General features: G+C 57.6%; 5 protein-coding genes across 9 annotated transcripts in view; 3 read left to right on the top strand and 2 right to left on the bottom strand.

Annotated features, from left to right (window-relative positions):
• Positions 1–11,892: 11,892 nt before the first annotated feature.
• Positions 11,893–17,883, bottom strand: Fbxo2 (F-box protein 2). Its single transcript, XM_042695704.1, has 6 exons — positions 17,764–17,883; positions 14,277–14,654; positions 13,998–14,127; positions 13,823–13,918; positions 12,507–12,645; positions 11,893–12,256 (listed from the first exon to the last, which is right to left on the bottom strand). The coding sequence occupies exons 1-6, from the start codon at positions 17,783–17,785 to the stop codon at positions 12,122–12,124; spliced, it is 900 nt and encodes a 299-aa protein (XP_042551638.1). The 5' UTR covers positions 17,786–17,883; the 3' UTR covers positions 11,893–12,121.
• An 844-nt stretch (positions 17,884–18,727) lies between these two features.
• Positions 18,728–24,248, top strand: Fbxo44 (F-box protein 44). Of its 4 annotated transcripts, XM_042695634.1 has the most exons (7): positions 18,728–18,791; positions 19,438–19,723; positions 21,880–22,009; positions 22,143–22,238; positions 22,331–22,466; positions 23,262–23,440; positions 23,542–24,248. In XM_042695634.1, exons 2-6 carry the CDS (start codon positions 19,459–19,461, stop codon positions 23,403–23,405), a joined length of 771 nt encoding a protein of 256 aa, XP_042551568.1. In that variant the 5' UTR covers positions 18,728–18,791; positions 19,438–19,458; the 3' UTR covers positions 23,406–23,440; positions 23,542–24,248. The 4 variants fall into 4 exon arrangements, with proteins under 4 accessions (XP_042551568.1, XP_042551569.1, XP_042551567.1 ...); XM_042695635.1 differs by having other exon boundaries at positions 21,883–22,009; positions 23,262–24,248; XM_042695633.1 differs by lacking the exon at positions 23,542–24,248 and having other exon boundaries at positions 21,883–21,980; positions 23,262–23,523.
• On the top strand, positions 19,438–33,176 carry LOC122121410 (F-box only protein 6-like). 2 transcript variants are annotated; one of them, XM_042695630.1, is made up of 6 exons: positions 19,438–19,473; positions 28,597–28,846; positions 30,959–31,085; positions 31,807–31,902; positions 32,530–32,665; positions 32,750–33,176. In XM_042695630.1, exons 1-6 carry the CDS (start codon positions 19,459–19,461, stop codon positions 32,984–32,986), a joined length of 861 nt encoding a protein of 286 aa, XP_042551564.1. In that variant the 5' UTR covers positions 19,438–19,458; the 3' UTR covers positions 32,987–33,176. The 2 variants fall into 2 exon arrangements, with proteins under 2 accessions (XP_042551564.1, XP_042551563.1); XM_042695629.1 differs by lacking the exon at positions 19,438–19,473 and adding an exon at positions 25,693–25,823 and having other exon boundaries at positions 28,552–28,846.
• Positions 33,177–33,280: 104 nt separating this feature from the next.
• Mad2l2 (mitotic arrest deficient 2 like 2) lies at positions 33,281–38,438 on the bottom strand. The gene is made up of 8 exons (XM_042695636.1): positions 37,964–38,438; positions 37,745–37,863; positions 35,558–35,629; positions 35,016–35,116; positions 34,630–34,724; positions 34,365–34,438; positions 33,863–33,955; positions 33,281–33,691 (listed from the first exon to the last, which is right to left on the bottom strand). Exons 1-8 carry the CDS (start codon positions 38,001–38,003, stop codon positions 33,650–33,652), a joined length of 636 nt encoding a protein of 211 aa, XP_042551570.1. The 5' UTR covers positions 38,004–38,438; the 3' UTR covers positions 33,281–33,649.
• Positions 38,439–58,008: 19,570 nt separating this feature from the next.
• Positions 58,009–66,753, top strand: part of Draxin (dorsal inhibitory axon guidance protein) — a 9,077-nt gene continuing 332 nt past the window's right edge. The window contains exons 1-5 of the mRNA XM_042695772.1: positions 58,009–58,417; positions 60,070–60,260; positions 62,361–62,472; positions 63,027–63,116; positions 65,207–65,296. Coding sequence (XP_042551706.1) covers positions 58,009–58,417; positions 60,070–60,260; positions 62,361–62,472; positions 63,027–63,116; positions 65,207–65,296 — 892 coding nt within the window. The remainder of the gene's footprint in view (positions 58,418–60,069; positions 60,261–62,360; positions 62,473–63,026; positions 63,117–65,206; positions 65,297–66,753) is intronic.

Genomic DNA, 66,753 nt, shown 5'->3' on the forward strand with positions numbered 1-66,753 from the left:
GGTCCATTCCAGAACCATGTCTGCCCCCACCCCAAGATCCCAGGCCTAAGCCCACCCTCCCAGGCTGGGTAGGCAGGAGCCTTTTCTCCACTAATTACAATAACAGATCACCGCTGTCTCCCAACCTAAACGAAATTCTTTTCCTATTTGCCTGGCACCTAATAGTCTCTCAATAAATACTTGTGAATGAACACAGGCCTGAGAAATAGCGGTGGTGCGGCCGCGCCCCTCCCATCCCTCTCTGCCTTGTTATAGCCCTAATCTTCCCACACTGCACCGCCATTTCTCAGCCCGCCGCACTGTAACTCACCGGCTCCCAGTGCAGCCTAGTCTTTTCCTTCTTTCTTCCTGCAGTCCCCCAGATGTCCCTAGCCCATCCCTTGAGGTGGGGATTGCCAGCCCCTGACCCCACGGGACATCACATCTCTCTGTATCTCTGAAGGGAAGTAGGAAACTCAGGGTCAAGATTCCAGAGATGAGTCAGGGGGCGGTGCCTCCTATCTGTAATCCCAGCTACTCAAGAGGCTGAGATCTGGGGCTGGGAAGGTGGCTCAGTGGTAGAGCGCTTGCCTTGCATGCCTGAGGCCCTGGGTTCGATTCCTCGGCACCACATAAGCAAAAAGAAAAAAGCCAGAAGTGGCACTGTGGCTCAAGTGATAGAGCGCTAGCCTTGAGCTGAAGAGCTGAGGGACAGCGCCCAGGCCCAGAGTTCAGGCCCCACTACTGGACCCCCCCCAAAAAAAAGAGAGGCTGAGATATGAGGATAGCAGTTCGAAGCCAGCCCAGGCAGGAAAATCCCTGTGATTACCTCTAATTAACCACCAGAAAACCAAAAGTGGCGCTGTGGCTCAACTGCTAGAGCACTAGCCTTGAGCACAAAGGGGTTCAGGGACAGCTCCTAGGCCCTGAGTTCAAGCCCCACAACCAAAGAAAAATAAATTTAAAAAAAATTCCAGATGCAAGCCAGGTACTGGTGGCTCACACCTGAAATCCCAGCTACTCAGGAGGCTGAGATCTGAGATCGCGGTTCAAAGCCCAGGCAGACAAATCCATGAGACTTTTTTCTCCAATTAACCACCAAAAAGCTGAAAGTGGAGCTGTGTCTCAAGTGGTAGAACATCAGCCTAGAACAGAGAAAGCTCAGGGCAGTAAGTACCCAGGTCCTGAGTTCAAGCCTGAATACTGGTGCGCTCATGCATGCACACACACACACACACTCACACACACATCAAGTCCTGGGAAGGCCAATGTCTATAGGCTTTGCAGACAATATGAGTCCTGAGCCTGGGGGAACTTGAAGGCCCCGTTCCCAACTCCCCCAGGATCAGCGGGAGATGGCAGAGATGGCCCACTCCAGCAAAACTTCTACTTATATCTGAATTATGCAAATCAATACCAATGTCAATACACGATTTCCTCTAACAAGTGGAGAATGTGTAGGAAGAGGAGACCTGGAGAGAGAGGACGCCCCATTACAAGCTCGTTGTTCTGCTTTTCTCTTGGCCCAAGGGACGCATGGCTGCCAGATGAAGAGAAGGTTTGACGGGCAGGGCGGGGCAGGAAGAGGGCAGAACATGAGATCGAGGGGTCCCTGGACCCTCACTCACAGGATAAAGCTGTGAGCTTGGAGACATTCTTTCCTACTCTGTGGTTTTAAGTGTCCCCCAAGGTGGAATTCCCCCTCCCCCCAGAATACATAGAGGTTAAGAAGATAGCAGTGAGGGAGGATGGGAAGGTGGTTTAGTGGTAGAGGGCTTGCCTAGCGTGCATGAAGCCCTGGGTTCGATTACCTCAGTATCACATAAACAGACAAACCCAGATGTGGTGCTGTGGCTCAAGTGGTAGAGACAAAAGCAGCTCAGGGACAGTGCCCAGGCCTGGGCTGGAGTTCCTCACCGCCACCCCCCTATCAGTGCTCTACCCCTTGAGCCACAGCACCACTTCCGGTTTTCTGGTGGTTTATTAGAGATCAGAGTCTCATGGACTGTCCTGCCCAGGCTGGCTTTGAACCATGATCCTCCAATCTCAGCCTCCTGATTAGCTAGGATTACCGGCCACTGGTGCTTGGCTCCATCTCACATTTTTGCCCTGGCCAGCCTCCTCTGGGACTCTCCATTTACACTTTTTTTTTTTTTTTTGGTCGGTCGTGGGGCTTGAACTCTGGGTCTGGGCGCTGTCCCTCAGCTCTTCAGCTCAAGGCGAGCGCTCTACCACTTGAGCTACAGCGCCACTTCCAGCTTTCTGGTGGTTTACTGGAGATAGGAGTCTCACAGTCTCTCCTGCCCAGGCTGGCTTTGAACCTCGATCCTCAGAGCTCAGCCTCCTGAGTAGCTAGGATTACAGGCATGAGCCACCAGCGCCCGGCTCCATTTACACTTCCTGTATGGCTGGGATGACAGGCGTGGGCCACTTGGCCCAGCTTTGCTGTTGTTGTTGTTGACATGGGATCTCGCTAACTTTTTTGCCTTTGCTTTTTTTGACCAGGCTGGCCTTGAACTTCCATTCTCCCGATATCTGCCTCTCAAGCATCTAGAAAGGACAGGTGTGAGCCACTGAACCCAGTGAACGCAGGGCTTCTTGCTCTCATTTCGTTGGAGTTGCTTTTGTTTTTGTTGCTCTACCACAGCTCTACTTTTGGGTTTTGTTTTGTTTTGTTTTTGGTAGTTAATTGGAGATAAGAATCTGATGGACTTTCTTTCCCAGGCTGACTTCGAACCAAGATCCCCAGATCTCACCCTCCTGAGTAGCTAGGATTACAGGTGTGTGCCACAAGCACCTGGATCACTTAGCTTTTTTACTCAAAAACTTGAGCACCCTTCCACTTCTGGCTTTTTTTTTTTTTTTTGTCAGTGTGGGGCTTGAACTCAGGGCCTGGGCACTGTCCCTGAGCTTCTTTTGCTCAAGGCTAGCATTCTACCACTTAAGCCATAGTGCCACATCTGGCTTTTTCTGTGTATGTGGTACTGAGGAATCGAACCCAGGGCTTCACACGTGCCAGGCAAGCACTCTACCACTAAGCCACATTCCCAGCCCTTTCTGGCTTTTTTTCATGGTGAACAGGAGGTGAGAGTCTCATGGACTGGTCTTGATCTTCGAGCCTCAACTCTCAGCCTCCTCAGTAGGTAGGATTACAGGTGTGAGCCACCAGATGCTGGTCCCCTGGTCCCCAGGCAAGAGACCAGGACACAACCCAAGAGCCCTTTGTTCAGCAAATGAACAGTCACCAGGCTCCACAATGTGGTGGCTCTGACCCTGGTCTCCAGAGGCCGATGTCGCCACCGAGTTCCAGCTCTAGTCCTGAAGGCCAAGTTACCCTCCATGCCTCCATCCACCCATCTCTAAAGGAGACCAGAGCCGGGTGCCAGTGACTCACGCCTGTCATCCTAGCTACTCAGGAGGCTGAGATCTGAGGGTCGCAGGTCAAAGCCAGCCCAGGCAGAAAAGTCTGTCAGACTCTGATCTCCAATTAACCACCAGAAAACCTGAAGTGGCGCTGTGGCTCAAGTGGTAGAGCACTAGCCTTGAGCTGAAGAGCTCAGGAACAGCACCCAGGCCCAGAGTTCAAGCCCCACAACCGACCAAAAATAAATAAATAAATAAAGGAGACCAGTGTCCAGATCTGATCCACAGCAACTACTCAGCCCTGCTGGCTCCCAGCTCTTCAGACAAGGAGAAGGGAAATAGATCATACCGGTACATCAGCTGTGGTGAGCCAGAGGCCGTGGATGATTGGGGGGTGAGGGGGTGAAGCCCTCAACCTGGTTCATTAGTGCTCTGGGGAGGCCACGGGGCACTCTGGGAAGGCTTCCTGGAGGTGGTGACACTGAGGCCAGTCATATGTGGTAAACCAGAAAAGTAATGGCTTCTTGGGAAAGGGCTCGGCTGGAGGCAGCCGGGGTATGTGCAGCCAGCAGCCACAGCAGGAAGAAGTAAAAAATGGATAGAAAAGCACTGTCCAGTGCCTGGTGAAGCCCTCCAAGAGAGCCAGAGAGGCCCTGGACAGGGACAAAGTGAGCTTTGCTCCTGGGCAAGGCTGTCCTGCAGGTGTGGAAGGGGCAGGTGCAGAGGTGTGGAGGGGTGAGGCTAGGGACTTAGGCGAGCCCAGACACACACCCCCCACACACCGCTGGGCTTGCACCTCCCAGCACCAGTCCCACCCCCGGGGCTGTGGCAGCCAGGGCTTGGATGTGAGAAGTTATTCATGGCTCCTCCACACGGCAGGCCATGGCGCATTTGCTGCTTTTGCTGCTTTGCCCGGTCTGTTTTGAAACTGGGAAAAGGAGCCCCGGACTTCCAGGCAGCCCTCAGAACCCGCCCCGTTCTGACATTTAAATTACAGATGGCGTTTTCCATTAAACAGGCGCTGGCGGCCGGTTGAATGTAGCTATCAGTTCGGGTTTGTTCTGGAAGAGATGAAAGGGGAGAGGCCGGCAGTGGGGAGGTGGTACTTCCAGGAGGGACTGAGGCACTAGGGCCATCTCCTGGCTGCCCAAGAGCCCTGGCCACCGCCCGCTCCCCGTCCTCCTTGGCACCCCCACTTATACAGGGGATGGGGGGCGGGGTCTGGCTGCCAGGGGGTGCAGAGAGCAGCCTGGGATGAAAGATGCCAGGGACCCAACAAACTCTGCAGGAGGACGATGTGACACTAACTAGCGGCACGGCTTGAGCTTGCCAGGCTGGACGTAAGGTGGGCCCAGGGGGGGGAGGGCTGATGTCCTGGGACAGCCTCACCTGTCCCCTGAGGGACAGTCCGGCCTGTCCAAGCCTCTGCCCGCCCGCGGGCTTGCTCTCCTATCTGAGGCTGCCGCTCTCCAAGCTGTTGGGCGGGCGCTGTCCAAGGTGCTGAAATCCGCCATCCCTGCCTGACCCTGCCAGGCAGCTTGCTATGAAGATCTCCATCCTTCTAGAAGCTCAGTCTCCCCTCCCTCCAAGGTGACTAGCTCCCACATGGAAAATCACAACGAGAACCCCAGCACCCCAACTTGGTGAGGCCACAGCACAACTGGAGGCTCTTCCGGGACTTTCCTGGGGTCCAGGCCGTGCCCCTTCTCCCCCCATCCCCAGTTTCCTTCTAGACCCTGGGCTGAGGGGCCCAGTCCTGAAGGGCCAGCTTTGAAGGAGCCTTGTGTGCATATGCGCGCGTGCGCAGCAGATGCCTGGGCAGGTGCAGGCCTGGTGCATCCCCCTGTCCCCGCCCCCGCCCGCGCCCCCGGTCAGCTAGTGGATGTAGAGCCGAGGGGAAGAGAGGCTGGGTCGTCACCCCCACACGGCAGCCCAGGGCCCAGACCACCCCCACCCACCCCAGAAAAACATACAGAAAGCCCTTCCAGCAGGCCTGGAGCAGCTCACCCCAGGATCAAGTCGAGCCCAGGAGAGAACGAACAAACACTCAAAAGACTGCATGCTCATCGTGTAAAGTAGAATTTATTGAGACAAACTCCAGGAAATGGAAACGAGAGGGTTTTCTTTTTCTTTGTTGCTGTGTTTGTTTTCTTCTCTTGCTGTCTTGTTTGAGAGGGGGAGGGGGAGGCCCAGAAACGGAGGGATAAAAGGTGAACAAATGCAACAATGATACTCCCTAGACTATGGCAAAAACTGTACAGCTTGTGGGGGGGATGGGGGGGACTGGGATGGGGGGGGGGAGACATTGTCCAAAAAGAAATGTACTTTTGCCAGGTGCTGGTGGCTCATGCCTGTCATCCTAGCTACTCAGGAGGCTGAGATCTGAGGATCATGGTTCAAAGCCAGGGTAGGAAAGCCCGTGAGACTCTTATCTCCAATGAACCATCAGAAAAAAACTGGAAGTGGCGCTGTGGCTCAAGAGGCAGAGTGCTCGCCTGGAGCTGAAGAGCTGAGGGACAGCGCCCAGGCCCAGAGTTCAACCCCCACGAGGAACAAGCAACCAAATAAATATACTGCCGGAACAAGCAACCAAATAAATATGCTGCCAGGTGTTGGTGGCTGGCACCCTGCCACCTCCTGCCAGGCCCCAGGCCAGCACCCTGTGCACCCAGCTGGCAATGTGTCTCTGAGACGAAATCCAATCTGCGAGGCTCGGCTGGCTCTGCAGCACGGAAGGCATCAGACCACGAGCCTGCTTTTCGGGGAATCATTCATTGTTCCGGTATTGGAGAGGAGAGTAATTGATCTGAGGGGAGGGGTGGGGGCTGAGGCTTCCTCCCCCGACCCACGGCCTGATTTCAAATGCAGCCGGGAGCCTGTCAGGTCAGAGTCACGGCAATAAAGAGAGGCGCCTGCCTCCGCAGATTGGATTATTCCCCTCGCTGGAGACGAAAAACAGATTTAATTCCCCCAGAAACGCCAGCCGAGAAAAATCAGTTTCCCTGCCTGCTTTCCTTTTGCTTTTTCTCTTTGCCAGACATCTTTGTCTTGGCGCAGCCCGGGAGCGCCTGTAATCCCGGCCCCCTCCCCGGCCCCCTCCCCGGCTCTGCCCCCCCCAACCCTGCAGTCTGGGAGAGCCTCCAGAGCCACGGTCTCCCCCTCCCCCCCCCCCCCCCCCCCCCGCCATCACCATCGCCCTGGCAGAGAGCCTGCCCACCTCTGGTGCAGCCAACCTGTGCCGGAGGACAGAGGGCCCACACAGGAAGCCTGGGGCTCCCAGGGCAGCCCTGCAGCCCACTGCGCCGCCGCCTCCAGGAAGCTCGCCCGGCTTTAGGAGACAGAGCTCCAACACCCAGACTCCCCTCCTGCCCTCTTACTATTCCACCCGTTACCAGACTTGTCTGCTTCCTTCATTTCTTTAGTTTCTTTCTCTCTTTCTATTGGCAGCATTGTGACTGGGACTCGAGACCTCAACTTTACAACTTGCCACACACACACACACACACACACACACACACACAGCCCTTTGTGCTTTATCAAGTGAGATCATTTTGCCCCAGTGGACCTACACTACCCTCCTGCCACCTCTGGCTCCCGTTGAGCTGAGACTACAGATGCTCCCTACCCTACCTAGCTTGTTAGTTGAGATGGGGGCCTCCATAGCTGAGCTCATCTCCCACCGAGAGCCCTCTGCTCCCCGCCTCCCCATCCCTGGAATTACAGTCATGAGCTACCAGGCCCAGCCTCAGTTTCTTTCACGAATTTGCCCACAACTCCCCTTATAAGCAGCCTCCCATGCGAGGGCTGGGTGAACAGGACTGCGTTTGCTCTTCTGCTTATGTGGTGCTGAGGAATCGAACCCAGGGCCTCAGGCATGCAAGGCAAGCGCTCTACCACTGAGCCACCTTCCCAGCCCCATGACTGTGTTTGCTCTTTACCACAGTGTCCCACTGGAATGAAGAAACTGAGGCAGCCTGGCTGAGGTTTGCAGCGAGGAAGCCAGCGCTGGAAACCCCGCCCTCCCTGTGAGCATCCTGGGGGACAGGGACCTCAGCGGTGTGCTCCGGAGGATCGCAGTCTGGCATACAAGTGGTGCTCAATACACGCTCGCCTGCTGAAGGCATCACACAGGAGCTGCAGGTCTGGCACGGGCCCCGCTCCCCTCCCTGTGTCAGTACCCCCTCCGCCCCCAATTCTAGGGTGAAGGCCTCGGCAGACCCCCAGATTTGCAGAGGAGCTTGCTGTGTGGCCCGTGTGTGGTCTCTGAGTCGCTCCTGGGACGCGCAGCCCAGTGGAGCTCAGCGCTGGACAATCGACCGCAGCGCTTTCCACGCGCCGGGCTCCGAACTGGAGCCTGGGGACCCTGGGGCACAGCCCTTGGGCATCTGAGAAAATGAAGGCAGCTCTGGGTAGGCGGGGTCCCTCCAAAGCCAGTCTCCCCCCAATCACAAGCCCCGCCTCCTTCTGGGAGTTACCAAGAGTCACAAACTGAGATTTGGTGGCCAGGACTCAGTGCAGCCCACAGCCAGGTGGGCTGCAAACTGGAGATGGAGGCCTCACCCCACTTGGTCTGCAGGCCGCAGAGGGGGACCCCACGTCTCAGCCCCGGTTTGCTCCTACTCACACTGGGTAACCAGCGGAGAGCCCAGGGAGGATGGCAGGAGGGAGAGGAGGCTGGAGACCCCTGCACTCAGCTCACTGACCAAAGTTCACCCCAGAAAAGCAAGACACGACCCAGTCACCCGCGTTCTCAGGTTGCAAGTGTTATGAGTAGGTGCAGGGCCCCCAGGAGCTTCCATAGAACCTTCTAGCATAATGTGCATGCTGGTTCCACACTCCCCATTCCCTTCCTGGGCTCCAGGCCTTTTCCTCATCCAGGAAGTCCCTCCTCACATCTACCTGCAGTCTTTCCTGCTGCCTAGACACAGACTTCCAGCTGAAGCCTCAGAGACAGCCCCGCCCCCTTCCAGCCGGCCCTCCCCCCCTCCCCCCCTCCCCCCCCTACACAGCTGATAGTAGTTGGCTCAGGGCCATAATCTTGCTAAGGATTAATTGGCTTTTGTTGGGGAATGAATGCCATCTCATCTTAATCTTCTGCATTATTCTCCTTGTTCTGCAGAGTCAACACAAGATTAGGTTTAATTTACAGGGCGAGAAAAAAATAGAGAAGTCATTACTCACTGGGCGCGCAGGGTCGGATCGGCCTGGGTGTGCAGTGCTCACGGCTGGGGGGCGGGGGGGAGGAGGCTGGGGGGGGGCTGGGGGGCGGGGAAGGCCTGGGCTCCGCAGAGGCACAGACCCCAGACCCCTGGGTGCCACCAGCCTGTCTCTGTCCCGCAGGAGACCCAGCTCCAGAGATGAACCTCAGGACCCCTGGGGCGAAGAGCAGCTCCAGAGCCCAGGCCCTGAGGACAGACAGCCACTCAGCCCAGAGCAGAGGGGAGAGAGATCTGGGTTTGGATTCGAATCCCACCTCTGACAGTGGACATGAGCTGTGGCTGGGGCGCCTTGACAATACTGACACCTTGTGGTCAGCAATGGAACTGCTCCTTCCAGCTCCACAAATCCATGACTGTGAATGCTTCACGTTACAAAACTCCGGACTGGAAGGGGGAAAGGCTCACGCCTGTAATCCCAGCCACCCAGGAGGCTGAGATCTGAGGACAGTGGTTCAAAGCCAGCCGGGGCAGGCAAGTTCGTGAGCCTCCTCTCTCTCCGATTAACCACCAAAAGGCTAGAAATGGAGGTGTGGCTCCAATGGTAGAGCAGCGACCCGCCTCCTTTGAGCAGAAAGGCCAAGCGAATAAAGCTGAGTGAGAACCCAAGGCCCTGAGTTCTAGCCCTGGTACTGGCACCAAATATACAGAGGCAGATTTGCAGGGAAAGCAAATCAATCCAAGAGGCACAGAGGAACTTTTTCCCTACAAAATTGCAAAACAATTGCTAAACAAAATTGCAAAACAGAGGCATCCCCCACCAAGAAAAAATCTGAATACTTGCCTTTACCTCCCAGCCCCCTAACCAAAATGTCCTGGAAGCCCCTAGCACCTCCTCCTGCTGGGGCCCTAGGATCCGTATCGCCTTCATCTGTCGCTCTCCGTCCATCTGCTCTTTGTCACCTTGGAGCTCCTCCTCTTCCCCTCAGTCGGCACAGGTGCCATCTTTGTTCCTGATTCTCACTTGAGCTGCCCCTTTACGAGCCACCGCACAGGTGACCTAATTGTAAGCCCCAAAACCTCCACAGCCATCTCTGCCCCCTGGGAGGGGGACCACTGAGCAGATGGACTCAGCCCAAGCACTTAGCACCAGACCCTCCTGCCAGCCCTTGGCACCTACAAAGATCTGTCCCTCCAGGAAACTGATACCTGTCTGCTTTCTACAACGCTGACACCCCAGAGGGCAGAGCACACAGTGAGTCCGCCAGAAACTCTTTCTGGGTTGCCAGCTTCCATCTCCAAGTTCATTGCTCCAGCCATTCAGGCTGCCTTTCTGATCTGTAAATAAGTCATTCATTCCTAGCCCCAGGGCCTTTGCACATGCTGCTCCTGAAGAACTCCCCCAGAAACCTGCTCATCTGATTCCTCTTCAGCATCCCACTCAAGTGTCTTCAGAGGTCTTTCCTGATCACCTTGATCAGGAAATATTTCTCCCACTCATGTCTCCTACTTTATTTTTCTCTACTATAGAGGTTCCTGAGTGAGTAGAATCTTACTTTTTTTTTTGTACCAGCCATAGGACTTGAACTCAGGGCCTGGGCACTGTCCCTGAGATTTTTGTGCACAGCTGGCTCTCTACCACTTTGAGCCACAGCTCTACTTCTGACTTTTTGGTGGTTAATTGGAGAAAAGGGTCTCATAGACTTCCCTGGCTTTGAACCACAATTCTCACATCTCAGCCTCCTGAGGATTAGGATTGCAGACATGAGCCACAAACACCTGGTTTAGAATCTTACTTATATGAATGATTACCTAGCTTTGTGGCCTGAGGCAAGTTACTCTCTGTGCTTTTGTTTTTTCATCTGTAAAAACTGGGAAACATAACGGTGTCCATTTCATAAGGTTATTGTGATGTATGTGTGCATACATACCTATAATATTAATTTATAATCATAGAGCCGTGCTGGTTTGTACACTGAGAGCTATATCGTGTTGGTAATTATCTTGGTTTTCTTTATGTTTGATTGATTACATTTACCTTTCTCCTTCTAGACTGTAAATTCTGCAGTGTGCGCTCCATAACCATTGATGAACTAGGAGGCAGCCCAGGGGACACACAGCCCCATCGGCCATTGGCTGACCCCGTCGGATAGAGCTCCGGCTGCCCCCTGCTGGACAGCTGGGGCCTTGCCTTGAAGGACACGGCTCTCTGCCTTCTGGTAGAGCCGTGGGTGGAGGGAACTGCACAGCCAGGGGTTCGGGCACAGTGGAGCTGATGCCCCTGGGTTGGGGCTCTGCGTGTCCCTGGCCCCGAGTGTCTCCCGTCCGTGTGTGCCCCGTGTATGCCCCGCAGCGGGGGTGGTGGTGAGCCTTCCCGGGGGGACGTGCCTCACACCCGAGACCCCGGCCTCAGGGCCAGCACCTGGACAGCTCCATGTCCACTGTCCCTCCAGTGAAAGGTGCTCGGGGCAGCAGCCCGAGGGCCACCCCCAGATCTCCTCGGTGGGGTCCCTGCCCCCCCAGAGGCCACAGCAGCCTCGAGGCACAACCCCCAGCCTGGGGTGTCTGGTCGGGGTCAGCCTCTCCGCTCCCCCCTGCCTGTCCCTCCCCCGTCCCCACCCCTCCCCTCCCGCTGCCAATCTCCAGCTGGAGCCCTGGCAGCTCCCCTCCCCACCCCCCAGGGGATCCCCCCATTCAGAGAGCCCTCCCTCTCCCAGCACCCCCTGACCTGGGACGGGCCTGGGACGGGCTCGCTCCCAGTTCCCCACTGCCCTGGCCAGCCTCCTCCGCGGGCGCGGCGGTCCTCGCCACACCGGGGAAGGACCGCCATGCCCACCCCTGCGCCCCATTAGCCCAGGGCCCCCAGACGCCTCCCAGGGGTGGCACTCCCCTGGGACAGCTGCCTTCGGCTCCAGGGCCCCACACGGGGGAGGGAGGGGGTTCGAATCCCGGGAGGGAAGGAACGCATGGGGGAAGGACCCCCCCCCCCTGCGCCGCGGCTCAGTCGAGTCCCCGGGAGGTCTGAGCGCAGGACCCAGGCCGCCCAGGCCGCCCAGGCCGGAGGCCTCCGGCTGGATCCGGTGGTTACCCAGCCCTGGGGCAGCGGAGGGGGCCCCGGGGCGCAGCCTCCCCCCCAGCCCCCCCCAGCCCGGGTCCGGGCAGCTCGGTGCCCGGCAGGCGCCAGGCCCCCCCCCCTTAGCCGCACAATCCCAGCCTTTGTCCGCGGCTGCCCAGGCCCCGGCGCCCCTGGAAACGGGATCCGCTGGAACCCCATCAAGTACTTTTCCATCCGGCCAGGGGCCCTCAGGAGACGGGGTGCAAAGGAGAGGCGTCCGCTCAGCGCTTCTCCGTCCGTCCGTCCGCTCGCTCCTTGGACAAATAGCCTTTATTGAGCGCCGCCCGCAGGCAGGCGCGGGCTAGAGCGCGGGGTCAGCAGCAGGCCCACGGCCCCGGGTCGCACGCGCGGGGGGCTCGGTCTCCCCCCAACCAACCCCTCTCCCCCCGCGGGGGCCGGCGGGGCGCAAGGGCGGGGCCGGCGAGGATGCACTACCCACTAAGTTAAGGCCTAGCTCCCGGCCTCGGCCCTCGGGGCGGCCGGGGGACGGGGGGGGGGGGGGGGTCGCTCAGGGCTCCACCCACACGCTGCTGTTGGTCACCCGGGCCCCGAACCAGCCCTTCCAGTACACGGAGTCCTGCCCGGCGTGCTCGAAGCGGACGAAGCGGACGCCTGGCCCGTAGTCGGTGAAGGTGTGCGAGATCTGGGAGGACGAAGAGAGTGAGTCAACGCCCCCGGTCCCGAGGCCACGCCCTCCCAGCGCCAGACCACGCCCCCACCACGGCCCCGCCCTCACCGCACTGGCTCGACTCTTATAAGACCACGCCTCCGGTGAGGTCACGCTCTCACCTTAAGACCACGCCCTTTACGCCACAGGCCCCGCCCCGTGCAAGCCCCCCGGAGGAGAGCTTCTTTGTGGGCGTGGCCCTCCGGCCCCGCCCCCACGGCCTCACCTCCATCCAGCCGCCGTCCTCGCTGTCCTGGGGCACTGCCACCTGCCCGCTGTTGAACTCGGCCAGCACGTCCTCGTGCTCCGACAGCAGCCTCACCGTGAGCTCGTACAGGCAGCCGGCGTCGTTGCGGCCCGAGTACCTGGGAGAGGGGAGGGCAGGGCAGGGACAGCACCTGCTGAGCACCTCTGGGACCTGCCCTCCATCCAAGTTCCTGTCAGCTCAGCATCCCTGCCCGGCCAACGTTCAACCAGTGACCCCCGCTTCCCAGATAAAGAAATCAGAAAAGGAAGGGACTGGGCCCGAGATCCAAACCCCAGGTGACACAGATTAGTCAAGGCACGGAACCACGTTTTGTTGGGAAGGTGGACTGATCACACACACACACACACACACACACACTTATGTGCTAACAATCAAAACGCAGGAGAAGCAGGGCGCTACTGGCTCATGTCTGTAATCCTAACTACTCAAGAGGCTGAGATCTGAGGATTGAGATTCCAAGCCAGCCCAGGCAGGAAAATTCCATGAGAGTCTTATCTCCAATTAACCACCAAAAATCCAGAAACGGAACTGTGGTCCAAGTGAGAGAGCTCCAGGCTTGAGCGGAAAAGCTAAGAGACAGTGTCCAAGCCCTGAGTTCAAGTCCCAGCACTGGCACACAAATAACTAAGAAAATAAATAAACAAATAAATATCAGGAGAGAAGATGAAGGTCCACTTTTTCCTAAAGATTGTGGAGCTGATAGACGGGATGAGGTTGAATACAGTGCATGCACTCATGAGTACAACTAATGTTCAGTAATTTAAAAAAAATAGGTAGTGCTGGGAAGGTGGCTCAGTGGTAGAGCGCTTGCCTCGCATGCATGAGGCCTGGGTTCGATTCCTCAGCACCACATACACAGAAAAAACGGAAGTGGCGCTGTGGCTCAAGTGGTGGAGCACTAGCCTTGAGCTGAAGAGCTGAGGGACAGCGCCCAGGCCCAGAGTTCCGGCCCTGGGACTGCCTTCCCCCCACCCCCAAAAAAAAGAAAAATTAAGTGACCACAAATCTGGCCTCCCGCCCCCAGCGCCCCGGCCCCGCCCCCAGCGCCCCGCCCCCGGCCCCGCCCCCAGCGCCCCGGCCCCGCCCCTAGCGCTCCGGCCCCGCCCCCTGCGCCCCGGCCCCGCCCCCAGCGCCCCGGCCCCCTGGCCCCGCCCCCAGCGCCCCGGCCCCGCCCCCAGCGCCCCGGCCCCGCCCCCAGCGCCCCGGCCCCTGGCCCCGGCCCCAGTGCCCCGGCCCCGCCCCCAGCGCCCCGGCCCCGCCCCCAGCGATCTCACCAGTCCTTCACCACGATGGCCGGCTGGGTGGTGTCCAGCAGCTCCTCCCAGTAGCCCTCAGCCTGCAGGTCAATGACCTGCGCTTTGCGACACCACCTGCGGGAACCGGGGTCAGGGTGGGGGTCGCGCCCCCCTCCCCCTGCCCCGCGCCCCTTCCTTCTCCCTTCCCCCTTACTCGAAGGAGGAGGCGAAGTACTTCTTCACGCTGTCGTCGTGGATGAAGTCCACGCCGCCGTCCCCGGGCATCTCCTCCACCCTCCAGCCGTCCCCGCCGTGCTCCACGTCGCTCCAGCCTTCCAAGTCCTCTGCGAGACGGGAGAGACCGCGGCCGGGTCAGCGGCCCCGCGGGGGTCCTGGCCATGAATGGGGTGCGCATGCGCGACCCCTGGATGATGGGGGGGGGGGGGACGCTGCAGCCTCCCGCCCCCAGGCGCGGCCCCGCCCGCGGCCTCACCTTCCCCGCAGGGGTTGCGCAGCAGGTTGCGGCGCCGCTTGCTCAGGAAGTAGAAGTGCTGCCAGTGTTCGCGCGCGTCGTCGGCGTCGCCCGCGGCCACCAGCCCCTCCTGCTGGCACTTGAGCAGCCACAGCGGGGCGCCGTCCACCAGCTCCTTCCAGCGCAGGCACACCAGGCGGCAGGCCTGCACCAGCTGCGCCGCGGGCAGCTCGGCCAGCACGCGCAGCAGCAGCGGCTCGGGCAGCTCGGCCAGGTACGCGGCCGCCGCCGCCGCCGCCTCCTCCCCGGGCTGCTCCTCCTCCGCGCTCCCCTCGGCGCTCGCCGCCGCCTCCTCGGGCTGCTCCTCCGGGCTCGCCTCCTCCGGCTGGCCCACGCTCTCTGCGGGCGGGGGTCGTGGGGGAAGGCTCTCACTCCCCTAGCCTGACCCCACGGCAAACCCTAGATCCGTCCTCACCCACAACTGACCAGAGATTCTGCGATTGGGGGGGGCCTGGGCCCAGGGAGGAGACCCAAGAGGCAGACCCCCAGATGGGCTCCCCTCATACTGAAGAGATGACTCAACAGCCTTCCCCCCCTCCCCCCTCCCCCCAGACCCCGGCAGAGGAAACTGAGGCCCGGTGGCTTTTCTCAGGTCACACCACAGAAGGGATCCTGACATCACTGATGGCAGATGACTCTAGCATGTTACTGTTTTTTTTCGGAGGTGAGGAGGCGGAGAGGCACTCCTGGGCTTGAACTGTGCTGCCCCTGAGCTTTTGTGCTCAAAGCTAGCCCTCTACAGCTTGAGCCACAGCTCCACTTCCAGCTTCTTTTGGTGACTAATTGGAGATAGGAGTCTCACCGCAGCCAGGCACTAAGTGGCTCACACCTGTAATCCTAGTTCCTCAAGAGGCTGAGATCTGAAGATCATGGTTCAAAGCCAGCTCAAGCAGGAAAGGCTGAAAGTGGAGATGTGAGTCAAGTGGTAGAGCACTAGGACCTAGGACTAGTACTACCACTACCACCCCCAAAAAAATCTCACAGACTTTCCTGCCCAGGCTGGCTTTGAACTGTGATCCTCAGATCTCAGCCTCCTGAAGAGCTAAGATTACAGATGTGAGCCACTCGTGCCGGCTCTAGCATTGTTCTAATACTTCAATCCACCAAGGCCCTTGCTCCCCTCCCCTCCTCCAGATGCCTTTCCAGTCCCCTGCCCCCTCTTAAGTCCAGGTTCAAAGGCAGTTGAATGGCTTCCTATCTTTGTCCTTGGGTGCAATCCTCTCATAAATGCCTTGGTCTTCAAGGGGTGGCCTGATCTGGAGAAGATCAGAACTGCCTCCTCCCCAGGATGCTTACTGGGATCTTAGCAAACATGAGGCACCGTTCTAAGCATTTCAATTGCTCCTAACATCCTCATACCTCACCACCTTCCAGGGTGCCCCTGTGTTCACCAATGAGGAATCAGGCACAGGTCAAAGGACTGTGGGGAGGGACAGGGGGAGGGTGGTCACAAAACTCTAGCTGAAGTCTACATTGGCACCCAGAGACTTTGGCTCCAAGGCCAACTTTGTCACAGTGCCAACAAAAGAATTCATTGAGGCTGGGCACAGGTGGCTCATGCCTGCAATCCTTGCTACTTCAGGAGGCTGAAAGAGAGAAGATCACAGTTTGAGGCCATCCTGGGCCAAAAAAATCCACTGGACTCCATTTCCAAAATAATCAGCAAAAAGCAAGGCTGGAGGTGTGGCTCGGCCCGTAGAGTCACAGCAGAGTAAGCAAACTGAGCAAGTGGAAGGTCCCAAGTGCAAACCCGGAGAAAAATCATTGAATGAATAGGTATGGTTATGATTTTGATTTTGTGGGTGAAATGGGAAGTGATTTGTGGAAGGTTTGACCTGCCAGGATTAGGGAAGGAGACAAGAGGACCCAAGAACTGGGGAGAAATGAGGACAAGACCGGGAGCCCCAACTCTCCCCAGCTGGCCACTCTGTATGGCTCAGGAGCCAAGGAGCGGTCATCGATCAAACAGAGAGATGTACAGGTGTTTGGGAAAGGAATATGTCACCCCTCCTTCTCCCATACCTGACCCCCAGTTTCTTCACCTATGAAAGGGGGGGGGGTGACCAATGTGCCAGGGCGGAAAAGGCAAGGCTATTCTCATCTCAAGGCCTGGGCAGATGTCTGGGCCCATGGGACCTGCTCTTGGATTCCAGCCCACCTCATCTGGGCCACCTAAGACTTGAGTAAACAGATACCAAGTTACCAGTATCTCAGGAGGGAGAACCTGAGGGGAGGATTCACAGAACCACTCTGAATGGGTTGGAGGCTACCCCTCGCTCCCAGACCCAGGGAGGAGGAATTCCAGAGGACCCTGGACAGCCAAGGGAGTGGCTGTTAGGGAGTGGGCAGGGGGCAGACCCTGGGTTGCGGAGGGAAAATGCTGTTCACAGCTCTCTGGGGACGGAGGTCCAGTGTCTTCTCTTTCCAACACCACTCCTGCCCTGCCCTGGCCCCATTGGACACCTGATGCTCCCTGAAAGGTGCACCTCCCTCGGTCCCCTCTCTGGCCCGGCGCTGAGGCCCCAGATCCGATTACGGGCCCCAGCCCCCACTCTCACCCACACAAGTCCCCACATTGTTGCTGTTGGAAAGTTATCTGGCTCTGAAAGCGGCCTCTGGGCTGATTCACTTACCTGGGTTGGAGCGGACCAGGGAGTCCAGGGAATAGCTAGGCCTTGGGAAAAATCACAAGCCCTTTCTGGTGCCCCAGTTGCATGGGGGCCAGACTGAGGGGAGGGGGGAGCTGGGGTTTCAGGACTGGAGAAAGGGTTGGCTGTCTAAGTATGCACTTCGGGGTGTGGGTGATGGGTAGGCCGGTTTGTCCTCACCCTGACTCAGCAGGCCCAGCGGGCCACTGGAGACATGGAGGGGGTCTTTGGTGCCAGAAAAGATGACTGGGCAGTCCCGGAGAGCCCGGGGCACTGGCCAAGACCAGCCCCAGACTCTTCTTCACCCCGAGCATGGTCCTCACTGCGCATGCCCGCCCCCCAGCCTAAGGGCAGCCCCTCCAGAGGGAAGCCCAGGAGAGGGAGGCTGGGATGGGTGGATTCCAGGCCAGGAGTAAATCCAAAAGCCTACAGGAATCCAAGCCGCTCGAGGCTGGAGCTGGCATATGGAAGAAGTTGCTGGAAGAAAAACCTCGCAGGCACCTCCATCCCAGACGCCTGGGGCAGGGCGGGGGGGGGGGGGGGAGGCCCCGCACCCTCTGGAAGCCGGGAGGCCTCCGAGGCCATTTCTGGGCCCCAGGAGTCCTCACTCCCGCCGGTCGCCTCTCCAAGCCCCCCGCCTGGCCGCGACACCGCACGGAAGCCTGCGCTCCGGGGCTGCGTCCCGGGCTTTACGCGCGAGGAAGTTTGCGCGCCGGATCTCGGGGACCCTCTTTAGGGCGCTCGCCCGCCTGCCCCGTCTCCCCTCCGCTCTGGGGCGACTGGATCCAGGCGGAAGCTACCTGGGTCCCCGTCTCCGTCCATCGCTGCGGAGCGCGGTCGCTAGAGGAGGAGGAGGAGAAGGAGGAGCCGAGCGCTGCGGGCCGCGAGTCCCGGCCGGCGACGAGTCCCAGGCGCTGCCCGCGTCTGGCCGGGTCCCGGCGGCCGCGCCTCTTAAAGGCCCCGCGCCCGCCTCGCCCCGCCCCGCCCCTGGCCCCGCGCCCCGCCAACCCCGCACCCGCGAACACCCGAGGCTGCCGGCTCCCGGGAAGAACCAGGAGGTCAGGAAAGGTCAGGAGTCGGTTTTTAAACTGGGCCCCGAGGGTGCCTGCAGGGCGGAGGGTCAGGGCGAGCTCGGGGCCCGCGGAGGATGCGGGGCGCCGGCCTAGGCGGAGTTGGGGGGGGGGGGGATAAAGCGGCTCCCTCCGCCCCGCCCCCGACCCGGGTAATTTTCCTTGGACTCGATTGGGATGGGGGGTGGGAAACGCACCTCGCGGGGCGGGGCCCGGCTGCGCGAGGGGCGGGGCTGGAGGCGGGGCCCGGCGGTGGGTTGCGGGGCAGGGTTGGAGGCGGGGCCCGGGTGTGCGCGGGGCGGGGCTGGGGGCGGGGCCCGGCTGCGCGAGGGGCGGGGTTGGAGGCGGGGCCCGGATGGAGGCGGGGCCCGGGCTGCGCGGGGCGGGGCTGGAGGCGGAGCCCTGAGGTATGCGGGGCGGGGTTGGAGGCGGGGCCAGGCTGCGCGAGGGGCGGGGTTGGAGGAGGGGCCCGGCTGGAGGCGGGGCGGGGCTGGAGGCGGGGCCCGGCGGTGTGTGGGGCGAGGTTGGAGGCGGGGTCCGGCTTGCGTGGGGCGGGGCTGGAGGCGGGCCCAACAGTGTGCGGGGCGGGGTTCGGCGGTGTGAGGGGCGTGGCCCAGAGGTGTGGAGGGCGGGGCTGAAGGCAGGGGCCGGCGGGGCGGGGCTGGAGGCGGGGCCCAGTCGCATCCTCGGTCACCCAAGGCCTTGACAGCTGCAGCCCCGCGGGCCCCGCGGGATCACGAAGCGGAGGCTGAGCGTAGGTAACGCTCGAGTGGGCCGTGGGGAGCGCGGGGCAGGGGGCGTCCGCCGCAGGCTGGGGTCCTGCGGGGCGGGCTCCGCGGTCCCCGCCGCAGTGCGAGACTCCCGGGGAGGCCCGGCACCAACCAGGCCCAAGCCGCCGGGCTCGGGGCTGCACTGCCCCGCGCGGCCGGGTACGCGGGCTGGGGGTGGCCATCGGTGTGCGGGGCGGGGGGTAGGGAGGCCGGAGGGGGCGCCCTTCCCCATCGCCCACCCTCGGTCCAGTCCCAGGTGGGCGGATCGCTTTCTCTCGGACCGTGCGGGGTCGGGGTTTGGCCCGCGCCCGCCCATCTCCCAGCTCGCGTTCGGGGTGGGCGGGGGGCTGGGCCCCGCTGCGTTCGGCTCAACGACGCGGATCCGGTCGGTGAAGGGCTGCCGCCTCGGGACGGGCTCCTCCCTCCGCCGGGCTGCGTGACCTTGGGCCGCTCCTCCGGGGCTGTGCTGCGGGGCGCCAGCGGGAGGTGGAGGTCGGAGCTCACCTTTCCCGGCTCTCCTGCCCCGCGCGCCGCCCCGGCCCGGCCCCGGGGCCGCGGGGAGCCGCCACCGCGGGGGGCGCCCGGGGAGAGGACGTCTGGGCACGGGCGTCAGCCGGGCCTTCCGCTCCCGCAGGAGCGGCGTCCCGGCCGGGCCATGGCGGTGGGGAACATCAACGAGCTCCCCGAGAACATCCTGCTGGAGCTCTTCACGCACGTGCCCGCCCGCCAGCTGCTGCTGCGCTGCCGCCCGGTCTGCAGCCTCTGGCGGGACCTCATCGACCTGGTGACGCTCTGGAAGCGCAAGTGCTTGCGCGACGGCTTCATCACCCGGGACTGGGACCAGCCTGTGGCCGACTGGAAGATCTTCTACTTCCTGCGCAGCCTGCAAAGGAATCTCCTGCACAACCCCTGTGCTGAAGGTGGGGTGCAGAGGGCCTGGCGGCGCGCACGCGCGTACACACACACAGACACACACACACACACACACACACACACACACACACACACACACACACACCATGAGGGCAGCTAATGTTTGTTGAACTGCCAAGGTGAGCCAGGTCCTTTGGCTGGCTAAACACTTCTCACGATAACTTAGAGGTCATTCATTAGTGCATCCATTTTTTCAGATGGGTAAACTGAGGCCAACTAATCCACTTCTGGATTCGTTCTCCCAGCCAGGTACCACCCTGGCTGCTCATGGTGCACTGGGAGTTGAAGGATTGAGGTTTGAAGCCAGCCCCGGCAGAATAGTCTGCCAGACTCCAGACTCTATCCCCATAACAGCCAGGAAAAAAAAAAAAGAAAAGCCAGGCTGGAGACATGGCTCAAGTTGATAAAGCACCAGCCAAACAAGCTCAAGGATCTGAGTTCTGAGTTCATACCCTGGTACCAGCCCCCCCACCCCTACAAAAAAAAGACTAGATCTTCCAGGTCCTTCCTAGAATAGGGAATGCCCAAGACACAAATCAGAGCCATGGGAGAGGGGGATTGTTTTTGGTTTTGTGCCAGTCCTAGGGCTTAAACTCAAGGCCTGAGTACTGTCCTTGAGGGTTTTTTTTTTTTTTTTTTCTTGAGGCTAGAGTTCTACCACTTCCAGCCTTTTCTGGTTAATTGGCAATAAAGAGTCTCAGACTTTCCTGCCTGGAGGCTTTGAACTGTGATCCTCAGCTCTCAGCCTCCTGAGTAACTGGGGTGACAGAAGTAAGCCACCAGTGCCAACGCAAGCCATGCTTTGTTGGTCTCATTCACTGATTTCAGGGTTAGGTCTACTGAGGCTGTCCCAGATGGCAGTCTTGCTTCTGGGAAACCCAAGACTTCTTTCTAGCGTGAAGAGTGAGAAAATAATTTTGAAAAGAGCTCCAAGTCAGGTGGCGGTGGCCCACACCTGCAATCCTAGCTACTCAGGAGGCTGAGATCTAAGGATCATGGTTCAAAGCCAGCTCAGGCAGGAAAATCTGTGAGACTCTTATCTCCAAATAACCACCAGAAAACTGCAAGTGGCACTGTGGCTTAAAGTGGTGGAGTGCTTGTCTTGAGCTGAAGAGCTCAAGGACAGCGCCTCGGCCCAGAATTCAAGCCCCATGACCACCACCCCCCCCAAAAAAATGGCTCCAGAGTTTTAGGGATCTGTCTGCCAGGACTCACCAGCACCCGAGCTCTTCACCAACATTTTGCAAATTATGTCCACCAGCCAAATCTAGCGTAGGGACTAACAATAGTTTTATGTTTCTAAAGGGTTGTGAAACACAAAACAAGGCCAGCTGTAATGTCTCACTTCTGTAATCCCAGCTACTTGGGAAGCAGAGGTCCATAGACCAGCCTAGAGAAAAAAGTTACTGAGAACCTACCTCAGGCCAGTGAAAAGCGGGGAGGAGTAGTTTATGGCTATCATCCCACCAACTCAGGAGGAAGCTAAAGATAGGATCAGGGTCTCAAGCCAGTGCAGGCTAAAACTGAAGACCTTTTCTGAAAAAGAACCTAAAGTAAAAAGGGACTGGTAGCATGACTCAAGTAGAAAAGCACCTGTCTGGAAAGTCAGTGCATTCAAGCCCCAGTACCAGTGAGAAAGAGAGAGAAAGAGAGAGAGAGAGAGAGAGAGAGAGAGAGAGAGAGAGAGAGAGAGAGAGAGAGAGAGAGAGAGAGAGAAAGGGGGAGAAGAAGAAGAAAAAGAAAAAAAGAAGTGGAGAATTGTGGTCCACAAAAGCTAAAATCCTGTGGCACTTTGTATCAAGTTTTCTAGATTTTGTTCTGTTTAATGAAAAGACCAAGCTCAGAGGGGAAAAGCAGTTTATGTAGGGACACACAGCCCAGTACTGTTGGATTCTGTGAGACACTGGAGTCTGTCCGGCCCACGGCTGTGCCCTCCATGCAGAAGGAGCCTGGTATTTATTCTCAGTGCCCCGACACAAGAAACACCTGATGCTGGGGTGGGGCCTGTCCATTCGGTGGCCCACAGGGCAAGAGGGCAGCTTGTCGGGGCTTCTGGAGCGGAGCGGAGAGGGAGGAAGGAAGGGGTGTGTGGAAGGAAGGGGGTGAAAGGGGACATCCTGCATGGGGAACTCTGCCTTCCCAGCAGAAGGCTTTGAGTTCTGGAGCCTGGATGTGAACGGAGGGGACGAGTGGAAGGTGGAAGACCTCTCTAAAGACCAGAGGAAGGAGTTCCCCAATGACCAGGTCAAGAAATACTTCGTGACATCTTATTAGTAAGATCTGGGGGTCTTGGGGAGTGGGGGAAATGCCTAGGACACCCTGAGGGCTTCTGGCCTGGGGGGAGGGGCAGCCTAGCTCCCAGTTCCTGCTGCTGAGCCCCAGCCCCATGCCCCTCCACCTCCCCAGCACCTGCCTCAAGTCCCAGGTAGTGGACCTCAAGGCCGAAGGGTACTGGGAGGAGCTGATGGACAACACCCGGCCGGACATCGAGGTCAAGGACTGGTGAGTGCCTGGGCAAGGGGAGGGGGGAAGGGGGCCTGCTGCTCAGGCGCCCCACCCCCACCCTGCCCCCCATCCCCTCCCTCTGTCTGCAGGTTTGCAGCCAGGCCAGACTGCGGGTCCAAGTACCAGCTGTGCGTTCAGCTCCTGTCGTCCGCTCACGCACCACTGGGGACCTTCCAGCCCGACCCTGCGATGATCCAGCAGAAGAGCGATGCCAAGTGGAGGGAGGTGAGTTAAGGCAGGTGGAGGGGCTGGGCAGGCCCTGGGGGGGGACGTGGGGGGGTGTACCCTGAGTGGGTGTGACCGGGGAGGGGGGGCAAAGAGGCAGGACAGGTTCCTAAGAGAGACTGCTGAGTCAGTGCAAGGGTCAAATCTAAGCTCTGCCTTTTTGCATCTGGGTTTTGGAACTCCGGGGCCTGGCTCACTTCATCTGTGAACTAGTAATAAGAAGCCTTCCTGGGGGGAAGAGGGAGGGGGAGGGGAGCTGGGAAGATGGCTTAGTGGTAGAGTGCTTGCCTAGCATGCATGAACTGAGTTCCATTCCTCAGTACCATATGAACAGAATAAAAACAGAAGTGGTGCTGTGGCTCAAGTGGTAGAGTGCTAGCCTTGAGCAAAAGAAGCTCAGGGACAGTGACTAGGCCCTGAGTTCAAACCCCAGAACTGGCAAAAAAAAAAAAACAGAAGCGGAAATGTGGCTCAAGTGGTAAAATGCTAGTTCAGAGATAGCAACCTGGCCTTGAGTTCAAGTCCTAGGACCACATTTGCAGCCCCAATAATAGACTTTTAAAAAATACCTAATTTTAGTTCAATAAACCCATACGCACACTTGGTATTGGCTCCATTTTACAGATGAGAAAACAGGTATAGAGAGCTAAAATGACCTGCCCACAACCACAGAGCTAGGCCCCAAACTGCACCTGCTGACCCAGGTCCAGCCTTGAGGACAGAGCCTTTTTCTTGCTCCCTTGGCCATTTGGGGCCAGCTCACCTGACCCTCTCCCTCCTTCTTCCTGCCCCCAGGTCTCCCACACATTCTCCAACTACCCACCCGGCGTCCGCTACATCTGGTTTCAGCACGGCGGCGTGGACACTCACTACTGGGCCGGCTGGTATGGGCCCAGGGTCACCAACAGCAGCATCACCATCGGGCCCCCACTTCCCTGACACCCCCTGAATCCCCATCCACCGAGCCCTGAATGGTGAGCAGCTGTCAGAGAAGAGCCTGCCTTAAGAAGGAGGAGGGCTGGAAGCTAGCTATCCCCAGACCTCCCGTTTGACCTCCTGCCCCCCCCCACCCCAGCTGCCTCTTTGTGGAGCCTGTCATTCTGGTCAGCCTTCAGATGCCGGAGGCCCCCACTCTCCACCAAGGTCCTGATCTGATGCCGGCCCCCTTAAGAGATGAAACGGGAGGCAGGTGAACGTGCCCCCCAGGCTGCTGTGAGAGAGCTCTCCAAGCCTGGAGTCAGCCCACATCCCTGTGTGTGCCTTCTGCCCCCTCCCCTCAGGGATCTGTCCCCTGTGACCTGTCCCCTGTGCCCTTTGGGGCCCCTGAAGCAGGAGCCAGCAGGACATGGGGCAAACCTGTGGCGATGCTGGCTGGTGACGCCATGCCTCAGGCGGATCTGGGGGTGGCAGGAGCACAGTTCCGCTGACCCCTCTGTCCTCTGTCCCCCTGAGCTCCCTCCTGGTGCTCAGACCTGCTCCCGAGTTGCACAGGACAGGCCTGGGATAGCCAGTGGGGTCCTGCTTAGGACTTTCCAGGGGGAGCCAGACTAGTACTTCCAAAACGCAGGGCAGGGCTTCCCTAGGAATCACGCATTGGGCCGCAGTATAGGTGTGGGCGCACAGGAAGTGGCAGCCACAGAAAGGGAAAAGGGGTTCCCTGCAAACGAGGGCCAGGAGTCCCAAGTCCCCCGAGAGGCTGCCATTTCTCCCTGCCTACCCAGCCAGGCCCGCCATGCCAGCCCCTCCCTACTGCATGTGGCCAAATAAAAGGTGTTCTCAGTGGGCTTGTGTCTGCACGGGCTGTGGGGGGCTTCACACAGGCAGGGGGTGACAGGTCACCGGAACTACAGGCAGCTGGTCCTTGTCCTCTTTCTCTTTTTGGCCAAGACCGGGACTCTCATTCGGTACCTGATGCTTTCTCGCATTGGCAGGCGCTCTACCCCCTGGACCACGTCTCCAACCCCATTCCCGGCCGGGCGGGCATCCCACACACGCCCGAGCTCTGGCTGTGAGCGGCCGGCGGCGCGTGGGTTTCTCTGGGCAGCCCTGGCACCAGTTCCTACTGGCCACGCTTTCCCCAGAGCCCGAGTGACCGCGGGGGAGGCCACTTCCGGTCTTCCGGTGGTTCATCGGACTTTCCTGCCCGGGCTGGCTTCGAACCGCGATCCTCAGATCGCAGCCTCCGGAGCAGCTTAGGATGACAGGCGTGAGCCGCCGGTGCCCGGCTGTGCCCGAGTCCCACGGTCAGCGTGCGGACCGGGCCCGGGGTGCGCAGGGCCCGCGCCCGGAGGTCCGAGCGGGACCCCGGCGCCTGGGGCGGCGCGCGGCGCGGTGCTCGGCCGGGGCAGCCCCGGGGTGGCGGCCGGAAGGGACGACCGGAACCTCGCACGCGGGAGGGTTTCACCTCCGAGTCCCCGCGGCCCGGGCAGGGCGCGGCCGCGGCGGAGGCAGCGCCGGGTGAGCCCGGGGTCAGGGCGGCCTCTGGGCCTCGCACGCCGCCGCAGGAAGCGGAGCGGAGCGGAAGTCGGAGCCGCAGCGGCGAGCCCGCGGCTCGGGGGAAGGCCCGGGCGCGAGGCTGGGGGGAGGCGCGGGCGCGAGGCTCGGGGGAGGCCCGGGCTCGGGGGGAGGCCCGGGCGCGGGTGTCGCGAGGCCCCGGGCGCCAGGCTCGGGGGGAGGCCCGGGCGCGAGGCTCGGGGGAGGCCCGGGCTCGGGTGTCGCGAGGCCCCGGGCGCGAGGCTCGGGGGAGGCGCGGGCGCGAGGCTGGGGGAAGGCCTGGGCGCGAGGCTGGGGGGAGGCCCGGGCTCGGGTGGCGCGAGGCTCGGGGGAGGCGCGGGCGCGAGGCTGGGGGGAGGCCCGGGCGCGGGTGTCGCGAGGCCCCGGGCGCGAGGCTCGGGGGAGGCGCGGGCGCGAGGCTGGGGGGAGGCCCGGCCTCGGGGGGAGGCCCGGGCTCGGGGGGAGGCCCGGGCTCGGGGGGAGGCCCGGGCTCGGGGGGAGGCCCGGGCGCGGGTGTCGCGAGGCCCCGGGCGGGGGCGGGGGCGGGGCGCGTGACGCCGGGCGGGGCGCGTGACGCGGAGGCCGGGGCGGGGCGACTGCGGACCGCACCGCCGAGGCCCAGGCCGACCCGAGCGGCGGTGTCTCCCGGGCTCTCGGCACCCGCCCAGGTCGCAGGTCGGCGGGGACGGCGGGGGTCGACGCTCGGGGCAGGGCCGAGGCCGGGCGGGGCGCCGACTGCGCCCTGCCCGCCGCCCTCTGCGGGCCTGGCCCTGGGCGGAGGGCGGTAACGGGACCACCGGCCTCCGCGCGCCGGGGGATCGCGGATCGCGGACGGCGGCGGCGAGCGCCCGCAGCCTGGGCCCCGTAAGGCCGGGGGGAGGGAGGGGAGGGACGGGAGGGAGGGGGGAGCGGGCCCGTGCGCGCGTGACCCCGCTGGCCACCCGGAACCGCCCGAGACGTCGGCCGCTGACCCGTCCGGCGCACCGAGGCCTGGCCAGGCCGGGCCCGGGACCTGGTGGGACGTCTGCTTCCTAGGTGGGGACGGGATGGGGGGGAGGACCCGGGCGGCCGGCCTGGCCCCCCGGGGTGCCCCGGGACCTAGTTCCACAGGTGTGTGTGTGCCGATCCTAGGGCTGGAACTCGGGACTTGGGCGCTGTCCCTGAGCTTTTTCACTCAGGGCTGGTTGGGGCTCTACCACTTGAGCCACAGCTCCACTTCTGGCTTGCTTTGGGTGGTTAATTGAGGATGAGAGCCTCTGCTTCTTCCCTGTGCATTGTCAACACTTTAAAGTGGTCTGATCTCACTTGTTACGAAGCTATTTCCTGTCCCTCCCTAGCATAGCCACAGGGACCAAAGATCCTTTTTCTGGCCCTGAGGATTGACAAGACAGAGCCCCCTCTGGGCCCTGTCTGCACCCTCAGAAGAGCCTGGGAAAAGCTTGCCCCACAGAGGTGGACCACATTCTCCATACCAGCCAGATGCAGGTAAAACCCTCCCTGTCTCATCCCAAACCTCACCCAAGGCGGAACTTTAGTCCTGGAGCTCGTACAGCCACATTCCTGGCCTTCCCAGGCCTGGCTGGAGGAATGTGTGATTGAGCTCCACTAGGTGAGCAGTGGATAATTGTATTTTGTATTTTCATTTTTTACCAGTCCTGGGGCTTGAACTCAGGGCCTGGGCCCTGTTCCTGAGCTTCTTTTGCTCACAGCTAGCACTCTACCACAAGAGCTTTTTCTTTCTGTGGCACAGAGGAATGGAACCCAGGTCTTCATGCATGCTAGGTAAGCACTTTACCTAAGCCACACTCCCAGCCCTGGTATTCTGACAGTGAAAATCTCCATCGCCAAGCCCTCAAGGAATTTGCACCCCACTGTGTCACCTCTGGGAAATCTTACCGGGCATCCAACTAGCTTCAAAAGGCTCTTTTAACATTTTATTTATTTTGTGCTGGTCCTGGGGCTAGAAGTCCGAGCTTGGGCACTGTCCCTGAGCATTTTTGCTCAAGGCTAGCTAGCATGCCACCACTTGAGCAACAGACTCACCGCTGGCTTTTTTGGTAGTTACTTGGAGATAAGGAAGGGTCTTATAGACTTTCTAGCCCTGGCTGGCTTCCAACTGTGATCCTCAGATCTCAGCCTGGCTTTGAACTCTTTTTTTTTTTTTTGCCGGTCATGGGCCTGAACCCTGGGCCTGAGCACTGTCCCTCAGCTCTTCAGCTCAAGGTTAGTGCTCTACCACTTGAGCCACAGCACCACTTCTGGCTTTTTCTGTTTATGTGGTGCTGAGGAATTGAACCCAGGGCTTCATGCATGCAAAGCAAGAACTCTACCACTGAGCTACCTTCCTAGCCCTGAATTCTTTTTTTTGGTCAGTCATGGGGCTTGAACTCTGGGCTTGGGCACTGTCCTTGGCGCTCTTCAGCTCAAAGCAAGCGCTCTACCACTTGAGCCACAGCGCCACTTCCAGTTTTCTAGTGCTTTATTGGAGATTAGAGTCTCACGGGCTTCCCTGCCCGGGCTGGCTTTGAACCGTGATGCTCAGATCTCAGCCTCCGGAGTAGCTAGGAATACAGGCGTGAGCCACCGGCGCCCGGCAGCTTTGAACTCTTGATTGTTCTGCCTCCACCTCCCAACGGTTGGTCATTACTGGCTTATGCCTGGTTAGGATAGTGGAAGAGCTTTAAGACTTTTTTCCCTTTGGTCAGTTGTGGGGCTTAAATTCATGGCCTGGGCGCTGTCCCTGAGCCTCTTTGTGCTCCAGGCTAGCACTCTACCAATTAAGTCACAACTCTACTTCATTTTTGAGTGGTTATTTGGAGATGAGTCTCATGGCCACTTTTCTGCCTGGGTTGGCTTTGAACTGATCCTCAGATCTCAGCCTCCTGAGTAGCTAGGATTATAGTGTTGTAAGGTGAATTATCCCAGTAGCCACATTTTTGGAATATGAAATATTGGAGTCTTTATTACACAGTTAACAGGCTGCAGGCAGCCAGTTGTTACAAAGGCCTGCAGTCTCCAAATACACGTAACACAGCTAGGAAACAGGCTAAAGAGGAAAGAACAAAACAGTACCAACAATCCAAGTTAGCTCCAATGGAAAGCTGAATTGGGACACCATGATGGCTGGAGATGAGCCAGGAGATAGAGCAGAGACAGGACACAGGAGATAATCATGGAGACACGTGGCATCGCGTAATGGCCTCTAGGCTTATCCGGGCCTAAGTAGGTCGGTAGGGGGTTGGGGGGGGGGAGGGAGAAACACAGATCCACAGGAAATTCCCAGTCCCAGGCACTGGACTGACAAGTTTAGTAACCTATCAGCCAACTGCCCATTCCTGCCTCCAGGGATCTGGGCACGCCCATCACCTGGGAGGCAGGTGATAGGAAGTTTTCTTCCCCTAGCATAAAGACTGGATCTCAGACCCTACAATCCACCATGTGGCCAATATGGCGCTGGCCAGACCTGACCTCCTTACTTCAATAGGCATGAGCCACCAGAGCCCAGCTTTAAGACTTGTATCTCTAGGATTGGGTGCACATGCACACCCTAGTACTGCTCCCTGCTCTGGGCTCACTGCTGCTGTCCCCACAGGCCTGAGAGCAACCCCCAGCCACCGCCACCATGACCAAGATCAACATCAACGAGCTCCCCGAGAACATCCTGCTGGAGCTCTTCACGCACGTGCCCGCCCGCCAGCTGCTGCTGCGCTGCCGCCCGGTCTGCAGCCTCTGGCGGGACCTCATCGACCTGGTGACGCTCTGGAAGCGCAAGTGCTTGCGCGACGGCTTCATCACCCGGGACTGGGACCAGCCTGTGGCTGACTGGAAGATCTTCTACTTCCTGCGCAGCCTGCAAAGGAATCTCCTGCGCAACCCCTGTGCTGAAGGTGGGCTACACTGCCACAGCATGGGTCCTTTCTCCTTCCTGAACCTCGGGGCCTTTGCACCTGCTGGGATGGTCTCATGCCCCTCACTCCTACCAAGCTCCCTTGGTTCTCCTTAATTCTTCAGGTCAGTTAAGAGATCTTAACCTGACCACTCATCCAGAAACAGTGCCCCTGCCTGTTACTGTCCTCATGGCACTTTCTATAACGTAGTTATTTATGAGTTATATAACTTTGTATGAGAAGTGCCACCAGGACAGTGACAGGCACCTACCCTTTCCCTCTGCTACAGACCTCACGTTCTCTGGGCACAGTGGATCTTGTCACCCCATGGAGTGACAAGGACGCTTTTTCAGGGCACCTCACAGATCCACCTGTCCCTGGGTTCCTTCTGCTCAAGGCTAGCGCTTCACCACTTGAACCACAGTGCCACTTCAGGCTTTTCCTGTGGTTAATTGGAGATGAGTCTCATAAACTTTCCTGCCCCAGCTGGCTTTGAACCGTGATCCTCAGATCTCGGCTTCCTGAGTAGATTATAGGCGTGAGGCGCTGGCACTGGGCCTGCCCGGGGTTTATCCTGGGCTTCTGTGCCAGGTTCTCGGCTGAGGCTTCATAGTCATTGTCTCCCCACCTCTGGTGTTGCAGTAGGTGAAGGGAGGCGTGACAAGTGAGTGCAGTTGCAGTGTGACACCCCCCCACACACCTAGAATGGTCTGCCCTTCCTGCCTTCCTCCATTCAGCACCTACTACATCCAGTGCAGTAGAGAGTACAAGGCCTAGTCTGTTCAAGACCCTTTTGATCAATTTCCCTTTTTCTCCCTGGGCCCCTGGGAGTTGGTGGCAGTTGACAGTGAGCTCCACCAGCTACAAAGCATGCTCCAACCCTGCAAATGACTTCCTGGAGAGCCGCACTGCGGAGCACAGAGCTCTGGTCCTGGCTGATTGGGATCAGTCCCCTCCTGCCTGACTCCACAGAGCAGCTGCCTGGTTCCATCACCTGAGAGCCAGGCTGCAGGGGCCTTGCACTGGGCCCCACATGCAGCCAGTCAGCCCTTCCCTAGCCTAAACGCAGACCAGCCCAGCTTCTGGAAATTCTACTGGAAAACTCCCAGAGCACAAGGAAATAGGTGTGGAGATGGGTGGAGAGGGTTTGGAAATGCACCAGGTAATGGTGTGCTTGGTCTAGAGCATATTGGTGGAAGGGCGGGCCTTGAACAGGACACCCCTGAGCCTCCTGCCAGGTCCTCTATGAGCACTAGCCCAGGGGATTCCAGTAACGCCACCTGGCACCCGCCCAGGAAGAGGGGGTCTGTCAATGGGGAGCCAAATCAGTCCTCAGCCCAGAAGCCTCCTAGGTCTCCTTCTCGACACTGGGGGGTGCCGGAGAGCAGGTGGTCTGTGTGTGGGAAAACTCCCGTGAGCCCCTTCAGCTCCATCTCAGACTCTTGGTAGTTCTGTACCAAGGCAACACGGAAGGAAGTTGGATGGAGGGTTTCTGTAGGTTTCTGTCGGTGTCTGCAGCTACACAGCTGGAGCAGTGGCTCAAGTTGAGAACCTGCCTAGCAAAGCCCTGAATTTAAATCCAGTATTGCCAAACAGTGACGATGAAAGTGATATTAACTGTACCTTAGGAATTGGGACCATTTGGGGCAGAGCAGGAGAGGTAGAGAGTCATAGTCTGTTGGAAGGAGCAAGCAGACTAACCCCTAGGGGACCACAACCCCAGAAATCTGACCACAGTGAGCCTTGCTCACTTTGCCATGCTTTCTCCCAGGCGAGCTGGGATTGGCGCTCCATGATAGACCACCTGCTGAGCATGTGCAAGACCCGGGGTTCTACCCCCGGAACTACAAAACAATGAAAATGATACTAAGCATTATGGGCCAGGTGCTGGTGGCTCACACTTGTAATCCTAGCTCGTCAGGAAGCTGAGATCTGAGGATTATGGTTCAAAGCCAGCCTGGGCAAGAAAATCTGAGACTCATCTCCATTTAACCACCAAAAAGCTGGAAATAGAGTTGTGGCTTAAGTGAACACAAAGGCAGTGCCCAGGCCCTGAGTTCAAGCCCCAGGACCAGCACAAATAATAATAAAAGAAACCTTTGTCTTTCCTAGAGGACATGGCGTCCTGGCGAATTGACTCCAATGGGGGGCACCACTGGAAGGTAGAGAGCCTCCCAGGAGACCATGGCGCTGACTTCCCCGACCCCAAAGTCAAGAAATACTTCGTCACATCCTTTGAGTAAGACCAAGAAATTGGAGCTGGGCGCTGGTGGCTCACACATGTAATCCCAGCTACTCAGGAGGCTGAGACCTGAGGATTGTGGCTTGAAGCCAGCCTGGGCAGAAAAGTCCCCCTGAGACTCTTATCTCCAATAAACTACTCAGAAAAGGCTGGAAGTGGAGCTGTGGCCCAAAATGGCAGAAAAAGAACTCAGGGATAGTGCCCGGGCCCTAAATTCAAGCCCCATGACAAAATACAAGTTGAAATGAGGGCAGAGTGCCAGGATACCTACCTTTGTCCTAGGCAAATCAAGGCCTGATGCTCAGGAAGGTGGCTCCCAAACACACCAGTGCCCACGGCTAACTGGAGCCACTAAACCTGGTCCCCTGTCCTAGGCAGCAGGAGAGCACTGGGCAGTTACAGCAGGGCAGGGTGTCCACAGCTGTCTTTGATGAGGCTGAATCACAGAAGGGACTGACTGTATGTGGCCCTGGAAACTGAGGCTTTGGCCTGGATCAAATGCTGTCCAGACCCAGCTGGGCCGGACTTGCTGCTCCAGTTTCCAGTGGCTCAGGTCCAGGGAAATAGATGGTAAACTGCAGCCAGTGCCTGTCCTGCAGTGATGAAAGGGGGAGGGGGGGTCCCTAGGTCCCCTGGACCTGCCTCCCTGGTCCCGAAGGGCTGCCCAGCCTGCCTGCCTCACTCGGCTGGAAACACAAGCCTTGCCCTCTGCCCTCAGAATGTGCCTCAAGTCTCAGCTGGTGGATCTCAAAGCCGAGGGCTACTGGGAGGAGCTGATGGACACAGTGCGGCCTGACATCGTGGTGAAAGACTGGTGAGTGGGGTTCTTGCCTGGCCTCAACTCTACATTACAACACACACACACACACACACACACACCAGCCACTGGTTCAGAGAATCCAGAATGCACTCTGCCCAGTGCTGTCCTGGGCATGGGCTGCCCCATAGCCCAATCCTCTGAGCCAGTCCTTGCTGCTTCTGCCCTCCCCCCGCAGTCAGCAGCATACATTAGCCAGTGTGGGGCTGGACAGAGCTCTGCCCAGGGGTCATCACGAACACAACTCTGGCCTCCCAGCCTTCTCCCTGATTATCCCAGGAATCGCTGCTTTAGTGCTGGGGGTGGCCCCGGGGTGCCTGGCCAGCAAATGGGGACCCCAGGTCCAGCCAGGCCTCATGGCCAGCTCTGTGAAGAGCCACACCACCTGTGGTGCTGTCTGTCTGAGCCCCACACATGCCTCTCATGAGGCCCAGGCCCACTGCAGTGTTTAGGGAACATGGCTGGCTATGTAAAGTCATGTCAGTTGACTGCCCGCAGGGTGTCCCTCTCAGGTGTGGTGACTGAGGGACCTCGTGGGTAGACTGCGTACCCAGGGCCTGGCAGGGCACAGGGAGCAAGCTCAGGCAGGGCACAGCTCTCAGCCCTGTCCTCTGTCCTCTCCAGGTTTGCTGCGCGGGCAGACTGTGGCTGCACCTACCACCTCCGGGTGCAGCTGGCCTCGGCCGACTACATCGTCTTGGCGTCCTTCGAGCCCCCACCTGTGACCATTGAACAGTGGAGCGATGCCACCTGGAAAGAGGTAAGGCTTCCCCTGCCCACCCCAACCAGCTCTCCTAGACTCCTTCCCTGTGCTCACTTGCTCCTACCATCCCCCCCATCCCAGGTCTCCCACACCTTCTCAGACTACCCACCAGGTGTCCGGCACATCCTCTTCCAGCACGGGGGGCAGGACACCCAGTTCTGGGCTGGCTGGTACGGCCCTCGTGTCACCAACAGCAGCATCATCATCAGCTACAAACCAGCCAGGAACCCGGCCCCCGCCCCTCCACGGCCCGAGAGGCTGCGGCGGGGGACGGAGGACAGCCCATCGCTCTTCCCGCTGCGCTTCCACAGGCCGTGACCAGCCACAGCCACGTCTGCCGTCTTCTCTCCCAGCCTCTGTCCTAGACAGCCAAAGGCCTCTCCAGGCAGATGGCGCTCCAGCCTTCAGCAGGGCCTCCCGCCCCAGGAGCCCTGCCTCCGTCCAGCTTGGGAAACCTCCAGCTTGTGGTGATTTGCTGATGCTTTGTTGTAATAAATATTTTCAGGAAAACCCAGCCTGGGTGGCATTTGCAGTGAGGTGGGGGTCACTGGGTCTCATGGGAGGAGCTTTCCCCCCCCCCCCTTAACATGGCTACACCTGCCTTCTCACTCATTACACATAGCCATCAGCCCTTGGGGCCCTTTATTGAAACACCTCACAGAACAGTAGTTGAGATGCACAGTGTGAACAACTGAACCCCAGGAGGTGAGACCTGCAGGCCCAGCATCCCTCACTGCCTCCCTCCCCCACCAGGTGAGAACCTGCAGGCCCAGCATCCCTCACTGCTGGGCCCTCCCTCCCCCAACCGCACCTCCCCAGCCCTCTCCTCCACCCTGGCAAGCCGACCTGAGCAGCCCTGTGGGGAGAAGGCGCCATACAGGGGCAATAAGAGCACTTGGAGTCAGGGAGCCAGGGTCCCTGCCCTGGGCTGGGGACCCCAGTGACACACAGCCGTGGCCTCCGTGGGTTGCAGACGCAGCCTCAGCTGCTTTTATGAGCTCTCTCTTCCACATACAGCTGCATCTAGGAGAGAGAAAGCCAGGGTTGGAGGATAAGCAGGAGCTCACTCTACAGGTCCGGATTTCTAGCAGGCCTGGGGAGAGGTGCTGTGGCCCCAGTGGTGTTTCCAAGCCTGAGCATCCGGCCCTCATCCCAGCATCCCTAAAATAAACTGCTGTCCCCCGAACCTCTCACCTTTAAGATGTCTGACGTCATGGTTTTGAGGGGTATCAGCCGGGGGTCGTGCATGTGGACGTCCTGCTCATCTGCCAGGATCCAGGGAAAGTCCTAGGAGTGGGCAGGACTGAGGTGTGGAGGGGACTGGAGCCAGGCCAGCTCGGGCTCTGCCACCCCTCCCTGCAGAGTGGGGTCCCAAGACTCCAGAAGAAGACATGTTCCTTCCAGACTCCTCCTCCAGGAGCCCCGGTGACCCTGGAGCCCTGAGCTGCTTTAGAGCAGCACCACTGCTGGAACCGCAGCTGAGGCCCCTCCCCCAAGTTCCCCTTCCCACAGCCAGGACGAGCTGGCAAGCCAAACATGGCTCCACTGGGCTCCCATAGGTTTTAGATGCTCAGATGCAGCACTGGCCTGGTGCAGTGGCCGTGAGTTAGCAGCCAGGAGCAGCTGAGTGCCTGGCACTGTCACGAAGAGCATCCAGACCACCTAGAAAAGAGGCCTCCGGCCTGTGGCCTCTCACCTTGATGACCTGGATCTTCTCCATGTTGCGGGTGGCAGCTTCTCTCGTGTGCACCAGGACTGTGAAGGTGCAGCCTGGGGAGGAGAGCTTGGTTTGCCCTGCCTGTTCCCAGCTGCCCTCCCTACCTCCCTCCCCACCTGCAAGCCCCAGTGCACTGTAAGGGCTGGGAAGACCCAGTCGGAAAGGCTGCAGCTTTCTGGAGGGGTGGGCCTAGGTTCTGAAGGGCAGGGAGGAAGGGATAAGGTTGCAGGCGCGATGGGCACACCTGGGGGGTTGTGATCCAGCACAGCATCACACACGCTGATCTTCAGGATGAAGGCTCGGAGCAGCTGCTCCACGTGGGACAACAGGGAATCTGAGCTAGAAAGGGGAACGAGACTCACAGCTCAGTATGACCTGCCCCAGCAGCATGGGCCCAGAACCCCACAGCACCTCTGAGGACCAGCCAGCCCCAAGCCTCAGGTGGGATGGAGGGAGAGATGCTGACAAAACCCTCAGCCCTTCATACCACCACCACGTCCCCAAGCCTGGAGGAGACAAGGTTGCCTAAAGCCACACAGCCAGTGGGAAGAGGGAGGTTGGCTCCAGTGGCCTGCCTTAACCTTAAGAGTATCAGCAGACCAGCTAGCGCATTCTAAGGTGTGGGGGTACCTGATGGAGAGCAGGGGGGGCTGGGTGATTTCAAAGACGAACTTCTCCACTGGGCGGTGCTCTTTATCCAGAATCACCACGACCACTTTCTCCACATCATTCTGCAAAGGTAGGAACCCAGGGAAGATTGGGGAGGGGCCCCTGCTACCCCCTTCAGCTGCTGACCACTGCTACATTGGGCACCAGAGGTCAGGCTGGGAGGAGAGGATGCGGAACCACAAGGATGGCCCAGCAAGTCTCAGAGGTGAGGTCTAGACTGGACAGGAACTCAGACAGAACTTACTGGACACACATGGAAAGAATCCAGAATGTTCTGAGCCATCCCACATATCCCAGGTTCCTGGCTTGGCCCAAGGTGTCCTGATAGGGTTCACACACCCAAGCCTTGTTACTGGCTGCGGTGGTCTCCAGAGTGCAGAAATGGGCTTTTAAGGGGTTAGGCCACAGGCACCTTGAATGGCCCTCGCTTTATCCCACCCAAAAGTGGGAAGATGAGCATGGCAGGAAGGACTTGGGGTCAGGAAGGGCCTGGCACCCCTCACCTTCTCCAGCAGTGGCTTGACGCAGTGCAACGTGTCCTGGATGTACTGATTCAGCTCCGGGTGGCAGGACATCTGCACACAATCCCACACACTGTTGAGGCCCAAGCACAAGTGGAGAACACCAGTCCCTTCCACCCTACCACTTGGCCCAGATGCTCCTTAGGACTGCCGGCCTTAGAGACCCAGAACTATTGGACTAACAACTATGCATTTACCCGTGTGAAGAAAACTTTAAAGACAAAAGTTTAGTCTCAACATTAGCATTTAAAATAGCATTGGGGGGCTGGGAAGGTGGCTCAGTGGTAGAGTGCTTTTCTTGCATGCATGAGGCCCTGGGTCCCATTCCTCAGCACCACATAAGCAGAAAAAGCTGGAAGTGGTGCTATGGCTCAGGTGGTAGAACCCTAACCTTGAGCTGAAGAGCTGAGGGACAACGCCAGGCTGAGTTCAGGCCCCACAATGAACCAAAAAATAATAATAGCATTAGGTACTCAGCACTGGAGGCTAACACCTGTAGTTATAGCTATTCAAGAGGCTGAGATCTGAAGACAGAGGTTCAAAGTCAGCCCAGGCAGAAAAAGCCCTGAGATTCTTCAGTTAACTACAAAAGACAGAAGTGGAGCTGAGGTTCAAGTGGTAGAGCCCCAGGCTTAAGCGAAAAAGCTAAGGGTCAGCACCCAGGCCCTGAATTTAAGCTCCAATACTGGCACAAAATAAAATAACATCAAGTGCTCAACAAAGTGGCTCATGCCTATAATCCTAGCTACTCAGGAGGCTGAGATCAGAGGATCAAGTTTCAAAAGCCAGCCTGGACAGGAAAGCCCATGAGACTCTTATCCCTAATTAACCACCAAAAAGAAGAAGAATAATGATGGCTCAAGGGGTAGAGCTCCAGCCTTGAGAAAAAAAAAGCTCAGGGATAGCACTCAGTTCAAGCCCCAGGACCAATATATGCATGTACACACACAAAACCCATATAGCATCAGGCAAATCCCTTAATTTCTCCTTGGTGATCTAATAAAAAGACAGGATTAAATGAAGTACCTACACACAGTACCTAGTACCTAGTGCTCAATAGGTACTGATTCTTGGGGCTGGGAAGTTGGCTCAGCGGTAGAGCGCTTGCCTTGCATGCGTGAGGCCCTGGGTTCGATTCCTCAGCACCACATAAGCAAAAAGAAAAAAGCCAGAAGTGGTGCTGTGGCTCAAGTGGTAGAGTGCTAGCCTTGAGCTGAAGAGCTGAGGGACAGCACCCAGGCCCAGAGTTCAGGCCCTATGACCGGACCCAAAAAAAAAGGGTACTAATTCTCACTTGTTTTTCCTTGTACATCCTTTAAGCTCCTCCTACCTCCAAATACCTAGTGGTTATCCATGCTAAATTAACTGAATACCTGCTAAGGAGACCTTTCTAGGAAGTGGAGATGAGCAGCATGCTTATCATAATTTTGTCTTTTGATTTTATTTTTTGGTTGGTCATGGGGCTTGAACTCTGGACCTGGGCGCTGTCCCTCAGCTCTTCAGCTCAAGGCTAGGGCTCTACCACTGGAACCACAGCTCCACTTTCGATTTTCTGAGTGGTTTATTGGAGATAAGAGCCTCCTGTACTTTCCTGCCTGGGCTGGCTTTGAACTGCGATCCTCAGATCTCTGCCTCCTGAGTAGCTAGGATTACAGGCATTTTTGCCTCTGGCATCTCACTAGGTGAGACTCTTATCTCCAATTAACCACCTAAGTACTGGAAGTGGAGCTGTAGATGTGATAAGAGTGCCAGTCTTGGCAAAAAGACAAGACCCTAAGTTTAAACCCCAGTACATGAGTGCGGGTGCGTGCAATTGAATTTCCTTAAGGTAGAGAAGGCAAGGAGAAGCTGGGGTTGAGGGGTAAGAGGCTGTATAGCCATCAGAGACTGTCAAAAATGAAGAGACCTTCAAGTGTTAGAGTTATTGAAAAATGCACCTCCATCAGGAGGTTGAGATCTGAGGATCAGGGTTCAAAGCCAGGCCAGGCAGGGAAGTCCATAAGCCTCATCTCTAATCAACTACCAAAAAATCCAATAGTAGAGCTGTGACTCAAGTGATAGAGCACTAGTGTTGAGTACACAAGCTCAGGCACAGAGTTCAAGCTCCAGGACCGGCAACAACAACAACAAAAAAATCCCCCTCTACAGTCTGAGAGTTTGGGGGCTCACCTGGACCGGCACGTTGTACTTCTTGCGCTTCTGGAAGATACCCACCGGGTAGACCTCGCGCACATAGAGGATCAGGTGCACGGCCACCTCCAGGAACTCGCACAGCACGTCGGCCACCACTGCAGAGGAGGCGCAAGCCCGTGGGCGAGACCGCGCAGCCCAGACCCTGCTCCCGCAGGACCCGCGCCCAGACACGCACCGCAGGTCCCGTCTCCCTACCTTGGCCAAAGTTGAGGTCCTGTCTGGTGAGCGTGGTCATTCTTCCCGCCACCGGGGCCTGGGCAGGGGAAGGTTCCAGCGGCCCCGGGCGCAGGCCCGCGGGTCCCGCCCCGACGCCCCTTCACGCGGCACCGCCGCAGCCACGGGCCCCCTTCGTCCCCGGCCTCACGCTCGGGAGCATCAGCCGCACCGCGATCGGCCTCAGTCCCCCGGCTGCCCGCGCGCCGCCGAGTCGCCCGCGCCCCCAAAAAACAAGCCGCGGACGCGGAGGGAAACCGCTGGAGGCGCAGGGCCCGGGGCGCAGGGGAGGACGATGGGAAAACGCAGCCGAGGGGGAAGAAGTCCCGCCCTCTGCCCAGCCAGGTCACCTCTCGGCACCAGCTCCGGCCTCGGCGCCCACCCAGGCTCAGCTCGGTGACCACCACAGGCGAGAACCGACGACTACTCGCGAATCCCGCGCAACCCGCGACAGCGGCGCCGCTTGGTGACGTCCGCAGCACTCCGGCCCATCGTAGACACGCCCACTTGTCTAAACTGACCAATCCGGACCTCGGAATCGCGCTGTGGGCGTGTCGTGCCGGGGGCGGGGCCTGGGTTGGACGTCAGCGATCTCTGCACCCGGATGTGAGCTACAATCTCAGACTTCAGGCTGGGTCGTACCCCAGGCGACTGGGTCTCCTTCGCCCGCCTTATATTCTTTTCCTCCAGGGCATTTCTCTTGCTTTAGGGCGCCAGAAAGGGCGAGGAGGAGTTGCTGAGGGCAGCTGGGAGCTACAGCCAGCGACTGGTGCTGCTACTCGTAAACGTCACCATCCTCGGCTGCCCAACAGAAAGCGGATCCGGGGACGGGGGAGGGCTGGGGTGCATCCTAAGTGCGTGCCGAGGGCCTTGAGTTCATCCTCAGCACTCCCATTAAAAATAAATAAAAGCTGATCTTCGTAAGCTGCAGCCTAGTGCTGGGCACTGGACTGAACGTGCCGGTGCGTTGTCACTGAATCCTCGGAGTAACTCTTATCCGATTGTCCCCCTTTTGGCAGATGAGCCTAATGAGGTTTAGAGAGGGAGAGAAATCTTCCCTGAGTCGCACAGCTGGGACAGGGGTGGAGGCAGGCAGAGGTCCCTACTGCGAACAGTTTACTGCTCTCCAGTACCAGCGAGGCGCGAACTCCATTTGGAAGATTCCTCAGAGATGATTATATTCATATGAACATCATTTAATTCCCCCATAACCTCTACGAGCTTAGTATCCATTCCAAAGTCGCATTTACAAATGGTGAAACACACCAGGGATGTTCCTTTATTGACCAAAGTTGAAGTGGAAAACAAAAGTATTTATTTGGACACTAGGAATTAAACCTTTTTTTTTTTTTTTTTTTTTTTGCATACTGCTGTTTGAACTCAGTTCCTCACACTTGATCTGCCACTTCAGCCCTGCCTCTTGCTCCCCACCCCCACCCCCAGGCTTCAAAGCTAGAGTCTTTCAGGTAGGAAGAATCTCCCAGATCATCCCTCTGGCCTCCTGTACAGCTGGGTTCACAGACACACACCACCACACCAGGCTTGCTGATTGAGATAAAGTCTCAATTTTTTGCCGAGTTTGACTTTGAATGGAGATCTTTTCGATCTCCACCTCCCTAGTAGCCGAGAGTGTAGGTGTGAATCACCACACCCACTGGGGTTTAAATTACAATACCAAAAGTTACAAATGAGGAATTTAAGGTCAGAGAAATAACTATGGAGTTAATGAGTGACAAGATCAGAACCAAGAGGATTTTTGTCTCTGGCCTCTAGGGACATCAGAGACTGGAAGTTTCATCTACCAGTTTGTATAAGATTTAGTTGGAATATTGACTGTTTACAGATCATTATTGGGAACTTGTACCATTGTCCCAGATGCCTTCAAACTTGCATTTGCACAGTGCTAATGGGAAGAGGTAAGTAACAAGAGGATTAAGGCAGGAATGTCAACAGAGCCTTTTTCAAAAATGCAGTCCTAGGAAATCTCCATCACAATCCCCAAGGAACCTATTAAACCTCTGGCCATCCAGCTGCCAGCTCAGGGTGCACAGCAGGGCACTGGCCCTTTAACAAGCTCCCTAGGGGACTGTGGGATTTGCCACCATAGTTTGTCTGCATTTTGTAAAATGTCAATGCTTAACCCAAAAGAATGGGTGATTTTGTGTCAATAACTGATGCAGCCAGCAGCACATTTGGGGCATAGCAACTCCTCTGAAGAGTTGGGATCTGGGTACTGGTGGCTCATGCCTAGAAGTCTAACTACTCAGGAGGCTGAGTAGTTAGGCTGGTATGAAACCAGCCTGTACAAACAATAGGAGACACTTTATCTCTAATTAGCCAGCAAAAAGCCAGAAGTAGAGATGTGGCTGAAACAGTAGGGTGCCAGCCTTGAGTGGAAAAAGCTAAGGCACAACACTGAGGCCTGGAGTTCAAAGTTCAAGCCCTAGTATTGGCACCTCAAAAAAAAAAAAAAAGTGAAGGACCCTGCCCACAGCTTACCATGTGGGAGAAGAACTCTATACAGAGCCACAGTGTAGAAAGTGCTCAGTGGTTTGTAGACCTGGGGGAAATTTCATCACGGTGGACATTTGGTTACTTGGAGGAAATCCAGGATCCTTCTCCCACTACCCCTCCCCTTACCAGTTTTTACTCAAGCAGCTTTTTCATTGGCAACTTGGCAGAGGCCATAGCAAGAGGATAGTTCCTTGGGGATGGGACAGGGGCAAGGGCAAGGGCAAGGGAACTGGGAACTCTGCCTGGAGCTCAGGAACATCTGGGTTCCCTATCATAATCCAATCGGCATGATGGATGGTCTTGGGAGGCCCAGATCACATTATAGGGTTAATTTTATTACATTTTTGAATAGCCATTTGCTGAGAGACTTCCCCCCCACCCCGCTGAAGTTATTTGCATGATTTTCACCATAATGACACATGTAGTAGGGGGCTTGTGAGGGGAAGGTGGATGTTGAGGAGAGGTTACTTACTTGCCAGTTGGAGTGGTCCCTAAGGCTCTGCATTGGGACTGGAGAGAATCTCACTCCCAACTCTCAAGAGATGTTCAAATGGAGATGTGGAGAAGAGTTGCTACAAGAAAGCACCAGCACCAGTACCAGTCCCCAAAAGATGTGGCATTCGGTGGTTTGGTCTGTTGGGGTTGCTTAACAAACACGATGTCCCAGCTGTTCTGGAGGCTGAGACCTGAGGATCGTGGTTTGCAGCCAGCCTGGGCAGGAAAAGTTTATGAGAATCTTACTTCCAATTAACCAATAAAAAGCCAAAAGTGTATCTGTGGCCCAAGTGGTAGAACGCTAACCTTGAGAGGGAAAGGGTTGCTAAGGGACAGCACCTAGGTCCTAAGTTCGAGCCCCAGTACTGACCCACAAAAATAACCAATCACAAATAAGTGAACTAGGTAAAACAATAGACAAGGATGTGCCCAGGCCCCCAAGGTGCTGCCCAACCCCCACCCTCACACGTCCTCCAGACTGATCACAATAAGTGTCCTTTATCCTCCCCTGCCTGACCATTTCAGGATGCAAACCCATGGGGGTGGACAAAGGAGAGAAAAAAGAGAGAGGGTGGGGGAGAGGGTGCTGATGCTTTTAAGGGCTCATTGTGCCTCCTAAGCAGGGACCCTGCCTCATGCTTTTAGTTCAACATCCCACCCAGCACCTGTGTTATGTTCAGCCTCTTTGTGACTCTGTGTTAAGTGGCTGAATAAAGAATTTGGAGAGCTGGATCCCAATGGCTCACGCCTGTATTCCTGTAATCCTAGCTACTCAGGAGGCTGAGATCTGAGGGTCACAAAAACCAGCCCAGGGGGGCTGAGAAAGTGGCTCAGTGGTAGAGCACTTGCCTTGCATGCCTGATGCCCTGGGTTCAATTCCTCAGCACCACATAAGCAGAAAAAAAAGCCGGAAGTGACACAGTGGCTCAAGTGGTAGAGCGCTAGCCTTGAGCTGAAGAGCTGAGGGACAGCGCCCAGGCCCAGAGTTCAGGCCCCAAGACCGGACCCCCCCAAAAAAAACAAAAAACAAAAAACCAGCCCAGGCAGACAAAACTAAGATTTTTGTTGTTGTGGTTTTGGTCATGGTGCTTGAAGTCTGGGCCTGGGCGCTGTCCCTCAGCTCTTCAGCTCAAGGCTAGAGCTCTACCACTTGAGCCACAGCGCCACTTCAGGTTTTCTGGTGGTTTATTGGAGATAAGAGTCCCATAGACTTTCCTGCCTGGGCTGGCTTTGAATCGCGATCCTCAGATCTCAGCCTCCTGAGTAGCTAGGATTATAGGCGTGAGCCACTGGAGCCCAGTGATTTTTTTTTTAAGTCTCCAACTGACTAGCAAAAAGCTGGAAATGGAAATGGAGGTATGGCTCAAACATTGGTCTTTACAAATTCACACGATGCCATGTCAGCTCCCTCTCTGAACTCCTGCTGTTTCTCTCTCTCTCTCTCTCTCTCTCTCTCTCTCTCACACACACACACACACACACACACACACACACACATCAAGGGCTCATCTACCTCATGACCTTTGCACTGGGCTTTTCCTTTTAAGTACATTATTTCTCTCCCGATAGCCACAAGACTCATTACCTCATTGGGCATGCAAAAAACAAAAACAAAAACAAAATCCATCTCGCCCTCTACGAGGTTTCCCCCATAAAGCCTTTATTTTGTCACTTTGTTAAAGTGTGTATCTTCTTTCTCCTGCATTGGAAGGCAAGCTGCACAGGGCAGAGGTCTCTGTCCTCTTTGCATTTTCTTTTTTTTTTTTTGGGGTCCGGTCGTGGGGCCTGAACTCTGGGCCTGGGCGCTGTCCCTCAGCTCTTCAGCTCAAGGCTCTACCACTTGGTCCACAGCCCCACTTCCGGCTTTTTTTTCTTTTTGCTTATGTGGTGCTGGGGAATCGAACCTCGGGCCTCATGCATGCAAGGCAAGCGCTCTACCACTAAGCCACCTTCCCAGCCCCTCTGTCCTCTTTGCTTACCCTGCTGCTGGCCAGCACATAGTAGGCGTCCAACAGAGTAGGTGATCCAAACCTTCCACAGAGTAGACAGCCCCAGTCTTTACATGCAGCCATTCTGATGCCTGTCCTACCAAGAGTCTGACCATCACCAAGCCAGCTCGTTTGGGGGGCGGGGTGGGGGAGGGCTTTCCTAAGGGCAGGACCCTGAGGTCCTAAAAACATGGTTTTCTTGCAGAGAACTGCACTTGATCCTGAAATGCTGAGACCCAGCTCAGAGAAGCCAGCGAACTCGATGAGGCCACAGGACAGCACAGGAGAGATCCCGCCCCCCCCTCCCCCCCCCCCCGGGCCCGGCTGCGCTGCGCGGCTCGGAACGCTCGGAGCAACCATTCGTCACACTCCGCAGAGATGAAAAAAAGCGGTGGAAGCGGACGCAGCCCGGGGCGCCCGGCGCCGCCGCGCCCGCCCCCCACGTGCCCGGGCCGCCCCCCTGCGGCGCCCCGCTCTTTGATCTCCGCGGTGCCCGTGGCCCCCTGACCCCGTACTGAGTTATGGGGGCCATGGGACCCATCACCCGGCATTCCCGGACTCCCAGGGTCTGCGTGGTGATGGACGAGGAGCCGCCCCCAACCCCGACGGTTGGCTTTGTCCGGATGGGGGCCGGCTTCGGCCGGGGCGAGGCGGGAGGCAGCCCCAGTGTGTAGTGTGCTTGGCGAGGTGTGTGTGTTGGGGTCTCTCTCCCCCCTCTCTCTCTCTTCCTCCCCGGGGGCGGCGGGAGGGGGCACGGGGCGCGAGGTGGTACCACTTTAAAGACCCCGGGTACCCCAAAAGAGAGCGACTCGTCAGAACCTCGCCTCCCCCTACTCCGCGCACTTTCCGAGACCACAAAGGCCTCCCCCAGCCCGCCCTCCCCGGCCCCTCCCCGTCCGCCTCCGGTCCCCCTCCGTCCCCTCTCCCCGCCCCGGCCGCGCCGTGCGCTTTGACAGTCCAGGCGGAATAATCCTTTTGGGGACCAACCGCCCCCCCTCCCCGCGGGACGCGGCCGCAGCTGAGCGCGCGGACTCGAGCCATTGTTGGGGGTCCGCCAGAGACCCCCGCCGCGGCACTTGATCGTCCGCCCCCCGCGGGGCCGCTGCCGGGGCCCCTCCCGTCCCACGCGCGCCGGGGCCCCGCCGGCCCGAGAGCAGCCGCCCGCCTCGCCCGGAGCCCGCCGGGCTGCGCCCGCCTTTGTCTGCCTCCTTTGTCTGCCCCGCGCCCGGGCGGCGCGGCGCGGCCTCGGGGGAGCGGGCCCCGAACGCCGAGCGCAGCTGGCGAGGGCGCGCCGGCCGGGAGCGCGCGGGGACCCGGCCCGGGCCGCCCCGGGGCGGGGGGCGGAGGGCGGAGGAGCCGGCGCTGCCCGCGGCCCCGCGCCCCTCCTCCGTCCCCCTCCCCGCGCGCCCGTCCTCCCCCCCCCCGCGTCCCTCCCTCCCCCCTCCCCTCCCCGCGTGCCCCTCCCTTCCCCAGTGCGTCCCTCCTCTCCGACCCGTCCCGCTCAGCCTGGGCGCAGCCGCCCGCCGACCGCGCACCTCGGCACGCCTGCCCGCTCCGCTCCCGCCGGCGCCGGGCCCCGGCCTCGGCCCCGCCGACCGCACAGGTAAGGCCCGGCCCCGCCCTCCTGCCCCACCGGGCGGCGCCGGAACAAAGGTGGGCTACCTGCGGCTGGAGGGAGGAGGCGACTTTCTCCCCTGCCCTCGGACCCGCTCGGCCGTCCGCCCGTCTCTTCGCTGCTCCTCGCCCTCGCCGCGCGTCCCCTCGGGTCGGCCCCCACTCCCGGCCTCCCGCGCGTCCCCTCGGATCGGCCTCCACTCCCGGCCTCCAGCGCGTCCCCTCGGGTCGGCCCCCACTCCCGGCCTCCCCACGGGCCAGGCCTCCACTCCCGGCCTCCCGCGCGTTCCCTCGGGTCGGCCCCCACTCCCGGCCTCCCCACGGACCAGGCCCCCACTCCCGGCCTCCCGCGCGTCCCCTCGGGTCGGCCCCCACTCCCGGCCTCCCGCGCGTCCCCTCGGATCGGCCTCCACTCCCGGCCTCCAGCGCGTCCCCTCGGGTCGGGCCTCCACTCCCGGCCTCCCGCGCGTCCCCACGGACCGGGCCTCCACTCCCGGCCTCCCGCGCGTCCCCACGGACCGGGCCTCCACTCCCGGCCTCCCGCGCGTCCCCACCCTTGCCCCTGGTCACTCACTTTCCCACGCTGACACCTCGCGCGCGCCCTCGCCCGCTCTGCTCCGCAGCCTTCTTTCTCCCTGCGGGACCTGCTATCTCTTTGTCCCTCGGTCTCTGGGTCTCTGGGTGGTCTCTCAGGCCCGGGATCCCCTGCCATCGCCCTCGGAAGACCCCCCCCCCACCTCGGAACCCAGGCCAGCGCTGACCAGAGAGCCGCCGGGCCCCCTCGACGCCGCCCGGGGTCCCGTGCGCCCCGTGCATTCCCACGCAGCCCATCTGGGGCTGCACCCCAGCACCCCGACAGCGCCGGGCTTCCTCCTCCGGACAGACTCCGTCCCCTTCCTCCCCACGGCCGCTTTTCCCCTCGCCACCCAGGGGCCTCATCTCCTATAGGAGACCGGACAGCGCCTGGTTTCCCGCCAAGTTTCCCTTGGCGACCTCTGCTGGGGGCTCCCTCGGCCGGCAGCTCCCGGGGCGGCCGCCCTGGCCCGCTGCACCCCCCCCCCCTCCCCGCCACTGCCCACCTTCTAGTCTGGCGCCAGCCACGGAGTTGGCAGCTCGTCCTTCCATCCTCCTGGGTGATGGCGCGCTGGTGTTCTTGGAGAGATCCTTGACAAAGGCAGGCTTCTTTTAGGAGCCTGGTGCCTTCATCATAAAAGAGGAATCAAAAAAAAGGGGGAGGGGGATCAAGGGCCTGCCCGCAGGGGTGTGTGTCCAAATGGGAGGAAAGCCAGTGCAATGGTGGTGGGTGCTGGTGAGGACAGGAGCTCCACAGAAAACCATGAATTCTAGGTGTGGAGATGGGACCCTCCACCACCCTCCCTTGCACACACAGGACCAGGCAGCCATGCTTCCCTGCCGCCGTTCTCCTCTCTGCCTGCCCTACCGTCAGAGTTTAAAAGGCAGGTGGAATAGGGAATATGAACTACGGATGCTTTCTTTGCTGGAGGCATGGGCACCGCTCACCCCCACTTCCGAACCTCTCATCCTGCACAATTTCTTTCTTTTCTTCTACTTTTTTTTTTTTAATGGTGCTAGTCCTCAAGTCATTTGCATTTCTTTCTCCTCGGGATTGTCTTGGTTGGACCCAGAACTGTAGCATCACCCACGAACCCCCTAATCATGGCTCACACGCCTCAGATGTCCGGCCATGATGTAGAACACACGGCTTGTTGAGGGCCCCTTCGGCAGAGGGCAGGCTCTCAGCCGGCAGAGGCCTGGCTGCCCTGGCTGAGTTTTTGTTTCAGCCACAGCTAGCTGAAAGCATTGGCAAGGAGCTTTTCCTTTAAAGAGGCAAGAAAGGGCTGTGCTTTCCCCCCACCTCCCCACCCCCAGCTCCATCCAGGCTTCTTCTGCCCCGCAGACAGGTCCATCTTGTCTGAACTGGCCCCTGCCAACTCTTCCCCCATACCCTGCCCTCCCCCCCCCCCAGCAGTTTTCCTGAGAAGCTAACTCAGCAGATCCTGTCACCTCCTGGGAGTTACACCACGTGGAAACCTTAGTACTCCCTCCCCCCATTCAATCCATCTCCCTTCCTCACCCAAACTCCCCCACAGCTCCAACACCTCTTCTGCCCCGCTCTCCAGCCCTTTGCCAGGCATCTCCCCCACCCCCATCTACATCCCAGGTTCCCCCCAGATCGTGGCCGGGCCCCCACTTCTGAGCTTTTGCCAGAGCTCCTCCCTCTGTCTGAGGTGTCTTCCCTAGCCTGCATTCAGTCCAAGCCCACTTCCTCCCTGGAGACCAAGGTGGGGTGACCCTCCTATGGGAGCCCAACACTCTCCCTCATTCCCTGTTCTTCTCTAGGTTTGGGGCTGGGGCTCCTCAAGCCTGGCACAGAGTAGATGCTCCGTGCACATTTGATCCAGAGGGCGTGAATGAATGGAAAATTGTAAATCACAGCTTCTCCCGAAGTTCTGCCTGGTCCTGCTGGCCAAGCCAGGGCCGAGCTGGGTCCAGAGCCAAGCACTCTAGCCAGGCATGCTGAGGGCGGATGGGTGCTGAAAGTCCCTGCTTTCCTGGGACTGGGCGGTGCTCTGGAAAGTGATGATCGCTGTGCTTGGTGAGGAAACAGACTGGTGGGAAGGGGCTCACCGGGCAGACTGGCTCTGCGGCTGTTCCTCCTGGAAGAGCAGGGGGCTCCAGGGGTGGAAGGTCATACAAGCATCCCTCATTTTGCCCAGACCTGCCTCCTATCTATCTACCTATTCATTTTTAAATTTACTGGTATTTTAGAGATGGTATTCATTTTCTCTTACTAATTTAGCTTTGTGTTTGTTTGTTGTTGTTTCGCCAGTCCTAGGACTTGAACTCAGGGCCTGGGCGCTGTCCCTGAGCTTCTTTTGCTCAAGGCTAGAGATCTACCACTTGAGCCACAGCACCACTTCTGCTTTTTTCTGTTTATGTGGTTTTGAGGAATCAAACCCAGGACTTCATGCATGCTTGGCAAGTACTCTACCACAAGCCACCTTCCCAGCCCTAGTTTAGTCTTATTGCTGGTATAGGGACTTGAACTCAGGGCCTGGGAGCTGTCCCCTAAGCCTGTTCCTTTCTTTTTCTTTTTTCTCTCTTTTTTTTTTTTTTTGCTCAAGGCCTGAGCTCTGCTACTTGAGCCACAGCTTCACTTCCAGCTTTATGCTGGTTCATTGGAGATAGGAGTTTTACCGACTGGCTTTGAACTCTGATCCTCAGATCTCAGCCTCCCAAGTAGCTAGGATTCCTGGCCAGAGCCCCAGGCACCAACCTCTTGCTTGTCTTCATGCTTCTGACCTGACCCCTCTGCCAGTTCTAACCCAGCCTTTTCCTTTGCATAGGTGATGGCGGGGCAGGGGTGTGTGTTGGGGGGAAACCAATGCATTCTCTCCAGCAGTGTAGACAGAAGGTGGCTAAGCCCTGCTCCCTGGCTCCGAGTGGATAACACACCACACCCCAATCCCATGTCCTGCCATTGGCCACCTGATACATGTCTTTGATGGGGCGGGGCTAGGAGAGTGGAGGGTTTGTGGAGTGAGGCCCTGCTGGTATCCAGAGCAGGTAGATGGGGGCAACCTAGGCCTGTGGGGTTTGTCTGTCACTCTCCTAGCCTCTGGGTTAGGCACATGTCTCTGGTCCCCAAGAACCCCAGCAACTGCACTGGTATTGCTTACTGAATTAGGGCAGGAGGAATGGTCAGATGCAAAGGAGCCACGGAGCTATGGGTTCAAATTCCACCTTTACTGCTTTTTTTTTTTTTTTTTTTTTTTTTGTCATGGTCATGGGGCCTGAACTCTGGGCCTGGGCGCTGCCCCTCAGCTCTTCAGCTCAAGGTTAGGGCTCTACCACTTGAGCCACAGCACCACTTCTGGCTTCTTCTGCTCATGTGGTGCTGATGCTCATGCAGGGGAGGCAAGCACTCCTACCACTATCTTCCCGGCCCTCTATAGCTTGTTTTGCTGTGCAATCTTGGGCTAGTCCCTCAAATATTTATCCTGATAATTCTGTGTAGCCATTGTTGTTGTTATCTGAAAAATATCATCCAATGCAAAGAACTTAATTAGATAATACATATAAAGCTCTAGGCCTAGAATAGGAGATGTCCAACAGCTGAAACCTAAAAAAATGTATTCACGGGGCTGGGAAGGTGGCTCAGTGGTAGAGTGCTTGCCTTGCATGCCTGAGGCCCTGGGTTCGATTCCTCAGCACCACATAAGCATAAAGAAAAAAGCCGGAAGTGGTGCTGTGGCTCAAGTGGTAGAGCGCTAGCCTTGAGCTGAAGAGCTGAGGGACAGCGCCCAGGCCTAGAGTTCAGGCCCCACGGCCAGACCCCCCCCCCAAAAAAAAAAGAAATGTATTCACTGTTGCAGTGTGGGACAGAAGCCCAGAGAGGTGAAGCTACTTGCCTGGGTCACATGGCTTGTTCAGCGCAGGAGGCAGGATTCACACCCACATCTCTCCTGCTGGCCCGCCTGTGCCAGAACCCCACAGAAGGCGTTTTGTCACTTGAAGATTAAGTGACAGGTCTGAGCAAATGACAAATGATGCTGAATCGTCTGGGCACCAAGATAACGAAGTTTGGGAGACGGTGGGGCTTCTCTCCCTCCCCCCACAAACTGCTTTGGAGAGGAGGGGTGTTGAGGATCTGTGATCAGGCAGAAGCTCTAGGCCGGATGGCGGGGTGGGGGGCCGGCGTCAGGGATGGGGGTGAGAGGAGGCAGAGCTGGAAGGCCCTGGCCAGCCTCTGCAGTTCTGAGGGCTGAGCTTTTTTTTTTTGGGCAGGGGGGCAGAGCCCAAAGCTGCTGTGAGACACAGTTAAAGCAGATGGAGCCGCCCCTGCAGGGAAGTGAAATCTCATTTGCTAAGACAATGGTCCCCTCCAGGGTGGCCGAGCGCTGTCCACCCGGCCATCCATCACCCGACAACACGGAGGACGTGGCCCCCCGCACACGAAGCCACAAAGGGTTCCAGAGGCCTCCTGAGCCTTGCCCCACCCCGTCCCTAGCTCCCATTCCTCTCTTTCCCCATCTCATAATAGCAGCAGCCATTAGCCGTACTCATTGCATTTACTCCACATCTTAACATCAGAGAGGTTAAGAGACTTTTTTAAGTCACACAGCTCCTTTTACTGTGCTCAGTGGAGTTCATTCCTGGCTAGTTTAACAGGTTTGGGGGACCTATCTTTTAATTCTTAATGGTTATGTCTGTGCCTCTACCTTTCATTAGTCCTGTGACTCCTACCTATGATTCCAGCTAATTGGAAGGCAGAGATCAGGAGGATGACACTTTGAGGCTGCCCCAGACAAAATGATTGAAACTCATGGCAGGCGCTGAAGGCTCACGCCTGTGATCTCAGCTACTCAGGAGGCTGAGATCTAGAGATCCTGGTTCAAAGCCAGCCTGTGCAGACAAATCTGAGACTCTTATCTCCATCAAAACCAGCAAAAAAATGGGAGGGGAGGTATGGCTCAAGTGGTAGAGCACCAGCCTTGAGCAAAATTGTTAAGCAAGAGGAAGTGGCACTGTGGCTCAAGTGGTAGAGTATTAGCCTTGAGCTGAGGGACAGTGTCCAGGCCCAGAGTTCAAGCCCCATGACTGACAAAAAAAAAAAAGCTCTAAGTAGGCCAGACATGGTGGCTCACGCCTGTCATCCTAGCTACTCAGGAGGCTGAGATCTGAGGATCACAGTTCAAAGTCAACCCAGGCAGAAAAGTCCGTGAGACTTTTATCTCCAATAAACCACTCAGAAAACCAGAAGTGATGCTATGGCTCTAGAGGTAGAGTATTAGTTAGCCTTGAGCTGAAGAGCTCAGGGACAGCGCCCAGGCCCAAAGTTCAAATCCCACGGCCTTGAGTTCAAGCCCTAGTACCAACATCCGCACTTGCATGTGCGCACAGCCACTAAAGCCACCAGCGCTGGACTTGAACTTTCTCATAAGCCTCGGAGGGCTTATGTTTTTGTGGGGAGCGGAGCCTCTCCCTGTCCAGCACACTTTCCCTCTGGTGAGGCGCTCCTGAAAGATGGCAGTACCCCTCAGAGAGGCCCTGTGCCAGTCTCCTGGTGCCCTTGCCAGCAGTCAGATCTGTAAGGGTCACCCTTGTGCTCAGCAATCAGCCAGAGTTGACAAGCTGGGCATAGAGCCCTGCAGGCCTCCTCCAGGGGCTGGCAAGGCAGAGCACCGTCTGGGCCTGGCTGAGCTAGCCTTCACACGGTGTGCCCGCAGGCCGTGCTGGTACACGCATGGCCCAGTCCTGGTGGGCACCTGCAGGCCCCAAGAGACCATGTGTCACCTCTCCCTACCTGTGGCTGGCAGCTGGATAGACAGATGGAGGAGTCGTGTTACCATGGACTGTGAATGCCCAGGCTCCCTGGCACACCCAGCCTGTGGGAACATCTATCTGACCCAGAGTCTGGGGATCAGTCTACCCTACCGCCCTCTCTGTCTCTCACACACACACACACAAAGTGGGGTTTTTGTTTTTGTTTGTTTTGGGCAGTGCTGGGGTGGAATCCAGGACCCTTGCACACTAGGCAGGCTCTCTACCTCTGAGATACAGCCTCAGTCCTAGCCCCCAACCCCCAAAAATCTTTTGGGGGGTATTCAGTTGAGATTTCTCAACTGAAATCTAACCCAGAATCCCAATACTTCACATAAAGCCAGTAAAACGCATTTCATGAGCTGTGTAGCACCCCCGCAATGTTTGCTCTGATTTATGCAGCTGCAGCTGTAAGCCCTACATTTTCAGCCTCTCTACTTAGATTGGTTTTTTTTTTTTGGGTCCGGTCGTGGGGCCTGAACTCTGGGCCTGGGCACTGTCCCTCAGCTCTTCAGCTCAAGGCTAGCACTCTACCACTGGAGCCACAGTGCCACTTCTGGCTTTTTTCTTTTTGCTTATGTGGTGCTGAGGAATCAAACCCAGGGCCTCGAGCATGCAAGGCAAGCACTCTACCACTGAGCCACCTTCGCAGCCCTCTACTTAGATTCTGTGCAGCCCCCTGCCAAACTTCTTTAAAGGAAATCAACAAAGGCAAAAGGAAGTGGACACTTACTGTCCCCCTAGGTATTTGCCGGTGCCTGGGTAGGTACCTGTCATACCAGTGCTAAGCTGAGTCTCTAGCTGGCTTTACTTGATGCTCCAGTTCAGAAAAATCCTGGCTACTCAGGAGGCTAATAGCTGAGGATTGAAGTTCAAAGCCAGCCTGGGCAGGAAAATGTGTGGTCTCTAGTAAACCACTAGAAAGCCAGAAGTAGAGCTGTGGCTCAAGTGGTAGAGTGCTAGCCTTGAGTGAAAAAAGCCAAAGGATAGCGTCTAGGCCTCAAGTGCAAGCCCCAGTCCCAGCCCACACATACAGAAAATATTGTTTTGTGGTGCTGGAGGTGGAAACCAAGGTCGCTAGTGCATGGTAGGCAAGCGCTTAACTGAGCTTCAATCCCCAGCCCTGGAAGAACAAACAAACAAAAAAAACAACAGGTGCCACTCAGCCTGCTTGATTAGCTTGAGCCATGCCTCCACCCTAGCTTTTTGCTGGTTAATTTGGAGATAGTCTCTTGGCCTTCCCTGCCCAAGCTGGCTTCAAGCTGTTATCCTCCAGATGGCAGCCTCTGGAGTAGCTAGAATTCCAGGTGTGCCCAGCTAAAATACAGTGTGTGAATTAGATTAGGTGAATTAAATTCTATTAGGTGAACTAGATTCAAAAGCTCTGGTGTACAACAGCACTGGCCAAGATTCACACCTCCAACATACTACTTTCACACAAGACAGGAGACAGGGCCTGAATTCTTGTTGTGGGGGGGGCAATCCTTTGGCCCTAGCATAGCATCCTGACACCCCTCAGCCAGCACCCCCTCCCCAGCCCACCAGGCAACCTGTGGGCTCTCTAGAGCTTGGTAGAAATCTGGTCTTGCAGCTGTCCTGGGGAGCCAGGTGGCTGAGCTCCACAGTTGTCTTGCAGGCATAGCAGGAGCGCCCTCAGCCCCAGAGGCAAGGCTGCTGGTGGGGAAGGGCTTTAGAAGGGATTAGTTATCTCATTTGCATATGCTGTTGCTTCCCCGCCCCCAAGTGCTCTCCAGGGAATGGCAGGTGCATACATGTGTGGGGAGGGGAGGGGGAGCTTTGAGCCCTGGCTTTAGAGACAAGGACTGTATCCTGTATCCCAAGTGCAGCTGCTACTTTGTGGCTTGCCATTACTCAGCCTGTTTCCTTGTTTGTAGACAAGTGGAGGAGAGCTCAAGTGTTATAATTCTGTTAGTAGGATGGTGTGTGTGTGTGTGTGTGTGTGTGTGTGTGTGTGTGTGTGTGTGTGTGTGTGTGTGTGTATGCATGTATACATGTGTGTTCCAGTACTGGGCCTTGAACTCAGGGCCTCTGGCTCTCACTTGGCTTTTCCAGCCCAAGGCTGGTACTCTGACCACTTGAGCCACAGCTCTACTTCCAGCATTTTTTTGGTGGCTAACTGAACATAAGTGTCTCACAGGGGGCTGGGAAGGTGGCTCAGTGGTAGAGCGCTTGCCTTGCATGCATGAGGCCCTGGGTTCAATTCCTCAGCACCAGATAAGCCGAAAAAGCCAGAAGTGGTGCTGTGGCTCAAGTGGTAGAGCGCTAGCTTTGAGCTGAAGAGCTGAGGGACAGCGCCCAGGTCCAGAGTTTAAGACCCACAACTGACCAAAAAAAGAGTCTCACAGTTTCCTGCCCTGCCTGGCTTGGAGCCATGATCCTCAGACCTCAGCCTCCTGACTTGCTAGGATGTCAGACGTGAGCCACCGGAGCCTGGCTTAGGATGATTTTTGTTTGTTTGGACTTGTGTCAAGATGGACGCTCCTGAGGTCTGTCCACCACGCCCGTTCAGATCAGCTCCGGGCTTGGCCTGTGCCCAGCATGGAGGGCAGGGGCGAAGGATCCACTCGGGCTCCTAGGCCGGCTTTGTGAGTGAGCTGCGGGCAGAGCCGCTTGAGGAGGGGGGAGCGCCTTCCTCCCGTTCTCACTTGGATGCTTGTGCTTTGTGACATGGCCTCCAACTGGCTTCCAGAGTGACAGGAATGGATGGGCACCTGTCACCTCATCGCTGGGGATCCTTGGCACGGCTTCTGTGGCAGCCCATGTTTCCTGAGTGGCTCTCTGCCAGGTTGGCATCTTGGTGGTTGGGCTGTTCCAAGATCTGATGGGCTTGAAGTGGGGGGGGGGCATGCATGCAGTCTCCTCCCTACCCTGTGTACCCAGTACACACACACAGGCACACATATGCATAACACGTGTGTACACACCCACTTCAGGGCGTTCCCTGGCACCCTAATCTGCAGTCACCAGTGCCTAGACTTGTGCCTGATCGTGCAGCGCCGAGGCAGGAGCAGAGCCCCGCCCCCGAGTGTCATTGTCTGGGCAGGGCTTAGATAAAAAGACCGAGATGCCCCGTCCAACCTGGCAGACCAGGGCTGCAAGTGGCTGCCAGGGAGGGCTGTGAGGGAACAGAGAGAAGGCAGTGCACCGGGGCAGGGACTGGAGGAGGCCGCATGGAGCAGGAAACCGTGGGGACAGATGGAGGGCGCTCAGGGCGGAGGGGCCAGCCTGTGTGAGAACAGGCAGCAAAGATGGGTGTACGCGGGGCCGGGGCCAGCCTCTGCCCAGTGTGAAGAAGAGAAAGCAGAAGTCGATGGGCTGGGAAGGTGGCTCAGTGGTAGAGCGCTTGCCTTGCATGCCTGAGGCCCTGGGTTCGATTCCCCAGCACCACATAAGCAAAAAAGAAAAAGAAAAAAAGCCAGAAGTGGCGCTGTGGCTCAAGTGGTAAAGCGCTAGCCTTGAGCTGAAGAGCGGAGGGACAGCGCCCAGGCCCAGAGTTCAGGCCTCACCACCGGACCCAAAAACAAAACAGAAGTCGGTATTGTAAAATGAGTTCCAGGCCACACTGTACAGATTCTTCAGCACCAAAATGAGGAGGCTGTGGTTCAGTGGGAAGGTACTGGGTAGGAAGTGCTGGGTGGGAAGGGGCTAAGTGGGAAGGTGCTAGTTAGGAAGATGCTGGATGGGAAGGTGCTAAGTGGGGAGGTACTGGATGGGAAGGGGCTAAGTGGAGAGGTGCTGGGTAGGAAGGTACTAAATGGGAAGGTGCGTATTGGGTGGGAAGGTACTAAGTGGGGAGGTACTGGGTGGGAAGGTGCTAACTAGAAAGGTACTGGGTGGGAAGGTACTAAGTGGAAAGATGCTGGGCAGGAAGGTGCTAGTTAGAAGGTACTGAGTGGGAATGTGCTGGGTGGGTAGATGATGGGTGAAAAAGTGCTTGGTGGGAAGGTACTGAGTCGTTGACCATCCTCGCAGTCAGAGACAGTGAGCGGCCTCTTTGTGCCCACAGGCCTGCCAGCCTCTGCCAAGTCCCCATCTGCCCCCTGCCTGCATTCCCTGAATCTCCCGTCCTCCCCTCTTTTATCCCAGAATGATGGATTCCATCCACCTACAGATAGATGCCCCAAAGGTTCTCTGTGGCCCGGGGACGTCCTGCTGGCATCTGAAGGACAGAAAGACGGGTCCTGGAGCTGGACAGTGTCCAACCCAGACCCAGCCTGTCCCGTCTCCCCATGACAGGGAGTGCCGAGGGCCGCGTCCCGCTGTGGTCAGACTAGATGCCGGCCTGGACGGCAGCCCTGCTCTGAACAGAACGAAGCTGGGCTGATGCGTCCAGAGGCTCCTGGGCCCCCACGGGGCTGCCTCGCAAACAGGGAGCCTCACTAGCCAGAGGCCTGGGGGAGCACTGCAGTTTATGACCTCCGGACCGGATGGACGGGGATGAGGAAATGGTGTCACAAATGTCCCCCTTCACCTGCAGGCTGTCCCCTGAGGGGACAAAATGGAAAAGGATGGAGGAGACTTATGCGTTCACTTTTGGCCCCAGGAGGAGCCTAGCTGGCTCAGTGGAGTCCGGATGTGCGAGGAAGGCCCCTCTGGGCCTCCTTCCTGGCCTCCCTCCTGGCCTCCCCTCCTGCCTCTGAGTTGGGTACTGCGAGCCTGGGGGGGCACAGGAGCCGAGAAGACTGGGGATGCTGGGGGATTAGGGAACTTTCCCAGGCCTGCCAATCTTTCTTCAGCCCTGGGCAATTCTCTGGCCACAAATCACAAGGAAACCATGGTGTAAGCACCTTGGGGAGCCTAATGGAGTTCTGGGAAGGCCATAAAAATTCAATCAGCCGGCCTGGTGCCATCTGAAGATGGAGTGGGGCTGATGTGGGGGCAGGGCCCTAGGGCCAGACAGACACCCCCACCAACCCAGCCACCAGCCTCCTGAGCCCCTGCTTAACAGTCCTCTGGGCGCCTCCCGCCCCAGAGGTCAGCATCCTGGGGGGATGTGGCAGGGACAACAGAGAGCAGACAGAGACAGTCTGCAGAGACCCCCACACTCATCAGCATTACAGGGACAATGTCAGGAGTTCCAGGGAGCCAAGAGCTCATGATGGAAGGAGAAGAGTAGCTGGGCTGGGCATTGGCTCACCCCCCCCCCCCCCCCGCCACCTCCATAATCCTAGCTACTCAGGCTGAGATCTGAGAACAAAGGTTCAAAGCCAGCCCAGGCAGAAAAGGTCCATGGAGACCCTTATCTCAATCACCGAAAAGCCAGAAGTGGAACTATGGCTCAAGTGGCAGAGCACCAGCCTTGAGCAAAACAAAGCAAAGAGACAGCGCCCAGGCCCTGAGTTCAAGCCCCGGGCCCTGAGTTCAAGCCCCAGGATCAGCACGCAAGCGCACATACATGCACACAATGACACTCGCAAAGTGTGACTTACCCACTCAGCCTTAATTGCCACTTCAGAAAACAAGAGCAATCACAGGAGCCTTTTCAGAGAGCGGTTGAAAGACAGCAAAACAGACCTGCCCAGAGCACATAGCATGGGGTGTGCTATTATTCTGTTTGTTTGCATGTAGGCTCCCACTCAAGTTTCAGCGCCTTGCAGTGCATTCTGGAGCTCTGCAGGGCTCCGCTGTGCAGCAGGGGACTTGGCCAAGGGCAGAGGTCTGTGCAGAGAAAGGAATTTCAGTCGGGGCTGGAGCCTGGAGGCCGCGGGTCCCGATGTAGGCCACGGCTGCTCAGTCTGGGTACCACCAACTTCCAGATGAATGGTTGCTGAGGCCTGTTCTGTGCATGGTGGGGTTGGTTGCACCCCTCCCCTTCCTAGATGCCATTAGCTTGGAGAGTCCCTAGGGGGCACAGTCCTCCAACATCCCTGTTAAGAACCTGGTTAAGCCCGGTGCTAGTGGCTCATGCCACTCAGAAGGCTGAGGTCTGAGGATCGTGGTTCAGAGCCAGTCTGGGCAGGAAACGCCATGAGACTTTTATCTCTAACCACTAAAAAAAAAAAAAAAGCTGGAAGCAGAGCTGTGGCTCAAGTGGTAAGAGTGCTAGCCTTGAGCATAAAAGCTAAAAGACAGAACCCTGAGTTCAAGTCCCAGAACCAGAACAACAAAAAGAACCAAGTTGGGGGCTGGGAAGGTGGCTCAGTGGTAGAGTGCTTGCCTTGCATGCATGAGGCACTGGGTTCGATTCCTCAGCACCACATAAGCAGAAAAAGCCGGAAGTGGCGCTGTGGCTCAAGTGGTAGAGTGCTAGCCTTGAGCTGAAGAGCTGAGGGACAGCGCCCAGGCCAGAGTTCAGGCCCCACGACTGACCAAAAAAAAAGAACCAAGTTAACTGAACACTGGTGGCTCACACCTGTAATCCTAGCTAATTGGGAGGCTGAGATCTGAGGATCAAGGTTCAAAGCCAGCCTAGACACATAAATCTGAGAGACTCTTATCTGTAATTAAACAGGCTTAGATAGTAGAGCACCAGTCTTGAGTGGAAAAGCCATACAAGAATGTAAGGCTTGGGGCTGGGAAGGTGGCTCAGTGGTAGAGCGCTTGCCTTGCATGCCTGAGGCCCTGGGTTCGATTCCTCAGCACCACATAAGCAAAAAAGAAAAAAGCTGGAAGTGGCGCTGTGGCTCAAGTGGTAGAGCACTAGCCTTGAGCTGAAGAGCTGAGGGACAGCGCCCAGGCCCAGAGTTCAGGCCCCATGACCGGACCCCCCCGCCAAAAAAAAAATGTAAGGCTTGGGCTGGGAAGGTGGCTTAGTGGTAAAGTACTTGAGTTTGATTCCTCAGTACCACACATATAGAAAAGCCAGAAGCGGCACCATGGCTCAAGTGGTAGAGTGCTAGCCTTGAGCAAAAGAAGCTCAGGGACAGTGCCCAGGCCCTGAGTTCTGGCCCCAGGACTGGCCAAAAAAAAAAGAATGTGAGGACTTGAGTTCAAGCCTCCGTTCAGGTACCAGAAGGAGAAGGGAGTCCTAACAGTGGGTGAGGGATCTGGGACCAGAAGCAGGGGCTGGGGTCTACCCTAGAGAACTACTTTCCTTGCAGGGCAGAGCCAATGGCAGCATCCACCCTCCGCAGGGTCCCCACGCTGCTCCTCAGCCTCCTGGTGCTGTTGGAGGGGGGCCTGGCAGGCTCGCTCAGCCCGGCCCGGAACCTGCCTGAGATTCACAGGGACCCAGGCTCTGTGCTATGGACACGGGCCAGCCATCACCGCCGGCGGGGCCTGGGCATGCCCAGCCGGGCTCAGGATGGAGCTGTGGTCACCACCCCCAAGCAGGCCTCCAGGCTCCCTGGGGGGCAGCTGCCTGGACAGAGTCCTGCAGGCCTGCTGCTGGACAAGGAGCTGTTCCTGGGACTGGCGTCACCCTATCCCGAGAAGGAGCCCCGGCCTCCAGGGTGGGAGAGGACGAAGAAACGTGGCAGGGAGCACAAGAGACGCAGAGACAGGCTGAAACCACACCGAGGTAGCTCGGGAACCGGGGAGGATTGGGAGGGGCGATGGCCCAGGGCAGGAGGGGGAGGCCAACTGGGTCTCCTGGTAGCTCCAGACAATAAGCACCCAGAAGAGTGGAGGGATCTCAGAGAGGTGGTGTAGGTAGTGGAGGAGGCAGGAAAGTTAGATCCTCCTCCTGTGTCAGGAAGTTCTGCCTTGTATCTGACCTAAATCTATCCTACTCTAAGTGCTAGGTATAGACAGAACAGCTCATCGCTGTTCTAGCCTCTCATTCGATCAATTGTAGAACAGAGTGGAGGCTCTGAAGTCAGATCCACCAAGATCAGCCCCCTGGCTCCACCTTGAGGATAATGTTCCCTCTTCCCCCAGCGTCAGGGTGGAGACCTGATTTGTGAATGTTTAGACTCAGGCATCAGCAGCAGACCATAACAAGTCCAAGTCCATTCTCAGTGGGACCGGAGTCCACTCTGTCACCTGAGTACAAGTGACTGAGAGATAAACTAATTAAAGAAGGAAACCACGTCCTTTGGCTGGTGGTGTCAAAGGTCTTAGCCCGTCTATGTCTTCCCCCCCCACCCTGCTTTGGGCCTGGGGTGGAGTCATGGCGGGAGCTCAAGCTGCTCACCTCTTGGGGGCCAGGAAGCAGAGAGAGGGGAAGAGCCCAGGGTCTTGATAGCTCCTTGGAGGCCACGCCCCCAATAACCTCACTTCCTCCCACCAGATTCCACCTTTTAAAAAGGCAGCAGCATCACAGGCTGGGCCTTTGGGATGTATTGCAGACCTAAACCCTAGCACTCCGGGGGAGACATGACACCCCACTCCCCTGTTCAGTCTCTGAAAAAAAACCAAAGCCAAACCTTGGGCAGCTAGCTCACAGGTAGTACTTCCCCAGTCTCCCCAAGGCCCCAGCAGCCCGCTTGGAGCTTCTGTCTCTTCCTGGGACAGGACTGCCCCTAGGGGCCAGGAAGTGCCAGGGACATGCTGGTGTTTCTTTGGGAAGAAAGAGGTGGAGCCTCTGCCTCCCTCCTCCCACAAGGGGGAAGGGGGGGAGGGCTTGCTCCTGAGACCCCACCCACCCCAGCGGGCAAAGCCCCAGCCTGGGAGCCTGGAGATCCTCTGGGGCACCCTTGAGGATGAGCAGGAGGGCACATGCATGGCCCCGATCTCCACCCAGCCCCACTTCCTGGCTTCTGGGGAGCACTGGCAGGGGGCAAGGGACAGAGGAACCAGTAGGCTCAGCCTCTGGCTGTTTCTTTAAGGGAAGGAAAAAAAAAAAAAAGAATGGTTCCAAATGAATGGTTCTGAAGTCCCCTAAAGTCCCCTATCTGCCTTCTGGGATTCAATTCTGCAAGGTGAGATGACTGGTACAGACCCAACCTCACCTCCTCCAGGAAGCCTTCCAGGTTAACCCCTCTAGCTCTTATTGAGACACGCCCACCTCAGCCAGCTCCTAGTGGACTTGCCAGAATGCTGGGAGGCAGGCTTCACCGACTCCTTTCCTCTGTCCGGGGTCCCAAGCAGGGCAGGTGGTGGCGGGGATGGTACCTGGACTAAGTCACGTGGTCCCTGCCACCCCGTGGCTGGTGGTGGGAAAGGTGGGCTGAGCTGGTATGTGGCAGCAGGTGGCAGGCAGATCAACCTATGCTTGCTGCCGGGTCTCAGGCCGAGCGCTGATCCGAGGCCCCAGCTCCCTGATGAAGAAGGCGGAGCTGCCTGAAGACCAGATCCTGGAGGCCACTATGGAGGAGTCGTCCACCAGCCTGGCCCCCACCATGCTCTTCCTGACCACACTGGAGGCCATACCTGCCACGGAAGAGTCCCTGATCCTGCCGGTCACCTCCCTGCGGCCCCAGGTAGGGCACCTCCCCCCCTCCCCCGCAGCTCAGGGCTGGAAGGGCTCTTGGGACAGGGCAGGGCCATGTAGGAAGGCCTCTGATGCCAGGGCAGTTGAGCTCCCACCCTGCTGGGCAGGACTCTATCCTGAGGAAGAGGGCCCGGAACCCACTCTGGGCACAGCCCAGGAAGCAAGTGCCAACCTAGCATTCCAATCTCCACGCACAGAGGGTGGTAGGACTTGGGAAAGAACTCCATTCAAAAGAGCTCACAGAACAGTCTAGTAATTTTTAAAGCCGCATTCCAGCCGAGTGCTGTGGTTTACACCTATAATCCCCACGACTCAGGAGGCTGAGATCAGGAGGATCGCAATTCGAGGCCAACACCAACAAAACATTTATGAAACCCTCATCTCAATGAATTAAAACAAAAAAAAGGAGGGCTGGGAAGGTGGCTCAGTGGTAGAGTGCTTGCCTTGCATGCCTGAGGTCCTGGGTTCGATTCCTCAGCACCACATAAGCAAAACAGAAAAAAGCCGGAAGTGGCGCTGTAGCTCAAGTGGTAGAGCGCTAGCCTTGAGCTGAAGAGCTGAGGGACAGCGCCCAGGCCCAGAGTTCAGGCCCCACGACCGGACCCAAAAAAAAAAAAAGACTGGACCCATTGGGGCACACCTGTCACTCCGGTTACAAGAGAAGCAGTAATAGCGGGATTGTGGTCTAGCCTGGCCTGTGCACAAAAGCAGACTCCTATTAGAAAAGTAACAAAAGGCTGGGGGCATAGCTCAAGTAGTAGAGCACCTACCTAGCAGACACATGGCTCTGAGTTCAGGCCCTAGTGTTGCCAAAATGCCCCGTATGGCCTAGGCTTACCTGGTGCTAGTCAGCCGCTGCTCTGTCCACGCTCACATAAATGCCACTGCTGCTGTTTGTGGAAGGCTGTGTAGGAGTCTACCCGCTCACTCCTGACTCTCCTCTGTGGCTCTGAGAGCTCTCAAAATAAAGTCCTTTCAAGGGATCCGTATAATGGAATAGACCTTATAAATCAGCATTGACAAGTATTTACAATTTCATTCACCCCCCAATGCCTAGTTGTGGGGCTTGAACTCAGGGCCTGGGCACTATCCTGAGCACTCTGCCACTTGAGCCACAGCACCACTTCTGGCTTTTTCTGTGTGTGTGGTACTGAGGCATGGAACCCAGGGCTTCATGCATGCCAGGCAAGCACTCTACCACTGAGCCACCTTCCCAGCCCCAGTTTCATTTTCTGTAATTTCAGTCACTCCTGGTTGAAAGATACTTGCTTTCCCAAATGACCCTCATCTCACTCAGTGATGGCCTCAAACACAAGAAAAAGTGTTGTCTGGGCTGGGGAGGTGGCTCAAGTGGTAGAGCGCTAGCCTTGAGCTGAAGAGCTGAGGGACAGCGCCCAGGCCCAGAGTTCAGGCCCCACGACCAGACCAAAAAAAAAAAGTGTTGTCTTTAGTGGTCCCAAGAATACAAGTATAATCAAATCATTTGTGTGAGAGAGAGAGGCCATAGTCATAACATGTGTGATTGTGCCAATCCTGGGGCTTGAACTCATGTCCTAGACACTGTCCCTTAGCTTTTTTGCTCAAGGCTGGTGCTCTACCACTTGAGCCACAGTTCCACTCCTGGTTTTTTAATGATTTTTTTGGGGGGTTGGGGGGCTTGAACTCTGGGCCTGGGTGCTGTCCCTCAGCCCTTCAGCTCAAGGCAAGTGCTCTACTATTTGAGCCACAGTGCCACTTCTGGCTTTTTCTGTTTATGTGGTGCTGAGGAATCGAACCCAGGGTCTCATGCATAAAAGGCAAGCGCTCTACCACTGAGCCACCTTCCCAGCCCTGGCTTTTTAATGGTGGACTGGAGATAAGAGTCTTAGGGGCTTTCCTTTCCAGGCTGGCTTCAAACCACAATCCTCACTCTCAGCCTCCTGAGCAGCTGGGATTGCAGGCGTGAGTCTCCAGGGCTGGGCTTCACTTGGCTGGAACAAAGGCTCACCAATGTAGAGCAGGAGCAGCAGCTTCTCCTCTGGGGCCTGAGGGCCCCCCATTCCTGCTCTCTGGTGGGAAGGTTTCAGGTCCCCTCCTTCTTCCCCTTCAGGGGCAGCCCAGGGCTGATGGAGAGGTGATGCCCACGCTGGACATGGCCTTGTTCGACTGGACCGATTACGAAGACTTAAAACCTGAAGTCTGGCCTTCTGCAAAGAAGAAAGGTATGCCCAGCTCTCCCCCACACACCTGGGACCCAGGGCCCCTCCCTGTCCCTGTGCCAGGCAAAGCCCCCATGGAGGGTGGTTTCAGCTGCAGATGCCAAAAGTGGGCTGGGGGCTCGTCAGCCTGGAGCCAGCACTGAGGAAGAAAATGATGCCAAGTGCCTACCCCATGCCAAGCTCGTGGGGAAACAGGCCCGGGCCTGGGCGCTGGCCTGAGCTTTTGTGCTCAAGGTGAGCATTCTAACCCTTGAGCCACTGCTCCACTTCCAGCTTTTTTTTGGTAGTTACTTAGAGATGTGTCCCATTGACTTTCCTACCCAGGTTGGCTTTGAACCACGATCCTCAGATCTCAGCCTCCTGAGTAGCTGGGATTATAGGCGTGGGCCACCGGCACCCAGCTGCTCCCACTTTAGAGAAGAAAGAACTGAGGCAGAGAGAGGTAGTGGCTTGTCTGAGTTATGCCAGGCTGCCTGGAATACCAGAGTCGTGTACTTAATCCCTCCCTCTGTTCTCCTTGCTGGGCTTCAACTTCTGATGACACACCTTGTCCCCAGAGAAACACCGGGGCCACCTCTCTGGTGACGGCAATGAGACATTGCCAGCCGAAGGAGAACCATGTGACCACCACCAGGACTGCCTGCCAGGTACCCCAGTGCCCACACCCAGAGCCCCAGGCTGGGCCGCATGGAGTGGGGCAGGGGTTTCCCAGGCTTGGGAGCAACGCCTGAGGGTTCTTGACTCTTTTGTTGTTGCTGTTGTTGTGGGGCTTGAACTCTGGGCCTGGGTGCTATGCTTCAGCTCTTCAGCTCAAGGCTAGCTCACTCTACCACTTGAGCCACAGCGCCACTTCCGGTTTTCTCATGGTTTATTCGAGATAAGAGGCTCACAGAAGCCGGGTGCTGGTGGCTCACGCCTGTAATCCTAGCTACTCAGGAGGCTGAGATCTGAGGATCACGGTTCAAAGCTAGCCCGGGCAGGAGAGACCGTGAGACTCCTATCTCCAATAAACCACCAGAAAACCGAAAGTGGCGCTGTAGCTCAAGTGGTAGAGTGCTAGCCTTGAGCTGAAGAGCTGAGGGACAGCACCCAGGCCCAGAGTTCAAGCCCCACGACTGACAAAAAAAAAAAAAAGAGGCTCACAGACTTCCCTGCTCAGGCTGGCTTTGAACCTCGATCCTCAGATCTCAGCCTCCTGAGTAACTAGGATTACAGGCATGAGCCACTGGTGCCTGGCCAAGGGTTCCTGACTCTTTATAGATAATAAATAATAACCACAAGAGAGCCAATTCCCTGAGGGTGGCTATTGTACATTAATTCATCTAATACTTACAGCAACCCAAGGGGAGGAGAGAGACAGACAGACAAAGAGACAGAGAAAGACTGAAACAGAGAGAGACAGAGAGATCCTGCCGTTCTGTTTTCTACAAAGCCCACTGGGCCCTAGGGAGAGAAGGGCTAAGTGTCTTACCCAAGGCCCCAAATTGGTTTTGATTGTTGTTGATTTTTATTTTTGTCAGTCATGGGCCTTGAACTCAGGGCCTGGGTGCTGTCTCTGAGCTCTTTTTGCTCAAGGCTAGTGCTCTACCACTTTGAGCCACTGATCCAATTCTGGCTTTTTGCTGGTTAAATGGAGATAAAGAGCTGAGCGCAGGTGGCTCACGCTTGTACTCCCACCTACTCAGGAGGCTGATATCTGAGAATCACAGTTAAAAGCCAGCCCAGGCAGGGAAATCCTGAGACTCTTATCTCCAATGAACCACCAGGAAACCGGAAGTGGCACTGTGGCTCAAGTGGTAGAGCGCTAGCTTTGAGCTGAAGAGCTGATGGACAGCACCCAGGCCCAGAGTTCAAGCCCCACAACTGACCAGAGAGAGAGAGAGAGAGTGTCAAAGCCAGCTCTGGCTGGCTTTGAACCTTGCAATCTTCAGCTCCCAGCCTCCTGAGTAGTTAGGATAACCGGCATGAGCCCCTGGTGCTCAGCCTGAGGAGAGGAAGCAGGGTGCGTAGAGTAACGTCAGTCTCAGCCCGTGAAACAGGAGCGCTGGGGCCAGGCCCGGCTGGGCGGAGGGGGCGGAGGAGGCCAGCCCTGGGACCCTGCTGCGCTGGTTCTCAGCTGGGGCTGGACACCGGCGGAGGTGACCTCTGACACAGCCAGCAGCTGGAGACCATCAGCCACGTGCCCTTTTTGTCACTGCAAAAACAAACCCCAAAACCAGAAATCCAGCACTTTCCTTGGGAGAGATCTGTGCACCATGACGGTGGCCAGACACTACTCCCGCCTGGCCCGCCTCCTCACGGGCTGTCTCTTTCTCACACTATTGTTTGAGCCAACTGGATAGACAGACCGTGTCCCTGAGCGCCGGCTCAGGCGAAGCTGTGCCTGGGCCCTCATCTGTCAGAAAGATGCTGGCGCCCATGAGCCCTGAGGGCCCGATGTCCAAGTCTAGTCCACACCTGGCACCCTAGCTGTATCCCCCATCTCCCTGTGAGGTGGTCGCACCTCCACTCCGCTCATGATCGTTCCTAGCTGGGGTCTCCGCCAGCGGCCCCCCCCCCCCCCCCCCCGGGGATGTCAGCCATGACACCCATGGGTAGTGCCTCACCAGATGGCCCAGCCTGCTGGGACAGGGCCGGCCTCCCAGGTGACGGATGTCCTGTCCAGTGGGGCGGTGGGCAGGGCAGGGCAGGAGGGAGGAGCAGCGTGGCTGACCACGTGTGCGCCGTGTGTCCCCAGGGACCTGCTGCGACCTGCGGGGACACCAGTGCACGCCCCACAACCGTGGGCTCAACAACAAATGCTTCGATGACTGCATGTGTGTGGAAGGTGAGACCCCGAGGGGAGGACACAGGATTTCCTGGGAGAGGGGCCGGCGGTGGGAGGGGCCGAGGGTGGGAAGGGCTGGGGAGGAAGGAGCATCCCCTGGGAACAGAAAGGGTGAACTCAGACCAGCTTTGCTTGGAGGCCCCTCCCCCCCCCCCCGTCACCCCTCCCCCCACCCCGTCTGGGTTGCCACTGTCTCCACTCCTGGCACTGTTTCTCAGATTTGTTTTTCTCACCCCTTGAAATACAAGCTGGCGCGATCGCCAGATCTGTTTCAATCCGATCCAACCTGAGGAGGCTGGCGCTGACACAGCGCAGCTTTATCCCTGGAGGGACACCGGGGCCCCGCCGGGCCTCTCTTGGGCTGTTTAACTCCCCTGAGCTCCACCTCAGGCTGCCCATGTGCCCACCTGCACACGTGTGCCCAGTGTGCCCGGCTCTGTGCCAAGCCCTTCCTTCTTCCCTGGGATCCTCACAGCCATCCCCAGAGGAGAGCAATTACGGTCCCCACTTTACAGTGACGCACTCAGACCCGAGTGGTTAGGGGAAGGGAGAAGGGAAGGAAGGAGGGAGGAAGGGAAGGGAGGACAAAAACTAAAGTCAGAGTATTCCTTTTTTTTTTTGTCGGTTGTGGGGCCTGAACTCTGGGCCTGGGCGCTGTCCCTCAGCTCTTCAGCTCAAGGCAAGCACTCTACCCCTTGAGCCACAGCGCCACTTCCAGCTTTTTCTGGTTATGTGGTACTGAGGAATTGAACCCAGGGCCTCAAGTATGCAAGGCAAACACTCTACCACTCAGCCACCTTCCCAGCCCCCCAAAATGGTCTTAAAGCAACTCCTGAAGATTTACAGAAATTTCCCCTGGAATGATTTCCACACACAAAGTGTAGATAGATAGGTAGATTGATAGATAGATAGAGATTTAGAGATACACACACACAATGTGTGTGTGTGTGTGTGTGTGTGTGTGTGTGTGTGTGTGTTTGTGTCCCAGTACTAGGGCTTGACTCAGGGCTTTGTGCTCTTACTTGGCACTCTATGACTTGAGCCACTTCTGGCTTTTTGGTGGTTACTTGGAGATAAGAGTCTCTTGGACTTTGCTGTCTGGGCTGGCTTTGAACTGTGATCCTAGGATTAGAAGTGTGAGCTACCCAGTTGCAGTATCCATATATATGTCAGCTGTGGGGCTGAGACCACTTGAGCCACAGCTCCACTTCCCATTTTCTGGTGGTTAATTGGAGATAAGATCCTCAGATCCCAGCCTCTTGAGTAGCTAGGATTACAGGTGTGAGCCACTGGCACCCAGCTGCAGTTTCCCTATTTTTTATTTTTTTGGGTCCAGTCGTGGGACCTGAACTCTGGGCCTCAGCTCTTCAGCTCAAGGCTAGCACTCTACCACTTGAGCCACAGCACCACATCCAGCTTTTTTATTCTGCTTATGTGGTGCTGAGGAATCGAACCCA

The sequence above is a fragment of the Dipodomys spectabilis genome, unplaced genomic scaffold (genome assembly GCF_019054845.1).
Source record: "Dipodomys spectabilis isolate Male_0828 unplaced genomic scaffold, ASM1905484v1 ptg000188l, whole genome shotgun sequence".
Lineage (NCBI taxonomy): Eukaryota > Metazoa > Chordata > Mammalia > Rodentia > Heteromyidae > Dipodomys > Dipodomys spectabilis.

Excerpts from the sequence above, each read along its gene's own strand:
- LOC122121410 (XM_042695630.1), top strand. Across the intron at positions 28,847-30,958 it reads GCGCAACCCCTGTGCTGAAG|AGGACATGGCGTCCTGGCGA; the intron begins GTGGGCTACACT and ends TGTCTTTCCTAG. Across the intron at positions 31,086-31,806 it reads TACTTCGTCACATCCTTTGA|AATGTGCCTCAAGTCTCAGC; the intron begins GTAAGACCAAGA and ends CTCTGCCCTCAG.
- Fbxo44 (XM_042695634.1), top strand. The coding sequence starts at position 19,459 with ATGGCGGTGGGGAACATCAACGAGCTCCCCGAGAACATCCTGCTGGAG. Across the intron at positions 19,724-21,879 it reads GCACAACCCCTGTGCTGAAG|CAGAAGGCTTTGAGTTCTGG; the intron begins GTGGGGTGCAGA and ends CTGCCTTCCCAG. Across the intron at positions 22,239-22,330 it reads GACATCGAGGTCAAGGACTG|GTTTGCAGCCAGGCCAGACT; the intron begins GTGAGTGCCTGG and ends CTCTGTCTGCAG.
- Fbxo2 (XM_042695704.1), bottom strand. The coding sequence starts at position 17,785 with ATGGACGGAGACGGGGACCCAG. Across the intron at positions 13,919-13,997 it reads TACTTCGCCTCCTCCTTCGA|GTGGTGTCGCAAAGCGCAGG; the intron begins GTAAGGGGGAAG and ends CGGTTCCCGCAG. Across the intron at positions 12,646-13,822 it reads GCCATCGTGGTGAAGGACTG|GTACTCGGGCCGCAACGACG; the intron begins GTGAGATCGCTG and ends CCCCTCTCCCAG.
- Mad2l2 (XM_042695636.1), bottom strand. The coding sequence starts at position 38,003 with ATGACCACGCTCACCAGACAGGACCTCAACTTTGGCCAAG. Across the intron at positions 34,725-35,015 it reads CCCCCCCTGCTCTCCATCAG|CTCAGATTCCCTGTTGTCCC; the intron begins GTACCCCCACAC and ends TCCCCTTTCTAG. Across the intron at positions 33,692-33,862 it reads TGACGTCAGACATCTTAAAG|ATGCAGCTGTATGTGGAAGA; the intron begins GTGAGAGGTTCG and ends TCTCTCTCCTAG.